General features: G+C 50.9%; 1 protein-coding gene across 1 annotated transcript; it reads right to left on the bottom strand.

Moving 5' to 3' along the window:
- Positions 1-33,426: 33,426 nt before the first annotated feature.
- On the bottom strand, positions 33,427-43,515 carry LOC112541982 (uncharacterized). Its single transcript, XM_025173577.2, has 8 exons — positions 43,365-43,515; positions 42,642-42,708; positions 41,341-41,518; positions 40,976-41,056; positions 40,794-40,877; positions 35,224-35,280; positions 34,726-34,906; positions 33,427-33,461 (listed from the first exon to the last, which is right to left on the bottom strand). The coding sequence occupies exons 1-8, from the start codon at positions 43,513-43,515 to the stop codon at positions 33,427-33,429; spliced, it is 834 nt and encodes a 277-aa protein (XP_025029345.2).
- Between the last annotated feature and the right edge of the window lie 14,397 nt (positions 43,516-57,912).

The raw sequence follows: 57,912 nt of genomic DNA, 5'->3' as shown, positions 1-57,912 counted from the left end.
CTGATGACAGAAGCAGGAGCTGAAAGAAGCAAGTACTGACAGACAGTCCTGGCAAAATGATGAAGAGTCAGCAGGGACAGGATGACCAAACAAGAACCAACAAACCACATTCCAACGTATTTGGAGAGCAGGTTGGGAAGAATTGATCTAAATGTTAGAATTTAAGGATGCTAGGCTGGTGGGTCTTCTCTGCCCACTCCTTCCTTCCTTCCTTCCTTCCTTCCTTCCTTCCTTCCTTCCTTCCTTCCTTCCTTCCTTCCTTCCTTCCTTCCTTCCTTCCTTCCTTCCTTCCTTCCTTCCTTCCTTCCTCCTGGCGCAATGACAGGAATCTTGGTGCCTCACAAATGAAGAATAGACAATAAAATGTTTTTAAAAAGACATGAAACAGAAGTCCAGACATAGAGCATGACATCAGGCCCCCAAAGCCCTGCAGAAAAGCTCCAACTCTGGCTTTTTCCGGAAAGCAGGTAATATCGGGAACAGAGGAATACCTAACAGGTCATTCCAGAGGGCTGGCTCCATCACCGAAAAACAGTGCTTCTAGGCTTTGTCCTCCCCGACCTCCTGAAAACTGGGGACAACCAGCTGCTTTTCACGTGGATGGACTGACTCTAGTGGGGAGAGGCAGTCCTACAGATAACTAGGCACCAAGCCATAAAGAGTGTTGTAGGTTAACGCCAACACTTTGACTTGTATCTGGAAGCAAATAGAAAGCCAGTTCAGGGCTGGAAAACATGTGTGCCCAACAGTCAGCTCCCGTAAGTGCCTGAGCCTCTGCATTTTGAACCTACGTCAGTCTGCTTCTGGGTGGTCTTTAAAGACAGCCCCATGTAGAGTGTGTTGCAGTGGTCTTGTCAGGCGGCGAGGAGGCATGAACCCCTGTAGTCAGGCTCTCTTGTCCCAAGTAAGTCCACAACTGGTAGGCAGCTGAAGCTGGGCAAAGGCCGTCCCGGTCACAGCTACTACCCACCACCCACCACCTGCTGACCTAGTAGGAGCCATGGGTCCAGGAGGATCCCCAGATCATGGGCCTGCTCTTCCAGGGACCAGGCAGGGGGTCTTGCTAGGGTCTCGCTCAAACCTGCTCTCCCCCATCCAGCCCCCACAGCCCCCAAGCACGTTGCCGACGACTCCAGCCCGGGCTTCTGATGTACACTTGGGTATCATCAACATAGTGATGATGTTGTATCCCAAACCACCAGAGGATCTCCCTCAACAACTTCACGTAGATGCTGAATAACAAGGGGAAGAGAACCAACCTTTGTGGTGATTCTTGTGGGAGAACCGACCCACGAGGAAGTGACCACAGTGCCAGTTCCTCTTCCCCCTGACTACCACCAACTGAAACAACTGCAAAACACAGCCTCCAGCCCCCAATCCTTGCAGCCAGGCCAGAAGGATAGCATGGTCAATGGTACTGAAGACCACTGAAAGGTCTAAAAGGACCAGGACAGGTGCACTGCTCCTGTTGAGGTCCTGGCACAGGCAATTGACCGGAGTGATCAATGCCATCCCTGTCCCACGCTCAGCCTGAATCCTGACTGATTTGGGGTCAAGAGAATCCACTTCTAGGGTGCTCCGTAGTTGGTCCTGAACCACCATCTTGACAACCTTCACCATACACCATAAGGAGAAGGTCAGAGACCAGGCAGTAGTTATTGAATACCTCTGGATCCACAGAAGACCAACTAAAGAAGGGAAGAACTTAAGGGCTGTAGGCATTGATCCCTTTTGCAAAGAAACAATCACAGTCTTCTGGATCCAGGGAACTATTACCTGCATCCAGCTGCCCAAAGAAGCCAGGATGGACAAGGGTGTAACCCACAGGTGGTCAAGGACAACTGAGAGAGCACCCTAACAGGTAGGGTAACAGGCCCAAAAGAAACCCAAGTAACCTGGCAAGACCATGTCATTTGACACACAAGACCCTGGCCAAATGGAGTCTAGTCTAGAATGAATTTGAGCAATGTTCCTGGCAAGGTGTCAAGCAAATTGGACTGAGGCCAGATGGATGGCTTCTCATGCTCCTGGGACTCTTTTACCTGCAGGTTCTGCTGGCTGCGATCAAGCTGATCCTTCACACTCAGCATTAAGCAGCTGGAACTCCAGTGCTGAGCGCACACACCCCAGAAAGCTCACTTTTGTGCCCATGTGGGCCCCTGACTTCCAGGGGTGCCCTTCAGACCACAAGATAGCAATTGCTGCTCAGTTGGAGAAAGGACTGGGAGACACTATGGAAGAGAAGTCATCATGAGACCTTGATAGCACCTCCAAGGTCTGGGCCAAATAACAGGGCAGGTCTTTGACCCTGGCATCTGGATTGCTGGCTTCTTGAGGCAACCCTCCAGTCACTGGTGGGACACAAATTCCAGACTGGTTTCTGCAGAGAGCTTTTTCTTCCTTTCTCTCTCCTGCATGTCATCTTCTCCACTCAGATGGTTGTAGTATTTTTTCTCCTTGAAGGATTGCTGGGATAATTGCATTGTTGACTGAGGAATTCCTGTAATGAACCTGAAACTGCCATTTCTAATTGCTTTGGTGATTAGTAGCCCTGCTGCCTGGCTCGGGGGAAGGCACCGAATGGCAGCGTTGAGGTCTTCAGAGACCTGGGTGATGCAAGAGCATGACTGCTTCCCACCCACCCTCGCCTTCCTGTCGCAGACTCCGTCCCCAAGGAAAATCCTCATCTTCGGCGATGGTTTCTACAAATAAGCACAGGCCTTGAAGGGGAAGCTTTACCATGTGGTGCTTTCCACAGTGGGAATGAGGGGGAAATACTTAGGCGACCAGGTCTGGCCCCCCATCGCTCAGAACCGGGCTGGGTGCCTCGGGACTCAGCCTGACCAAGTGGAAGCTTCTACATGGCCTCTTGTTCTTGACCACCGTCTCTGATGAATGCAAGGGATAAAATCATGGCGGAGAGGATGGTTGAGGGCTGTTCTTCTTCATGTTACCCCTGGAGTAGGGGCAGCATCGCTCCAGAGGACTGTTGTGGGGGCATAACAATGGAGAAGGGCTCCCCGAAGCAGGTGGCTGGCCGACACAAGAAGCAGACACTGGACTCTGATGAGCTTGGCCTGACCTCGCAGGACCGTTCTTCTTCTTCTTCTTCTTCTTCTTCTTCTTCTTCTTCTTCTTCTTCTTCTTCTTCTTCTTCTTCTTCTTCTTCTTCTTCTTCTTCTTCTTCTTCTTCTTCTTCTTCTTCTTCTTCTTCTTCTTCTCCTTCTTCTTCTTCTTCTTCTTCTCCTTCTTCTTCTCCTTCTCCTTCTCCTTCTCTTTCTCCTCCTCCTCCTCCTCCTCCTCCTCCTCCTCCTCCTCCTTGTTTCTGCTCAGTGCAGGAATCCAGATTCAGGCATCGGAGCCAGATGGCTGCCTAGGGGAGATCACGCCTCCCGAGGGAGCTGGCCCAACTGTCAAGCCATTCTCAGTGTTAGCAAAACATGTGTTCCTTTCTTCGCTTGAAAAGTGCTTGGATTGCCACCCTTCAGCTTAAACAAAAGTCTCCCCAGGTGGCTTATGGTAAAACTATAAAAATGCAAAATGCCAGAGAAATAAAACAGCAACTAAGCAGAAGACTCTGTCTCTGGGGAGAGAGAGATGCTTCTGGGTCGCCCTGCAATCAGGGCTGATGCTCAGCAGCTCTTCCTGCACTTTCCGGGTCGCAATCAGATATGCCGGGCTATGGCGGAGACCCTCCGAGGGCGAGAGGCTGAGGGGGCCGGACGCTTATCTCGAACGCCTTGCTCCTTTGCGCTGCAGGTGGCCCAGGGCGTGCAGAGACTGCCAGGTCCGGGCTCTGCTGCACTCCTGGAGGAGCCTGTTCTTCCTGCACGCTGAATCCTTGGCTGCAGGCCAGCGGGCCAGCCCCTCCCGCCAGGTCTCCCAGTCCATGCTGTTGTTACAGGGCAAGGCTTTTTGCCAAGTGGGGGGGGGTTCTTGGCCTCAGAGAGGCATCAGGGAGCTGCCAGCCCTTGCTGGCCACGTGCCAGGTGGGGTGGGCCAAGCAGCTTGGAGAGGCTGGGGCAGTGCCGGATTGCTTGGGCTGGGCCTGCTGGGCTGGAGAGGCGGAGACAGGAGCCATGGCAGAGGGCAGCCAGATGTTCTTGGAACGTAGAGGGAGAATTGGGGCACATTTGGGGGTGCATGGGGCAGGGCTGGGCAAGTCTATGGTGGGGTGCAGGAAGGAAAGGCAGCATTCATTCCTGGAAGGGTGGAATTGCTCTGATCCAGGGATGTGCAGCCTCAGTCCGGATCTGTCTCAGGAGAAACACGGGGCAGGCCTGTTGCAGAGCAGCATTTTGTCTGGAGTGGTGCCCGCCTGCCCAGAGGATGAGCTGGGATGAAAGGCAGCCCCTGCCCAGCAGGGAAGGAGAGGTGGTGGGGAGCAACCTCACCCATTCGCCTTCTCTTAGGGACCATTACCCAGGTATTTCTTTTGCGGAGAAATGTGCCCTCCCCACCGGAGCCATTTTGTAGGAGCACCCATAGCAGGCATCAAACCACCCAGTCAGAAAAATCGGGCATCCTGAAGACTTTTAGATCCCAAAGTGGTTTCTGCCTCCCTCCCTCCCTCCCTCCCTCCGTTGACTGGCAAAGGGTGAAGATCTTCTGGATGGAGATGTTATCTGAGCTTCCCAAGCGCTTAAGTGCATCTTCTCTCTCCTTTTTAATTTTGCAGGGAGGGCCCACGCCTCCCCTTGAACCGAGCATTTTAACGGTGAGCTTCAGTGCTGCAAGCCTTTTATGTCCAGCAATTCATTGTGAGACTTCAGCCGTCCATCAGGAACGAGACTCGGCTCTATTCTCCCGCAGCCATTGTTTAAATGGCTGAGTGCATTTGCACACCCTTAAATCAGTGGATGCAGGCCAGCGGCAGCCATGTCGGTCCCCATGGGAGGGGGCCTCCTAGCAAGGGAGACCACCCTAATAACCCATGGGGTGCCTTCCTCAGGCACACAAATGCATGACCTCAGGCGCCATGTCTGCTGAGACCTCCCTGGCAGCACTTTGCCCTGACCCACCTTGGCAAAGGCCCTGGGCATATTAAGAGTTCATAAGCTCCTGTGGGGCAGAAGCAGAGGAGGCCTTTTCCTCACCCGCCTGGCTGGCTGCATCTCAGGCCAGCCGTTGGAAGAGAAGAGGATGCTCTGCAGGGTCCTGAGGGGACGGGGGGGGGGGTGCAGAAATGCTCAGGCCGACTGGGTGGGTCCTCAGGGCAGAGCCAGTTTTCTGTGGCTGTGCCACAGTGGGAGGTGAGCTTCAGAAGAGTGGCCGATCTGCATCTTGCACCCCAAAGGTCCCCGGACAGTTGCTCGTATGGGCCCGATCGTACGGAGGCTTAGGGCAGAAATAACCCCTGCCCTGGAACCACCTTGGCATTTTGCATCCTGTAAAGGTGGCAAATGTCAGAACAGCGTGGGCTTTAAAAGAGCTCTTTTCTGCTTTTTATCCTATGCTCCGACACTATCCGCACATGAAACGCTCAAAGATGCTGCACCTAAGAGTGTTGGGAACGGGAGCATCGCTTCCTTTGTATCTCCTCATTTGCCCATTTCCTCCGCATTAATACGACACTCATTCAATAACTTCTTGCCGGCTATGACTCACAGAGACCTTCAAGCCCTTTGTGATTTAAGGGTTATTTGCTAGAGGCTGAGTGCGAGCATTAATTCCACCCAATTCCTGTCCAGCTCACAAGCACAATCCAATTAAAGAAGAAGCACCGTGCGGATGACATGAATAGATCTCAGGAATCTCATCTGGCGACTGTAGAAGGCTCTCTGGACCTTGAAGGAGCACTTCGGGCAGGGCTGGAATGGCACAAGCCCTCCGGAGCCGCCCCCGCCCCGTGCAGGAAGCCGGGTGCCTCGCCCCAAGATGGCTGCTCCAGCTCCCTCTTGGATGTTCCCACGAACCCCGTGGATGGCACGGAAGGGAAAAGGGAGGCCTGATGACCCGAGAGAGGACACTGGGGAGGGTTCACAGGCTGCAGACAATGTCAACACACACACACGGAGAGGAGCCCCGAGCACAGCAGAGCCAAACCCAGGCATCCTGCAGTCGGGGACCCCCAGCCCCACCAGGGCCTCGGAATCTGGGAAATGGAGGGCCGGGGATGGGGAACCTTGGTCCACTCTCGAGGAGCACCAGTACCTGCAGAGATGGTCAGCCCAATGGCGGTCAGCCCAGGATGTGCGACCAGGAGAAACGCCTGGTCCAGAGGAGATGGGTTCATGTTCCCATGAGCCCGTCCCCTCCCTAGGGAAGAAGGCCTGCTCTCACACTGCTTTTACCTTTAGGAAGTACTTTCCGACCTTCAGATGGAATCTGCCATCCCTTAGCTGAAGGCCAGTGTTCTGGAACAATACTAAACAAACCTTGAATTTGCCCCAGGGGCCACCCTTTCAGGATATTTGAAGGTGCTCCTTTGAACTCCCTTTATGCGGTACCCAAGATTGCTCCAGAAAGCTAGACGGCTTGTCCTTTCCAATTCTACTAGCCTGCAAGTTACCAACAGGCTTATGCACAAACTCAGCTGGAATGTAAGAAAGCAACCAGGAAGAGCTGCGCTGCAGTTCCCTTTTAGCCCAAGCAGAGACTCCCTGGAAAATCATCCTCTGGCTTTAGGAATCAGTCTTTGAAAGAAGTCATAGAAGGATGAATCCGAAAATGTCCGGGAGTGCGTTTCAGTAGCCTGCAGCCGAATCTGCAGAGCAGGGGCTGGTGAAATGGGACGATGGTGGAAAAGTGGGTTGCAGCCTCACAATGCGAGCCCCACCGCCTTTGAATGCTTGCACATCCCAAGCGGCGGGGCTTGTACTACAACAGGGCAATGCTGCTGTTGTGGTTTTGAGCCTGCAGGCACCTACATTACTCTGCATATTCCTCTGTGACAACCTGTTGGTTTGCAAAGCAGCCTCTAGAAAAGAGCTTCTGGCTTGCGTAGGATAGCATTAGCAAGCTGGAGGTAAAATTAGACCAGGGTATGGTCTGCAGGGTATGGTAAAAAAAATCAAGATAGCAATCAAACCTTCTCCCGTTTTTTTATATGTGTTGCACATGTAACATGCATTAAAAAAAAAGGAGGGAGGGGGAGTTTTGATTACACTGTGGTGACTGTCATCTTGACTTTTTTGACCATACCCTGGGGATATCCCTGAACTGGGCTTTGGTTGCAGATAAAGGCACTTTGGCTCAAATGTACCCAATCTAAACAATCCGATCCTCGCCCTTAGCAGGAAACGTTGCATGAGGCGCCGGTGTGATGGAGACTGGTACCCTAGACCGAGATCTTATTAAAAATAAGAACATCTTGACTGATCAAAATCACGGTAGGCAGCAAAGGGAAATATCTGTGGGCCTGTTGGCGATGGCATATGGAAGATTGCAACTTGGAAGGTAAAATGAGTACGTGATAAAGAGTTTGAATTATCAAATGAGATGAAAGAAAAGAAAAATAATTAAGTCTTTGTGAACCTAAGGGGAAGGATGCAAGAGGTCTGGATGAGGGTGGTCTAGTTCATGAAGTGAAGGGGAAGGTTTAATTCTGAATGAAAGGGCTAAAATGTATGCTAGAAAGTAAGCATTTGTGTCATCCAGGTTGTTGTGGTTGTCTATGAAAGTAGGAATCCAAAGGCTGGCAACGGTTGCATGTTACACTCCAGTGAATGGTGGTGGCAAAAGGTTCAGAATTATCTGGGAAAAACTGTGCAGTGTTCTACATCTCATTCATCCTGGGGAAGAACCATTCTGCCAGGTGGCATGAACAGAAAGGCAGGAATGGGATGAGAGAATCCATAAAAGGTGATTATATCATTAGGAGAGCCAAGAATGAATGAAAACAGTAACTGTTTGGAGAAAATCTGCTTAGAAAGAGGTCTGTTTGCTTCAAAAGCATGGTTTAAGCATTGTATGCATGGCAAGGCAATCGATATAAATATAAAAGCACGATTGAGTGATTGTTTATGATGAAAGATTGAAAGAATTAGTGAAGGATGATAAAGGGGTACGAGAGGTTCTGAATGTGAAACAGACTTTTTTTTTTATACTGTCCAGAGTGGAACTTGGAAAAAAATGAATGTGTAAGAAAAAGAAGAAAACCAGTCTGATGGCGTGATTAAAGGCAGCGGATTAGTCCTGCCTGAGGCAGGAAGCCAGCTGGGTGAACCTGGGCCAGTCCCTCTCTCTCCTCCTTAGGAAGAAGAAGACAAGGACAAAACCCTTCCAAAAACGTTGCCTAGAAAACTGCAGGGACTTGTCTAGGTAGTCGCCAGGAGTCAAGACTGACTTGAAGGCACAAAAAAAAAGAAAGAAAGAAAGAAAAAAAAGTGGGAGAAACTTTCCTTGCAGTTTGGAATGACTGCAGGAAGGAGACCTATGACTCTTGTACGGAAAAGGGTTAGTGGATTAATCCCCAGCAGAACTAAGGGAAAGAGATGCAAGGAAAGAGGACGTGGAACAGAGTGGAAAGAATCATGTTACGGAGCGCCCCAAAACTGCCTGGAGTTGCACGGATGGGCTCTTCGGAGAAGGGCCGAGAGGGCGCGAGGGAGGCACGGAGGAGTCCGACGGCCGCGCCACACGAAGGCGAGAGGCGAGAGGCGAGAGGCGAGCGCGTCGTGGCTAGAAAGAGGGCGGCTGTGGAGGGAGGAGGGAAGAGACGACGGGGCCGTCCTCGGTTGCCAGGAGTCGACCCCAACCCGAGGACAGCTGCCCAGCACGTAACCGGGGGGGGGGCGAGCGGGGGATTCCAGGTCTGCCGGGTGAGCAGCTGCGCTCCCAGCCCGGGCGCCGTCGCCAACCGTTTAAGGGAGATGATGAGGTGACGCACGTGTGCGCGGGGCGGGGGGGGGACACGGGGGGGGACTCCCAGCAGCACCGCCTGGGGCTCCTTCCTTCACGCCGCTCCTGCAGGGCGGAGGCCCGGTTCTTTTCTGCGGGGGGCCCAAAGCTGAAGGGAAGGGAAGGGAAGGGAAGGACTGGAGCGTGTCGGCGGCGGTCGCAGCAGCCGGAGAGCCCAGAGAGGAGGCTGCCGTCCATCAGGAGCGGGGGGAATGAGGACGACCCCCCCGTGAAATTTCTTCACAGCGTCATTTCTTACTTCCATTCACCGCTCCTACCACCCGCTCCGCTGCCGCCAATGGCTGGCTTAAGGACACTGCTGGGCCCTCTATGGCCAATTCAAGGCTGCTGCTGCTGCTGCTGCTTTGTCGAAGAGGGCCCGGGTTCAGGCCTGCCCTTCAAAGTGGGGAGGGGGCGGATGGACTAGGGGCGAGGGTGGGGCGTGGCGAGGTGAGGCGAGGCGAGGCTCTGCTCCTGACCCTACTCCAATCTGAAGCTGGCTTTCGTCTGGGATGAGAGGGGGTCCCCTAAGGAGGGCGCTTGGCGGTGGCCAGGGCTTCTGCTCAGGGGCAGCCTCGAAAGCCGAACCCCGGAACTGCCCCGCGCCCCTCACGGGACCAAAGGGGGCGGCGGTTCTGGAGGCAGCCGTGGGGATTCCCTGAAGTCAAGAACAGTGGCAGGTACCAGCGGAAAAGCAGCCACCGGCCCATCCGCCTGGGTCGAGTTTGCCATGTCGGCACAGAGGGCGGCCCAGTCTGGTCCAGCCTAGGGCACTGCCCCGCAGCTGCCCCCACGGGCAGCGAGTGCAAACTCCCGTTGACATCGACCACGAGGCCCCCAGCTGGGCTTTGACTGGGCCGCATCAGCCAGGCCAGTAAACGGGGCTGCCCTGACAGATCCGATGCAAGACGGCGCCAGGGCAGCGGCTGACGGATTCCCCGGCTTCCTCTCCCCTCCCCGCCCCACCGCATCATCTGCGGGGGGAAACAACGTGGCACGGTGGGGCTGGGGGCATCCAGGCATGCATCTGAAATGGGTGGTGCTGGCAGGGTTTGCTAACTTTCAGGCTGCCCAAGCGAACGCGGGTTTACTGGAAGGCAGCAATTCCGCCGTCAAGAAACAGTGTCCCAGCAGAGCAATCAGTGGGGCGTACAAGGGCGCCGGATGAAGCTCAAGCCTGGAATATCTTGGGTTGGCTGACTGATCTTCTGGAGGGGAAATAAGCCCACGCTCCATGTAAGAAACAAGGGAGAGAACTGGCAAGCACACTGGCAGGGCTCCCTGCCCCATCACACGGTGCCCTCGCTGCACCGCGCCAACCAGGCAGATTTTCTTTCTTTTTTTGGCACAGTGTTATATATTCTAGAGCATCAATGTTCCCACATTAAAAAAAACAAACAAAACAAACGAATGAATGAATAAATGAAGTCTTTGAGAAGTGCGGTAATCATGTTTGAAATCAAGATGGGGCCATAAGTGGCAGCACCAAAAGTGTTAGTGTTGGCAAAATGGTGTTAGAATGCCGCCGCCCCCCGCCCCCCCAGTAAACAATTAGCCCGGTAGGAGAACGGCTGTCCAAGCCCTGTTCTCCTCAGGACCAATGAAGAACCTATGATGCAGTCCCCTGGGACCTCAGCAACGTATTTCTCCCCTGGTTTAAGCTGAAAGGTCTATCAGAGCCTTGAAAGTCAGCTGTACATGAGTTTAAACGTTGGTCTCAGGTCTTCTGGATGACTAGTAGACCCTGTTCAGAGGTGTCCACGGGGCGTGGTAGAAGAAATCAAGTTGGCTGCCAGACTTCCACCCGGACAGGACAGCCCGCTGACGCGTTTCTTGGAGCTCCGAGGGCGCCTGAGCTGTATTTGATCAGCGGTTGGTCTAGAGGAGAGAAGACCACCAAATACTCCCCTGGATGGGGGGGGGGTTCGGAAGTTTAACCACGAGAGCCCCGGACGCTGTTCCTCCTGCCTTTCCTGGTCTCCACCACGGGAAAGCCGGTGAGTAGAACAGCGAAGGTGGCTGGGAATTCCATCGTGCTTTACAAATGCAGAGGGCCTCATGAATGAGAGACGTTAGCGCTGCAGTCCGGCGTCTTAGATCATTTTAGAAGAGGAAGGGTTTTTTTTCCCTCTACTCTCCTCCTCTTTGGATTATATATTTTTTTCTTTTTTTGTTTTATTAATATCTAAGATCTATCTCTGGACTACACTTTCAGATGCTGGTGAGTTACTTTTTTATTCTCTGACATGGAATGTAATGGGTGGAAACTGACAAATGGACTTTGCTACGATATGGAAATGTTTTATGGATTTTATAAATTGCTAATGGTTTGCCTTTTTTATGGGATTAAAATTTTTTCTTTTCTTTTTTTTTTGGCTCATAAACGTATATTGGATTATGAATCTGCTGTTGGATTTTTATAGCTGAGTTTTCCCTTTTCTTCATGCTGAATTTAAAAGCTTGAGAACTGAGAATTGTTTATATATTTTATTATCTATATTTGGGAACAATAAGAGACAGCTTTCTATAGCTGGGATTATAACTGCTGTGTCGTTAGAGAACTTGGAAGAAAGCTGTTGCTATTGGATTATAACTGTTGTTCTTTGAAGACACTGCTTACAATGGCTTCAAGAGGGAAGAAGGATAAGGAAAAGGAAAGAGAATCAACAGAACCGGCTGAGGGGGGTGGAGACATGAAAAAAGTGCTAGATGCAATCACGGCCTTAAGCCACCAGATGGACCAAAGAGACACAAAAATGAATGAAAAAATAGACAACTTAAAGAAGGAATTGACTCAAGAATTTAGAAATGAGGTTCAGAAAGTGAAGGATGTGGTGGATAATTTGTTAACTGATCTCAAGAATACTCAAGGACAGGTACAGTTGTTAGAAATTAAGTCAGAAGCAGTCACTAAATTGATATTGATTGAAATCTGGGTGCTGTTGCATTAGCAGAAATGAGGGAGAAAGAATTTATATTGAGATTGAGATCAGTAACAGAAAATCCGGGGGAAGATGTAAGAAAATCTATTATTACCGCATTAGCGCAATTTATAGAGATGGAGGAACAAGATTTAGACTCTGAAATAGACAAAGTTTATAGAGTCAATTCACGTTATGCTAGAGAAAAAAAGGTCCCAAGAGACATACTAATTCATTTTGTACGGAAGGTCACAAGAGAACAAATTTTGAAAAAACATTATAATGATGGACTGAGTATCGCAGGCAAAAAGGTGATTATTTTAAAAGAAATACCTTTAAGAATCTTGAGAAAAAGAAAGGATGACTCCTTCTTCACAGATAAATTAAAGCAACATGGTATTTCTTTCAGATGGGAGAGATTAGAAGGAGTATCTTTTATGTATAAAGAGCAAAGATTTAGAATAAATTCTATTTTAAAGGCAGAAGCCTTTTTGGAAAAATATAAGGCAGACTTTTGCAATACCCATAAAGAAATAGAAGACAAAGAAAAAGAAAAGATTACAGAAGACATCGAAACCAGTGTGGATTTAACAAAATTTGGGGCTTCTGGAGTGGATTATAAAAGACAAATAAATTTATGGATTACAAATACCTAACCTGGAATATAAATGGAGCAAATGCTCCTCAAAAAAGAAAGAAAATTTTTCACTTTTTAAAGAAACTGAATTTGGATATAATCTGTCTGCAAGAGACACATATTTGTAAAAAAGACATTAAGTACTTGGTTCGGAAACAAATTGGAGAAGAATTTATATCGGCTGGACCAAAAAAGACTAAAGGAGTTGTTTTGTACATACAATCAAAATTGAATCCACAACTGATTTTGACTGATGACGGAGGAAGATATGTGGCAGTTGAAATTAATATACAAGGGGTTAAAACACTAGTTGTTGGACTGTATGCCCCAAATGTTGATAAAGGGATATTCTATATAAATTTAATGGACAAATTGATGGACTTACAATACGAGAACTGGTGCCTTATGGGTGACTGGAATGGGGTGATTTCTCCAATGGAAGACAAACGGTCCCCAAAGGGGCTGAGACTTAAAGAAGGAAAACTACCCCAAACATTCTTTGATCTGAAAGACATGTTGGACTTACAAGATATTTGGAGACTTTTAAATGGAAATTCTAAGGAATACACATATTTTTCTGAGAGATTTAAGTCCTTCTCTCGAATAGATATGTTTTTGATTTCTAAAACTCTGATGATGGATGTTACTAAAGTTGAAATATTACCTAAGACCTTTTCAGACCATAATCCTGTTAAGTTGACTATTAAAGGGAAAAAGAGTACGTTTCGATGGAGATTAAATGAGACAATTCTATGGAAAAATGAAATAGTTGATACTTGTAAAAAAAAGATAAGAGAGTTTTTTCAATTGAATATGAACAAAGGCACTAATACACAGACTGTTTGGGATGCTAGCAAGGCTTATATGAGAGGTTATTTCATTCAATATAATGCCCAGTTGAAGAGAAAAAAACAAGAGAAGATGCAACTGATTTTAGATGAAATTAAAAACAAAGAGATTGAGATGGGAAACAATCCACTGGGTGAGACTTTGAATACACAAATTAAATTTTTACAAAAACAAATGTCAGTGTTAATGATACAGGAATTAGAAACACAATTGAAATTTACGAAACAGAAATATTGCGTAAACAAAGACAGAAAAGATTAATTTCTAAAATACAACATGATGGGGAGACTTTAATGGATAACGCAGGCATTCAAGAGACCTTTTTCTGCTACTACTCATCATTATATAAAAAACAAGATGCTCATTCAGATGATATTGATAAATATCTGTCTAAACAAAAATTACCTATTCTTACTGATCAACAGAGAAAACTACTTAATGATCCCATAACATTAGAGGAAATGTCAATTGCCTTTAAGAAAATTAATTGTGGAAAAGGACCTGGCCCAGATGGTTTATCAGCAGCTTACTATAAATATTTTGAGAAGGAGCTTTGCCTTCCTTTACAAATGACTATGAATTCAATTCTGGACACAGGTGTAATGCCAGAAACTTGGAAAGAAGCCCATATTACCTTGATTGCAAAAGATCAACAGGATCTGACCTTGACAAAGAATTATAGACCAATATCTCTATTGAACAATGACTATAAGATATTCACAACAATTCTAGCGGAAAGAATGAAGAATATTCTTATAAAATTTATCCGTCGGGATCAAGCAGGATTTTGACCAAAAAGACAAATTAGAGATAACATCTGAAATGTTTTGGATATACAGTATTAGAATACCTGGAACAACATTATGAAAAACAAGCAGCTTTGATATTTTTGGATGCTGAAAAAGCCTTTGACAATTTAAATTGTCCTTTTATGTTTAAAGTCTTGGATTTTATTAAATTTGGGGAAAACTTTGTTAAATGGATTAAATCAATATATATACCACAAACCGCAAAAATAATTGTTAATAGAGACTTTACTAAACCATGTGAAATTCAAAAAGATACAAGACAAGGATGCCCCTTGTCTCCATTATTATTCATATTGGTTCTAGAAGTATTACTTAGAGATATTAGACAAGATGACAACATTTTGGGAATAAGAGTTAAAAAAGAAGAATATAAGTTAAGAGCCTTTGCTGATGACCTAGTCATTACTTTAGAAAACCCATTGGAGGGGGTTGAATCGTTAATGCAAAAATTGAGAGACCTTGGGTCACTAGCAGGGTTCAAAGTAAACATACAAAAAACAATGGTTTTAACTAAAAATATGGATTTTCATCAACAGAAGAAACTGAATGAACTAACTGGATTTACAATAGAGAAAAAAATAAAATACTTGGGAGTATATTTGACATCAAAGAATGCTGGTTTATTTCAGAATAGTTATGTTCCACTCTGGACAGATATTAAACACCTGTGGCCCCCCCTGCACAAGTATAAGTCGCCCACGTAACGCCTAACGGTCACTTCCTGAAGCACCTGTTAGGCATGATGGAGACAGATGCCTCCGCACGAGTCTGTCATGTAGCCCAAGCGAAAATGGCCCAGGAGACACTGCCCAGTGACCAGGCAGGGAGGGACATAGATGGCCCATCGGGGCTGTCCACCCCGTTGGCTGATCATCGCTGAGGCCCTGGGGTTTCGCCACAAGATGGGTCTGAGCTTGGTGCCAAAGCCAAAAGACATCCAAACACGAGGTGCAGAATGAAGGGTTGCTTTTATTAAGGTACCAGAACAAAAGGACTCCAGCCTGTGAAGCGGCAGGAGCCCCGAACACAGTTTGCTTACAATCTTTATACTTCTCAAACTCCCTCCCTAGCCCTTCATTGGTCAGGTACTATGGGGTTCACAACCTATCAGGTATGCCAAATACAACTTCCGTTTGTCCCGCCTTAGTTTACATCTCCCATTACTCTCCTCTGAAGCCCCTTGCCCTTATTTACAGTTATCCATATTTGGGGCTCCTGTCTACATGTCACTTTAAAGGCTATCGTGTCCCTGCAGGCTGCGGTTAAACGGCTAAATGGACATCACCCTGTCGTAACTATCTACATTCTTCTCCTTTCCCTATGGCACAAGCTGCTTTAAGCCTATATCTAAATTTCACACATCCTGTTTTCCAGGTCGTGGGCCCTCTTGCAAGCATTCCAGCATGCTATCTCCCCCCCTCCCCTTAACAGCTGCCCCAACACTGGGTGGTCGGGCTCATTCCTCTTCAAACTGGTGTTGGTATGGCCTTAGTTCCACATAGGAACCTGGGGGGAGATTAACCCCCTTCTTCTGACCCTTCACTGGAGATTTCCATAGTGCGCAATTTGTTTTAGGAGAAGACCGAAAACACCACCTGAACAGCCGAACAACCGAGGAGAGCTTCGGCTGCCCCTCCAGCTGGCTGGGGGCGAGGCTGAGGAGATGCTGTGAGGAGAGGTCCCTTAAAAGCGGCCATCGGTGTCTCTGACCGAGGAGGAGCACCTGCTCTGGGCATCTGCAGAGTTTATCTGACTGACCCAGCCCCAGCCCCAGCCCCAGCCCCAGCCCCAGCCCCAGCCCCAGCCCCAGCCCCAGCCCCAGATTTTCTTGCAGCGGAGAACACAGATTTCCTTTAGGCACATCTATTGCTCCCTTCCCTTCCCTTCCCTTCCTTCCCTTCCCTTCCCTTCCCAGAAAGAGACGGTAGACATTCGGATCTGCCTCCCAGCAGCCTTTAGTCACCCGTTCAATCAATCTAAGCCTTTTAATGTAATTATTCTAGAAGTGAAGCTGAAACAATTAGCAAGCAAGCTCTTCCTTTTCCAAGTTTAGCTCCCTGGATGGGGCTAGCCCGGCCCACCCTGGCACCTCCAGGGGTGTCGAAACAGTGACTTGCAGAATCTTGACAAGGCCTTGCAGGCCACCTTGTTGTTCCAGGAGCTGCTTCTGTACCCCTGCTGGTGGTGGGTCTAGGGCAGAAGTGAAGCTGCCTGTCCCAAAGGAGGGAGAAGGGCATCTTTCCTCCCCCCAGCTGTGAGGAAAGGCAGCTACATCTGGGAGCAGACGGACTTGCTTGCTGACAGTGGCCTCTGTGCAACTGGCCAAGACGACGCTGGGTTGCGCAACGCGTCTCCTCCCGGCTCAGCTCAGTCCGCAATGGACCCCCCCCCGGCCCCCCGTCTTCCGCCGTGCTCGGAGGCTGCTCGGTCCCTGCTGCCATCTAGTGGTGATGGCGGCGGCTGCAGGAAGAGATGATGCAGACCCAGCGGGATGCGGTGTCTGCTGCGCTTGCTGCCCAGAAATCGCTTGTTCAGAAAAAGGCTGGCGTGCTTTAAAGCGAGAACACAATTCCCAGTCTTCTGTGCACCCAGGCATGCACTCGCACACGTCAGCAGAAAAAGAAGACCCCCAAAACAGGAGCCAGCAGAGGGAACTCCTTTAGGGCAGCCTTCCCAAGCCAGCGTCCACTAGGCAGACCTGCCCCCTCAAAAGACCACCGGCTGAGAAGTCCAGGCCCTCCGGAACAGGCAAGGCTCTTCCCCCAGTTTTTTCAACTGGAGGGAGTTCTTTCCTTCCCATTTTGTGTACACCTGCACACATGTTGTACATTAAAGGGTTTTAATAAGAATGTAATGCAGAAATCAGTCAGGGAAATCGATTGAAAATCAGAACATCTCTGGAAGGCCCCAAGTTGGAGAAGGTTGAATTACAGCCTAGATGGGTTCCCCCCCCCCCATTTTTTTGGTGCCTTCCAGTCAGTCTTGACTCTGGACAAGTCCCTGCAGTTTTCTTGGCAAGATTTTTGGAAGTGGTTTGCTCTGGCCTCCTCCTCCTCCTCCTCCTCTCCCCCAGGGCTGAGGGGGAGGGACTGGCCCAAAGTTCCCCAGCTGGCTTCATGCCCAAGGCAGGACTAGAACTCACAGCCTCACAGTTTCTAGACTGGTGCCTTCACCACTACACCGCACTGGCTCTCAGAGCCTAGATTTACACAATGGGAATTCAGAAAAAAGTCCCCAAAGAAGACAGTGACCAGCCGCTTCTGGGTGGTTGTCCAGAAACGTGTCTTTGAAGTCACCAGGAGTCACTCTCAGCTAGGAGGCTTTACCATTTTTAAACTAATATTGCTTAGGAATAACACAGCCATTTTAGAATCACTGAGTGAATTCACTCGGGGGGTGGGGGACGGACAGGGAACTGCCGCGTCCGTCCACACGCAAACAGAATCCAGCACCTTTCTTTCAAAGCGGCTCTTCCTCACTCGGACCTACCTTTCCTGTCCCGCTGAAGAAGGGGCGCGTTCTTGCTCCTCCACACAAATGTGGGTCTGCACCCATGCCTCCTTCTGGGCAGAGGCTGCCAATGCCGAGGAGGGGGCGGGGGTGGCTGGCAGGGGCAGGCAGCCTACATCAGGTGGGACAATGCAGGACCCTGGAGTTGCAGGTGACGCTCCGGCTGGGCAGCCAGGCTGGAGCTGGAGCCCAAAGCGGCATCTGGCCTTACGCTGAGGAGGAATTTCCTGGCCACGAGAGCCATCAGAACGGGAACAGCCTGCTTCCTGGTGTTGTGGAGGATCCGTCAGAGGAGGATTTTAGCCAGAGGCTTGGCCGTCTTTGTCCAGGATGGTCTGAGGATTCCTGCCCTGGGCAGAGACTGAAAACCTCCCAGGTCCCTTCCAACCCAAGGGCTCTGTGATGCCACTTCTGACGGCCTGTTAACGGTGGGAAGTTGCTTTTCTAAGTTAGGGGATGTTGGGCCAATGCAGCACTCAAGTCCTGTGAGGTGAGGGTTCTTCCGGTCTGCTCTGCAGATGCTGCTCCCACGTTTCAGGTGTGACCTTCGTTTTCCTCCACATCTCAGTTTGCCTTACAGGACTTAAGTGTATTATTCTGTGAATCAGGCCTGTTTCACCCATCTGCTTCCTTGCTGTCTTCGGCTAGTTCTCCAGCGGCCAGGGCTACAAACCTGCTCTGAAGCTGAGGTGAAGGTAGGTGTGTGGAAGACCCACCAGAAGTGACACCAGGCTCTGAGTGCTAGCTGGAACCCTGGTGACAGTCCTGGCTCTCCAGAATGTGCCATTTGACTGCCCCAGGAAAAGAAATGTGAGCCTACTGATTATTGCTGGCTGATGACTAATTCTGGGCTTCTCTGCCGCTTTGCACACCCTTCTAATTCTGACACAGGTCTGACGGCAACAGCCTTGAGCCGGTTCTGTTCTCCGAGTTCTCCCTCTGGTGTCTTCCGTAAGCTGTGCCTGTTGCTGCAGAGAACCCGCCTGGTTCCAAAGGTTCTTTCGGATTGTTGGTTCTAGAAATTCATGGAAAACAAGCCCTTTATGATGCTCTGCGGAATGCTGTTCTTGTCCAGTACAGAACGAGTGGCATTCCTCAGAAGAACTGCACCCCGTGCTCAGGGACCTTCTGCTCTGGGTTGCAAAGATGGCTCCGCTTCCCCCCAGCTGTGTCCTTCTCCCACTGGATGGCTGCTTCGTCTTGTGCAGCACCATCACCCTGGCTCTGTTGCTCTTCCTCAGCAAAAGGACCCCAGGAGGACTCTTTGTGTGGGACAAGTGTCTTCTCCGGGCGTGGAAAGGAATTTTGCCTTTGTCCATGGAATCTGATGCCACCACAGGCCTTCCCTCCTGGGTACAGCGAGCGAGTACTTTGCCCCTATTTATAGCCGCCTCACTGAGCAGGGGACAGGCGGGTGGATTCCAGCATCAGGCCCTTTTACTCGCTGAGATGGCCTGGCTGCCCGGCGGAGACGCTGCAGCACACGGCCTTTCCGGTTTCAAGGAATGGCACCCACCAGTGGGGAGAAAGTGCCAATCGGCTGACTTTACTGTAAGGGTTATTAGTAGCTCATTTCAGGTACACCAAGTCCTCATTTTCTCTTCCTCCGCTTGGATTCAGAAGATGAACTCTGAGCAGGGGGTTGGGCTTGATGGCTTAGTAGTTCCTTCCAACATGTTGCATTTTAACATTACAGAAACACAGCCTGCCCTTCACACATACACCCCACTCCTTGGTTTGTGTCTTGATTGCCTTTACTTAGGCCACCAGTTCGTCAAACCCTGGTTTTCCACCAACGTCTTGTCTCGTTCTCCGGTATACCCTGTCCTTGTAAGAAGTCCTGGGGATCTGAGCGCAGAGGCACATTTTACCCTGGACTGGGAGAGTCTTCATAGGGAAAATGATCTTGCCTCACTATTGTTCCTGGAGAAAATCCACCTGTGTGGTCACTAAAAGTCAACACCAACTTAGTGGCGCGTCATCGTCATCATCATCATCATCACCATCACCATCACCATCACCATCATCATCATCATCATCATCTCAGTGCTGCATTGGGATGACCGGGATTTAGAAGGTGTTCTAAAGAACCCTAGCCAGTGAGGGGAGGGCATTCGGGGGCAGCCTCCTCCCATCGAGTAACTAACTGCCTTCTCTTCTGTCTTCCTGGTAGGATCATGCTCAGGAAAGCAGAGGCCAATCCCGTGAGGCAGCTCTTGGTGAAGAGGAAGGTAAGCCAAGTCATCCCAAGTCAATAAGCCATAAAGGGGCCAGAGCTGCCATATGTGGGCATGGACATTCTGTCATGGAACTTATTAGAAGCCCACCTCGCCTACCCGTCCTGTAGGCAAACTCTCCTAAGGGTCATCATCTGCATGGCCTCAGAGCTGGTGGGGGGCTATTAAGACCGTTCCCTCTGCTGAGCCAAAGAATGTGCCTCTTGCCCCAGGCCTGGATGCTCTCCAGAAATGTTCAGATTTTCATAGCTGAGTGGAGGGTTGAGCCTGAGAGGTGACGTTCCTGAAGAAGCAAAACACAGATGGTATTTCCTCTACATGTACACGCAGTTTCTGATACTGCAGCAGTGAAGCTCAGCAGGTTGGTCTGGTGCAGCTTGTGGCTGCAGCCTCCTTGGAGCCACAACGTCTCGCTGCCATTTCTTGTTGACAGAATTCCCTAATGCTGAACGGATCACTTAGTTCTCTTCTTTCCCTTGGCAGGTACCACTGTCCAGGAACAAGAACCTCAGTTTTGCCAGTCACCACGAAAAGTGAGTGGCCCCACTGCCACCACCATCCGCAAACTGCTGTGTGATGATGCCACCTGTGTCTTATGTGAACGTGCAGCCAGGGAGGCTGAGAAAGTGATGCATATCCAAAGACTGAGACCAGAGAACCTTGCATTACGTAAACCATCACTCCCTACCACCTCTTATGTGGAACGTTCCAACCTGCCAGCCATTTCTGCTCTGCAGGACAATCCCATCTTCTCCCGGAGCAGGAGTGAACCTCCACCTAGCTTTGGCCATCTCAGCCACAGCCTAGGAACATCCCCCTTACTCAGGAAGAGGCAACACCCTCCCAAATATGAGACCCAGAGGGAGAGACTTCTCCATTCCACTTTACCAGGTTCAGCTATCTTCCCCGGAGATATCAGACACCTCAGACATCCTCGGAGCCAGGTGGCCAGTAAAGGGAAGGATCATTTTTACACTATTGATAAGCAGGACAAGGAAGATGAGTCTAGCACTTCTTCTAGCATGTCTGATCTCCCTTGCACTAACAGGGCAGGGTGTGGTCACTCTTCTGGTGTTTCCAAATGCACTGTTTGCAGCCAGAAGGACCATGCACTTTGGGGGCACCAGAAAACCTTCCATCATTATGAAGATAAAGATGAGAGGTCTTTGGTGGGTGAGATGGATGCCTCTTCTACCAGGCATGGAGAAGACCAGTGGGGCACACACTTTGTTTCTGAACAGGAACAGGATTTCCTTACCTCAACTTCATCTGGAACTAGCAGTTCCAGGAAGATGGTATTTGTGGCTATAGACACTCCATTTGTATCTGAAGCTGTGCTGGAGAAGTTGGAACAGCATTTGGTGGTGAAAAGGATTCAGAACACAGTGGGGCTGCCTGTAGTCCTTCTCAGGTCCCTCAAGGCCTTTTTGCCTTTTGCTCCAAGTTCCAATATTCAGCGGCCCCTGAAGAGAGAAGTAGTGGTGGTGACCAGGCCTCGGGTCCTCCCATTTAAGAGTGTGGCCATCAGGAGAAGACTGGAGCAACATGTGAAAAAGAGGGCTCACCTCAAGTACTGGGGACTGCCAAGGAAATTCCAAGAGGTCATCAGGCACATGAAGGTGGACTTTCACCCCGCTGTACCTGGGGAGGAAGGGTCTGGCAGAGAAAAGCCTCAGAGGGCACTAAAGCCTCATCAGCTCATCCCCCGTTCTGCCTCCACAGCTGGGGATACAGCCTTCAACTCTCCCCTTCATTTCAAACCCAGATTCCAGGTTCACATTGGGAAGAAGTTATTTCAAATTGCACAGGAGACATTTCCTAAACGAGTGGAGAATTCCCAGAAAATAATTGCCTTAGAAGAGAAGAAAACAGTCCTGCCAAAGCTGATCAGATTACACTGCAGGCAGCCCCAATTGCGTGGTGGCCCAAGCCTTGGCCTTCGGAGAAAGGCAGACTGTGTGGAGATGAACATTAAGTGCAAACACGTCCAGTTCTTATGGGATCTCCCTACTTTGTACTCCCAGTCCCTGTCCAAGATAGCACCTGAGACTTTTAATCTGCTAGTGGCTCCACCTCAAGTGTTTCCCCCTGGTGAGTTTGTCCATGCAGAGACCCCCTTTCTGCCCATCTCTCAGCGGCAGCACTTGGACTCTCATGTGCTCCGAAAGAAGGTTCAGCATCAGTGGGGACAGCCCAGGCTTATACAACAGTCCCTCTGGCAGTTCCTCTCAACTGCGCCACCAGCAGCCACCTTCAACCTTGTCCCTACAAAGTGTCACCAAGTAGACATACAGGTGGTCCCAACAAGCATGTTGCCTTTTGTCCCTTCGGAAACCAACAGAAAGCTGGATGACCACATCAGGAGGAAGATCATTGAGAGGCAGTGGGGTATTCCCCAAAGGGTAATGAAGTCTCTCCAAACATTCATGCCAATGTCCCCCACAGTGGCAAAGATAGCCAGAGAGAGTGAGAAGGAGAAGGTTCAAAAGAGGTCACCTTTTGTGAAGGAACCAAGTCTCTTCAAGCTCCCCCAAGCACTTCAGAGACACGTGGCCAAAAAAGCTCTTGAGATACAGCTGGGAGAGGCTGGCCCATTTTCCACTCTGCTTCAGACAGCTGCTCTCCAAGACCCAGAAGATGCCCTTCCCAGAGTTATCTCCCCTGAGTCAAGGACTTTGCAGCTGCGACCCAAAGAACTCCCTTTTGTGGAGCTGACAGCCCTGGATCGTATTGAACTTAGCATCAGACACAAAGACTTGGCTCACAAGTGGGGGCTGCCTACTTTGCACAAAAAGTTCCTCTCTTACCTGTTCACAGATGCTGAATTTCAGGTATCCCCTCTTCCCTTATCCAGAAAGGGCATCGTGTTAGATTTCAGCTCATCAGAGACATTGTTCATCAGCCAAGAAACCCGGGAAGATCTTGAGTGGCATGTGAGAAGGAAGAAGATGCAGCATACATGGGGCCTGACAAGTCTTGTCCAGAAATCCCTGCAGTTACTTATGTCAGATGCCCCTCACTTGCACACTGCAGGGCACACTGAGGTGATAACCCTCCCAGCTCAAATCACTTTCCTTGGGGACACCAGCATACATGAGCTGGAGAGGAATGTGCTGAAGAGAGTCATGCTACAGAGATGGCACTTGCCCGGGAGGGTCCTGGAGACAGTGAAGCTGCTGGGCTCAGGGATGGCGGCAGTCTCAGGCCCAAGACAAGAGATGAGGAAACCAGGAAGGATGTGGGCAGTTTCTTCCCCACATCACCCTGAGGTGTGCCACATGCCACAGGGAAAACCACTGAAGGAGATGGAGTTCCACCTGGATAAGAAGCATATGGAAATATTGTTGGGGGTTGTGCCTGCCATGGTCAGATGGTCTTGGCGGTGTGCATTTTTCACACAGAGGCAGCCCCTGCCCAAGCTGATACCTCCTGGCGACAGCAATCTCCAGCCACGTTGCCATTTCTTGCCCTTTGAACGCCCAGAAGATGTGGCCCAGATTGAGCAGACGTTGAGGCACAAAAGTTTGATGTTCCTCTGGGGACTGAGCACTCAGTACCTGGAAGCCCTTGGTGGCATGACGCCAAAGCCATCCTTGCAGCCTCTCCGACCCAGATGGGCAGATCAGTTGGTGTTCTCAGAAGGGGAGATCCTCTACCTCCAGGAGCAAGACCGAGGAGCCTTTGAAGAGCACATCCGTAGGAAGAGGCTGCAGCATGAGTGGGGGCTGCCAGACCTGGTTCAGAGGTCTCTCAGGGGCTTCATGGGAGGAGCTCCTTCACAACTCTCCCACCAAAACACGGTGATTTATGTACAGGTTCTGCACCAGAAGTTATCCTTCCTCCCCTGGGATTCCAGCCGATACCTGGAGCTCCATATTCAGAGAAGGAAGCAGCAACGTCAGTGGGGTTTGCCCCGGCGAGTGCTGGAAGCACTGAGGGTGCTGGGTGCTGAGTGCACCGCTGGCCAGCCGCCCAATCAAATGGAAGATGTAGATCAGAGTCAGTTGGGCCCGGAGCCTTCAGGTCTTCGATCTGAAGTAGTGGCCACAAATGGGGAGAAAGGTCCAACATCCCGGCCGCCCTCACCAAGGGCCACGTCCTCACCTGCGTCTCTGTTCTTTAGGTGTGAGGCTGAGAAAAGGATCCCGCTCCTCTTCCTTAAAAAGTGTGTGGAAGTGCATACGGGGGTTTTCCCAGGGGTGGCCAGGCAGTCCTGGAAGTGCCTCCCTCCTTCCAGATTACCCCTCCCCAAGCCAGTTTCTCCAGGCTCCTGGGCCCCCCAACCACGCAGCAATTTCCTACCATTTGCACAGGCCAAGGACGTTGGTCGGCTGGAGCTGGCAGTTTTGCGCCACCACTTGGCCTCCCTTTGGGGCCTGGGCAGGGTCTATGCGGAGGGCGTAGCTGCCCTGCAGCCCAAGCTGTTCTCCAGCCACATAAGACCTAGAGAAGGTGAGACTGGGTTCTCTGAGGAAGAGGCCATTTCCCTCCCAGCGCAGGTCAGAGAGGCTTTAGAACTGCACATCAGAAAGAAGAGGCTGGAGCACGAGTGGGGCTTTCCCGGTCTCATTCAGAAATCTCTGCGAGGCTTCATGCAAAACGCTCCCCCCCAGCCCAGCCTCCAGAGGAGGGAGCAGCATGCCCGCATTCTCTGCCAGGCACCAGCATTCCTCCCGCCAAGCATCTGCGCTCACCTAGAATCTCACATACAGAGGAGGCAATTGCGGCAACGGTGGCGTCTGCCAGCAAAAGCTCTGGAATCCTTTAAGCGTCTTTATCCTCGGCTTGAGTCAAGTCCAACTGACCTGAGGAGCGATAGGGATGGGGAAGTTCTCCCTTACTGTTTTGGCCACGGGGCAGTTTCTGAGCACCCCACTGTGGATCTGGTGTATTTGGAACCAGGAGGTGACATGGAAACTGCTGACTCAGGGGGGGCCACCCCACAGTGGGCTCAGGTTCTGTCTACAGTAGACCCCAAAGATATGGATCAAGTTCAAATCTACTTGACTAAGAAGAACATGGAGGTCCAGTTGGACGCAATCCCACGTATTGCTGGCCTTGCCTGGACCCAGAGCTCTTCAAGGCAACACCTCCCCAAGCTGATTCCTCCCGGCTTTAGGATACAGCAGCACCGAACCTCCTCCTTGCCTTTCTTCCGTGCAGGGGAAACCGAGCACATTGAAATGGCCCTTCGTTGCCACCATCTATCTTCCTTGTGGGGCTTGGGAACACGTTATGTAGAAGTTCTGAGTGACATGCAGTTCAAGCCATTCTCTGAGCATTTCAGACTGAGAAGGACTGGCATTGAATTGTCAGAGGCACAGACATTATACCTTCAGGAGCAGGAAAGACAAGATTTAGAAAGTCATGTTGCAAAGAAGAAGATCCATCACACTTGGGGCTTCCCAGTTCTTGTCCAGAAATCAGTGAAGGCCTTCATGCAAGAGCTTCCTATACCACCCACCCCACAAAGGAGCATGATTTGTGTCCACATTATTCACCAGAAACCATCATTCCTTCCCCAAGATATCTCCAGCCACTTAGAGTTCCATGTTCAGAAGATGAATTTCCAGCGGCAATGGGGGCTACCCAAGAGGGCATTAAAATCCCTCTGGCTGCTGTGCCCAGTGGGTGAGGATGCTGATGTGCAAAGGCCAATGTCACCCATGTCTCATCTTGACCAAACCTGGAGAAACTTCCCCAGAGATCCCAGCTCGGAGACTGCTCCAGTAGGTTGGCCTGCAGGAGCACAGAGTACAGAACAGGACCTCAGGAGAAAAGGAGATGTGACGAGTCCTCTGGAGCCTCAGAGCCTGAGGAAGTTACAGCTTCATCTGGCTAAGAAATATATGGAAGTCCAGCATGGGGCTCCCCCGACAGTTGCCAAAGTCTCCTTGCAACTTCCAGATCTCTATTCAAAACAGCCCCTTCCTAAGCTGATCCTTTCTGGCCACGGGCTTCTACAGCCTCGCAGCATCTCTTTCTTTGCTGTGCCCGCAGAAGGCAGGCATCAGTTTGAGTGGACTGTCCAGAGAAACCATTTTGCTTTCTTGAGTGGGCTGGGTCCAAGGTACAGGGGGATCCTTGCTGGAAGGATGCCTGAGTTTGCCTCCCCACTCTCCAGGCACAGGCTGGTACATGTGGATTTCTCAGAGATGCAGACGTTCTTCCTCCAGAAAAAGGACAGGGAGGCCCTAGAAGAGCATATTAAGAAGAAGAGGATAGAGCACATTTGGCACTGCCCAATCCTTATTCAAAGGTCCATGGAGTGCTTTATGCCAAGAGCTCCGTTGTGCCCTAGCACCCAAAAGTTAGAGACTAACACCCGCATTATATTGCATGAGCTGCATTTTCTTCCCCCTGACACCCAAACTCACTTGGAGCATCACATCCAGAAACGGAAACTGCTACAGCAGTGGGGCTTGCCAAAGCAGATGCTCAGTTCTTTGAAGATCTTCCTCCCAACGGCCTCTGTGATGCAGGCTCCAGTTTCCCTCACTAAGGAGTTTTTGGAGGAACCAACGAATCGGGAGTGGAAGCAAAGGACTGAGGTGTTCTCCTTAAAGCAGAAGAGTGCTCTGCGGAGCCATCTCAAAAGGAAGCACTTGGAGATGCATTTAGAGGCGGATCCCGAGCTGGTGAAGCAGTCTTGGGATAAAGCCCGTGGTTTGGAAAGAGAACATCTCCCCATATTGATCCATACTGGCCAGCAATGTCCCACAGATAGAACTCAACCTCTGCTTTATCTGACACCACATACTCTCAACAAGCTGGAGCTGAATGTGAGGCATAAGTACTTGGCCTTCCTTTGGGGCTTGCCCAGCCAGTACTTGGAATCACTTTCAGGGATGACTTCAACAATCCCCATTTCAAACCCACCCAAGCAGCAGACCTTCCATTTCCAGGTGGTAGAGACTCCATACCTACAGGGCAAGGAAAAGGAGGCACTGGAGCATCATATCAAAAAGAAGAGACTTCAGCACCAGTGGGGCCTGCCTGTTGCCATCCAGAGATCTCTGCAAGTTTTTGCACCCTCTCTCCTTGTACCAGTCCATCCTCCAAAGCGGGTAGGTCGAGACATGAAAACCCAGGTTCAAAGACCACTTTTCCTTCCTCTGCATTCCCAGAAGAATTTGGAGGATAGCCTGAAGAGGATGATAATCCATCAGCAATGGGGCCTTCCAAAGAAAATCCATGACTCTCTGCGTGCATTCTCCCCTGCCCTCCCAGTCAGAAGACAATGGCCCTATCAGAAAAAGGCAGGACCCCACCTTAATTATTGCTTTGCAAAGAAGAGCCACTTGAAAAACCACTTCAGGAGAAAGTCAACAGAAATTAACCTCCAATCCAGGATAGTCCCCAACATTTTGCTTACTGAGTCTCTTTACGGTGAGAGGGACCCCAGAAGCACCATTCAGCAACCAGTGACGGCCTCAGCCATAGATGGCAAGGGACCTAATCCAATAAGTTCTCGAGGAGAGGCCAAAGGCCTTCTTGAATTCCATATCCTACACAAGAAGATATGTCACGAGTGGGGCTTGCCGCTAATTGTGCAGAAATCCCTGTCGGCATTCTGTCCACCTCTTCCTAAGCCACAAGCTGCCCAGGGAACAGTTGGTGAGAGTCTGGAGACTGTAAAGGAAGACAGTGCCACCACTGGTGAGAATATCTTTCAAGATGATGAAATGAAACCCTTGGTGGAAAACCAACAGATGACAAAGGAAGAGGTGAGTGAGAGTCCCCAAGACTCTGAAAGGGACAGTATTAGCACCAAAGCCACGGAGATGGAAAAAGTGAATGTCACTGGCGGGATGCCACAGTCTTCAAGGGAAACAGGCCCCACTGGTGTGAAATTGCAGGACAGCAAAGAAGAAAGCTGTGAGGACTTGCAAGGCACAGAAAAAGACAGATCTGCTTCAAAGACTCTACAGCCTCTCACAAAAACAAGCACTGATATTGAGAGTCCTCAAGCCATAGCAAAGCCCACTACTAGTCCACAGAGCCCACACGTCCCAGAAGAAGCATGTGAGAGGCCAGAAACCATTGAGGATGAGAGGCCAGAGACATCTAAAGGAACCACTATTCCGAGTAAGAGTCCACAAGCTGCAGAAGGAGCAAGTGCGGTTGGACTGCAGATTGCTGAATTGGCGGCTAGTGAGACTCCATGGTCTACAGATGCAAAAGGGTCTGGGTTGCAGACCACAGAAGAAGTGGCTATTGAGGCACCACAGGCCAAAGAGGAGATGGTCAGAGCCAGCAAGCTCCCACAAGATGAAGAATATGAGAATGTGATCTCTCCAAAATCAGAGACATCACAGAGTGTTGCCTCTGAAACTCCACTAGCTATGAAAGGAGAGGGAGCTGTGGCAGAGAATGCTGCAACGGGAAAAGCTGAGATTGCTGCAGTCACAGCTGCTGCTGAAGAGAGTGCATTTCCCAGGAAGCACCATGGGGAGAAGCCACAGTCCATCAAGGAGAGGAGCACTGCTGATGGCAGGAGGCCACCAACTGCTGAGAAGATAATGGTCGTCAACAAGCACGAGGCAAAGGAGGAGGAGGGCATGAGCCCACACATTCCACTGGAGGTGAGCCCCTCTGGATCACTAATTCCAGAAGCTGTAGAGGAAGCAAATGTCCCCGATAAAGGTGCGTGGGCCAAAGATGAAACAAAAATAGTTGTTGGAGGCTCACAGGCCCCAGTTTCAGACAGATCCCCAGAAATGAGCCTGATGGGGCAAAGTCCACGGGCTAGAGAGGAAAAGAGCATTGTTCTTGGGAAAATCACAAATGGAAGAAGCTCAGAGGAACAAGAGGAGGAAATAAGGGTCTTGGGCAAAAGTTCAGAGGCTGCATCAAGAGAAGGCATCAATTCTGAGGGTCTGCCATACGAAGAGGAAGGAAATACCGAGGGGGGCCCCCTCTCAGCAGAAGAGGAAGGGAGACTCCCTGAGCTGCATCCACAGGGGGCCACAGCTGCAGAGCGGCTTCCAGAAGAAGGGGGAATGCAAGATGCTAGGGGGAGCTGCCAGGTCACAGGTGCACTGAGCCCCATGGCTGGGAGCCCCCAAGCTGCAGAGAGAGAGAGGATGGTTGGCAAGAGCCTGGCGCAAGACAGAAGGGACCACCTGGCAACTCCCCTTGGGAGACAAGCTCCTAAACAAACTCAAGAATTGTTCAAGACATTTCTGCCCCATCTAGAGTCCAGATTTCACAGCTACTATAAACCAACCAGAGCAAATTTTCTTGCAGAGACGGAACTCAAATCTCACTCAAGCCCGCCGAAGAAATCACCAGTCTACCGGAATGAAATGTGGCTCCAACTGGAGCATGGAGGAAGAATTGGCTCCTGGGGGTCTACTGAAAAGCCCCCTTGTTCCTTTTCTCCACAAGCCCTTCCTGCGATGGAAGCATCAGAGGGAGGAAGCAGCCAGGAGGCAGAACCTGAAAAAAGTAAAGCAAGACTCTCCAGTCCTAAAGGAAGATCACCGCATGATAAACTAGAGTTGAAGTTGGTTCCGTGTGTCCCGCTGCAGCAGGAAGCGCCCGGGCAAGACCCATGCGCTCTTCCTGAGCCAGAGGAGTACGGAAGCCTGTCCCTGCTCCTTCCTCAATCCAGCTATTATGAGTATGATGCCAGCCGTAGAGACAGCCAAGCTTCTGGCTCCTCATCGTTCAGCTCTCTGGAGAGCAGCGCAGAACCACTACCAAGCAGTTCTGTTGAGCAATTGCTCTGGGATAAAGAGAGGTTTTCAAGGCAGCTGGAATGCAGCATCCAGGGAATGGTAAGGCGCAGCGCACCTCCGTCAGGACTGAGGAAATCAGGAATGCAGCACGTGACCTTCTCTCCCTATGAGTATGGCACTGCAGTTTGTGAAAGAGATGCAGATCAGAGGGGGGAGCAGCAAGGGGAAGCTTTCCCCATGGCTGTTGATGCAGGGACCAGGTCCATGGCATCTCTAGAAGACCGTGAGGCCCAGAAGAAGATCCACTGCGCAGAGAGCAGAGCACAGGGTTATCTCCCAGGACAGAAAAACCTTCTCAAGCCTTCTGAAGTGGCAGCCAACCCTCTGCTGAGGACCCACGTCACCCAGAGAGCCTTGGGTCTCTTCGTACTTCCTGCCTGTGTCATCTCCTCATATTCTAGCTATGAGAATGTGGAAGTGGGACTCATCAGACAGGCAGGCAGAGCGCACCGGCAGAAACTGAGTGCCCAATTACTTGAGGAAGAAAGTGAGCCCCTTCCAGAAGAAGGAGACAGGGTTGCAGGTGGAAGGCCACTGACATCTGCGTCTCTATATACTGGAGAGCCCAAGGATTGGGCTGACAGGTACTTTTGTGAGCCATCTCCACCTCCGCCATCACCTAACATGAGTAGGACCTTTCTGGAGCAGCAAGACCATGAAGGTTGCCAGATAACTGAAGAAGCTGGTGAGGTTTCAAGTGAGGGTTCTGAAGTCTCAAAAGTGTCAAGCAAGAAGTTCTCAACTGTATCTCCTTTGGAAACAAGTAGTGAATTGCCAGCTCCCCCATCAGATTGGCTTCAGTCAGAAACAGAAGAAGAGGGAGCAGAGAGAGAGCATGAGGACAGCAGTAGTTTGGTCATCAAGGATGTTCCTCAGACACCACACCACCACTCTAGGCAGCAACACCCAATGTCTTTAGAAGATCAGTCCCAGTTCAGCACAGAATGTGAGTGGGAGAGAGTGGGGGACTGGGACAGTGAAGGCATTGAAGGCTGGAACAGTGAAAGGCTGACAAAGGAGGAGGACAGCAGTGATCTGGATCCAGGGGAGAGGCCCACGGAAGGGTCTTCACTGAAGGCTGAAGCCAGCTCAGGATCACAGGCTAAAAGTGCTTCATCCAGCTCCAGGAAGGATAAGAGCAAAGGTCTCTCTCTCATTGGCTCAATTGTGGAGAGGAAGTTATTCTTGAATCAGGGACTGAATTTCTGGCAGCGCAGCCAGGGCAGCTGGCTGACAACCTGGACAGAGAAGAACAGGCATGGAGTCCCCAGCGAAGAAGGGGAGGCAAGGGAGGCTGAAGAAGGAAGGGCTGGTTTCTCTGGGAACGTTCAGTGTGCTCTAGAAGGAGATACTGCGGAGAGGTGGGTGGACTCCCATTCGGCAGTTCAGAGTGAAGAAGAGACCTGCAGGCGAGGTGGGGCTCATGTCCCTCAAATGCAGAAATTTCTGACTGGACATTTCCGTAACAGATCCAACACTTCCACAAGCTCAACCTCCACCCACCGTCATGCGGCCAGGTCCTCCTCAGAGAACTACACCAGAGAAAGAACCGTGGGGCCAGAAGAAGAATTGGCCCAGGGTAGGTCTGGGAACAAGAACTCAGCCTTGACGTCTGTGGCCAGAAAGAGGAGAAACCCAAAGTCCCGAAGCCTAGAAAGCCCAGAAGAGAGTGGGGCTGGCGGCAGGATATGGGGGTCCCGCAGAAGGAAGACGAGGCCTGGCGAGAGGGAAAGGGACAGCAGCCGCAGCCACGAGGAGAGCTCCTCAAGCAGCAGGGAAGAGAGACCAAGTGGTGGGACTTCTGGAGGTGAAGGACAGCCAGCCACCCTTGTGCAAGGAGCAGCCAGAATCAGGGAGTGGAGACCCTGCAGGAGAAGGAAGGAACCCCTTGTGCGCATGAGGTCCAGCGGCCAGCGGTTTCCTCAGGCAGAGCAGGACGACAGGGCTGGGCAGCCCCCTGCTAGGCAGTCTCCCCGCAGCAGGGGGTGCTCCTCAGAAAGGGGCATGGTAAGACTGAGACCCCAAGAATTCCAAGCGGTGGGCAGGGAGGGGGCATCTCTTGAGGACAGCCGGGGACCACCGGGGGGCCATGGGGCTTCTGAAACCACAGCCCCCCCGGGCGGGCCAAAGTGCCCCCCTCCCGATGGGGACCAGTTCCGCAACCTGAAAGAAAAGATCCTATTGAGGCGCAAGGAGCTGTGGAGCTCCCCAGACAGTGAGGAGGAGAATCCGGTGTAGCTCTTCCTTTGGAGGGGCACACGTGTGGGGCGTGGGCATGTAAATAGTTTGTGTTATTTAAAAAATACCCATTAAACTTTTTAACTTGACGCTTCTGAAAGGAGGCTCTTCTCTGCCTGCGATGGCCAGGTTGTGTTTCCCATCCTGATCGCCTCTCCTGATGCCCACGTTTCCCCTCGGGGTCTCCCGTTCGTCTCTCCCTCCCTTTGGATCTCCCCTCTGCTTCCACCACTGGCGCTTGCCACCCATCCTCCCTCAGAGTCTTGCTCAGAAACCTCTTTCCCAGCCACCCTCCCCCCATCTCCTGCCTGCGCCCAGTTCCCAAGGCTCTCCCAACCGCCCTTCCTCCTGCGGGCGTCTTGCTGCTGCAGCACCCCAAATGTCTGGGAACATCCCATGCCTTCCGGCTGTTCAGCCACCAGCTGGGGGGTGCCCCTGAAAGAGGGAGCAGCAGTGCTTTGGACCCCCAGCTCCCTGCCCCTCCAAGCCCCAGCTCTCGGTCGCTGTGCCCCCTTCCTGCTGGGAGGACACCCCCCTCTCCCGGGGCCAGAGATCGAGAAGCTGAGAAACCTGGATTGGCGGAGGACTTGGGGGGCAGCGGCGTAATCCTTTTGGGAGGCACCACAACTGCCTTGGCAAGAAGCTTTCAGAGAGGGAGAGGGAGGCGTGAGGCTATTCCGCAAGCGTTTTCAAGAGGAAAGTGGAGGGGGGGCAACAGACTTTCAGTGATTTAAAAATAACAATCAAATGTTTACTCCACCTTTCTTCTCATGTAAGCGCTCAAGCTGGATGTGGTGGAATTTCCTAATTCAAACTTTTGATCTCATCCCCCCCGCCACCCAACTGCAAACGTAATTTTGTGCACAAGGGCACTCCTTCCAGAGGCCATCGCCAGGCCTAAAGAGCCCACCGGCCACTGGGAAGGTGGCCGAAAAAGAGCTCATTGGGCCTGAAGCAAAGTCCTCCACTTGTGGGCTTCGGAAGGGGGTCCTTGAGTCGTCACTTCTAAATTCAGGCCCCAGCGTCAGGTGGAACAGCTCCATTTTTAGCAACTGCGTCACTGGTGGGGAGGGGGGCTTCATTTTTAAAGGGACCCAAGCAGTGAAGAAGTGTCTTCCCCAGGTCCCTTTTCTGGAGCTGCCTTGCTCGTGGTCGCCCTGCCAGGGAAGGTGAGGCTGGTGGGCTCCAGGAAGAGGCTCTTGCCAGGGTGGGCCCCAACCCGGAGAGGATCCTGCCCCAGAGAAGCCCTCCTGGCCCGGCCCTTGGCTTCATTCTGCCCCTTTGAGAAGGGGCTGGCTGGCAGCAATTTCCTCTGCAGACCTGGGCAGCCCGTTGTCATCTCGCTGTTTAATCTGGATCCTGGCGGAGGTTCTGGCGATTTACTGCAGCCACTTTCAAGCCACTGAACACTACTCTGTTGTAAATCTCTGAAAAATGCCAGTGCCCCCCCAACCCAACCCCCCCCCCCCCCTGCAGCTGGGACCAGTCCTCTCCAGAAAGGAGGTGCTGAGGACTTGCTTCTAAATGCGTTTACTGGGTTGGGGAGGGAAAGGGCCTTGGGCTGTCCCACAGCCATCTTTGGGGTCCTGGGGGGGGAGTAGAGAAGAAGAGGCGAAAGGAGCCACGTTTCTCCTTCGGCGATCACAGGTGGCTTCTGTCCAGAGGAGGACGGGAAGCTGCAGAGAAGAAAGAGCTGGTCACCCTCTGAGGAAAGAGAGCAATGGCACCTGCTTGTAGTCTTTATTTGAGGACTAGTGACATGCCGGATACAGAACACAGAAGCTGTGCAGGGAGTTCAGTGTCTTTCGAACTTGGATGCCAGATAATAGCATGTGATTGGGGGGGGTGTCAATTTGAGCATGAGAAAGCTGCTTGAGGCAGAGAGGATACCAGCTTCATTTGGGGGATCCAATCCTCCTCACCCTTGAAAATCCAGATGGGGGTTGGCAGCTGTCCTGGCCTTTCCATGGCCCTCCCATTCCCCCCCCAAGGGCAGGGCCTTTCATGCCCCATAATTCCCAGCCTTTGCAAGCGGGGAGGGGATCTGCAGAGCCTTTCCTGTGTGGAAGCAATTCCGGCCCACTTGCCATTATTTTTCCACTCTTCTTCCTTGAGAAAAGAGTTTTCCACTTGTGGGGGAGAGACTGAACGGTTACCAAACTGGCTTTGAAGGAGTGACATAGATACCTGAACCAAAACCTCCAGACTACCAAGCCCCTGAGCTCAAGACAGCCTCCCTTATAGCTTGCTTGGGCATTTGCAGATGCCGGCTCTCAAGTTATCTGAAATCAGCACTAGTATTTTTTAAGGGGAACTAGGAAGTAAGGAACCAGAAAAACTGGCTAGTGCTGATCTCACCTTCATTATTCTGCTTATCTCACTATAAGCAGAAAACCCAACCCATGTTATGTTTGGCGCTGGACTTCCTGACTGGTCAGCATTTATTGCACGGCTCTAGGAAGGCGGCTTGTAGCCTCCTTCAGTGGGCAGAATCTCGTGGCCTGTCCCCAGCGCTGTACAAATAAACTTGGCTCAAGCCGATCGTGTGGTTCCCCGCTCTTCAGTGGGGCCGTGGGGATTTTTCTCCTTCAGCTTTCTAAGCATTTCCCCAGGGATGGAGCTACAGCTAGGGGTGTATCTCAGCTGAAGAAGTCTGTGCAAGAAGAAATGGGTGTGTGCTTAACGGGAGCTGGTGGCTGCCGAAAGGCAATTTCTAGCAATGTTGCTCAACCTCGACAACTTTAAGTTGTGTGGACTTCAACTCCCAGAATTCCCCAGCCAGATGCTGGCTGGGGAATTCTGGGAGTTGAAGTCCACAAGTCTTAAAGTTACCGAGGTTGGGAAACGCTGCCGTAAAGCCCAAAATGTTCCTGTGTTTGTGAGTGGGATGCATGTAGACTCTTGTTGGCTCTGAATGTGACATGCAGTGGGAGAACTTACCTGAGTTTTCCATTTTGCAAACACTTCTTTGCAGTATGCCTTGGGGGGTCATGCACGACCGGGCACGTTCTTCCATTGTGTCCTGAGAAGCCAAAGAGGGGACTGAGCTGGTGGGGGTGAGCGTTCTCCCAGCTCTACCCCCCTCACCTCTAAGCAAATCACAAGCCCCAGGGATCTGGATCTGCAGTAAGGGGAGAGGGGAAGGGGCGGAAGGAATACCCTGGAGACCTCTGAGTTGAGCTCCTTTGGTCTTGTCCCACTTGGAGAGAGACTGAATCAGGGAAGGGCCTTTTTTTCCCAATAAGAGTCTTGCAAGGACCTACTCAGGCAGGAGCAGAGACCCCACCACCAGCACCCCAACCCCAGGCCGAGAAGGACCCCAGGCTACTCTGTCTCTCCCCCAGGGCCTATGCGAAGAAAGGGCATGTGGTCTCAGCCACACCTTGACTTTCTTTTACCATCCACCACCCACGGACGCCCAGGGTTCTGCAGACTTACGGTCCGTCGATGACTTCTTTCTGGCTTTATCTTCACCAGCTCAGCAGACGGGATCTCCTGCAACGAATGCAGGGGAGAAGGCTTCCTGGATTAAAGCGTTGGAGATGGCTCTTTTTCCCAACGGAGCCTGCCATCTGATCTTTAAAACCAAACGCTGGTAGAATTATTAAAGCACCTTCAACCATGAAGGCTGAAAGCAGAGCCAAACCATATTGCTAAAAGGTTGGGGAAAACACGTTGCAGAAATCAGCCAGGTGAACTGATTTCCCCGGGCCCCTTTCTTCAGCGAAGCGCAGGCCTTTCCTCTGGGAGCTCAGGTGACGCACCTGGCCCTCCACCTTTTCCAACCACAACCTTTGCTGGCTGGCCCAAAGTCACCCAGGAAGCTTCTATGAATGAGAGGAGGATTTGAACCCAGATCCTCCCAGGCCTACTCCAACCCCTTCACCGCTGGACCTTAATGAGACAAGCAGGGTCATGACCCAGCTGAACAAGGCAAGATACACTTAGGTTACATTGCTAGAAAGATGTCCTGGTCACTGTTTAGGTCTGGCTCCCTTGAGTTCCCCGCTAAAGCTGCACGTGGGAAACTGTTTCCGGATAACCGGATGCTGCTGATAAACTGGAATATTCCCAGAGAATAATGGCCAGTGACAAGGGCTTTGGGGACTAAGTTCTAGAAGGAACTATGAGAAAAGCCGAGTCTGCTTTGCCCAAGAAGAGGAGACAAACAGCAAACGCAGCCGAGGTCCTTCCCTTGCCCTCCAGAAAATAGGCCCGAATCATGAGTAGAACCTGCCGGGAAGCCGCAGCCAGCAATGAGAGGAGGCGGGAGGGTCTTCTTGGCCGGAAACGCTTGGGCCAGGCCTTCATGCTGGGGGGGGCGTGGCGGGCGCATGGAGCTCTACCTGATGGCCCTCGAGTCCTCTCTAGCTGCCCAGCGCTACCGTCGTCCGGAGCCCCAGACCCTCACCGCCGGCACCGACAGGAGCCATCAGCTGCAAGAGACCTCCTGCATCTGCTGGCTGGAGTCGTGCCGTGTTATGGCTGGGTTTAATGTATTAGGAAGCATGAGTCGGCGGAACAAATTGGCTGCAGGCGGCTTCTTTCCATAATGACACATTATTCGAAATCTCCCTTGCTCAAGTGGGGAAACAATGCCATTCCATGCATTACCTGAACAATTTAAGTGCTTCATTTAGTAACCTGTTATTTTTATGTATGGATGGGTTTCACGCTGTTAAGCATAAGCTATAGCTCATTTAAAGAGCTAATGATGGATACAGGCGCAGAGGTTTCAAAAGGGGAAGGCAACACACTTCACCCAACTCTTCGCTAAAGCAACTCTCTGGGCCGGGCCCCCTCCCAGCGGACCACCACTCCCAGCCTCCCCAGCCAGCGTGAGCCCCCTTCCCTGAATCCCAGCTGCTGGGGAAGAGCAGTCGGGAGGGACGTGATTCTGTGCCGGGGCCGCCGGCGCCGCCAAGGGGCCTGGGTGGCCAGGGTGGGCCTGCAGGGGCCCTGGCCCTGGCACAGCAGGCGAAACTTCATCCTGGGGCCTGGGAGGCAGCCTGACCCGGAGAAGGGATCTCTGTGATCTCCACCCAAGGGGGACGAGGAGAATTTCTCTGGCTCGGGTTTGATTTTGGCTGGCCATTTCAAGCAGGGGTGGGGTGAGGTGAGGTGGGGTGGGGTGGGGTGTTACGACAGGATTGGAGTGGGGTCACAGCACGGCCACGATTTCCTCTGAGGCAGTCTTTTTCAACCTGGCCACTTTAAGACGGGTGGCCTTCAACTCCCAGACTGCTGGCTGGGGAATTCTGGGAGTTGCAGGCCACCCATCTTAAAGTGGCCCAGGTTGAGAAACACTGCTCTAAAGGGCTGGGGTGAGAGCTGGGCTTGGTTGGATTTTGCTAATCAGCCAGGTAAAAAATAAAAAGCAAATGTACGCAAAATGTCTGCCAATGAATTCTGGTGCATTTTCTTGACTTCTCCTGCCCCCCCCTCGCCCCCACACTCTACAGGAAGACAGAGCTTCACGTGGAGACTGGCTGCATTTGCTGTCTGCAAAGAATAATTGCTCTTCACGGTTAATTTACTGCTAAAAAGCACTGCGTGAATACTAATGAGAGGAAGAGGGTTGCAGGTGCCCAGCCCCCCAGGAGGACTATGCAAGAGAGCCTGCCTTGCTAGAAGGCCAGTGACCCAAGAGTGCATTTGCTTCAGTTGTCTCCTGTGTTCTGAGTGACGCGGCTGTGCCACGTTGCGTGTCCTGCCGCATAAAAGTCCAGGCCTGCATACTTGGTGCTTGTTCACAACAAGGAAATGATAGTCCTCCCGTGGCTGTCAAAAACGGTTAAAATGTACCTGTCCCTCCTTTCCAACTCGTGACTCAACATTCAGCTTTCGTTGACTGTTATTGATAACCATTGTGGGTGGGTTGTTGATAATAATTCAGTGGCATCTGACATTTGCTGCGGGGCTGATGAGTTCCCTGACCTCATCCGTGAACCTAGAGCCCCAGAGGGGCTGGGAGGCTGCACTTCTGCCTCCCACCAAGAAGATGGCACCCACCTTCTCCCAATCATCGGCTCAGGCGGGCATGTTGGAAGGCTTCTGCTAGGAGGAGGACTGGCCTGAATGTTGCAGAAAGCAACTCTGCTTGGTCTTGGCCACTCATCCCTCCCTGCCCTTTCCCTTGCGCTGTGTTTTTAGGCCATGTTGACGGAATTAAACCATTTACTGGGTTTGCAAATGCACTCATCCTCATCAGGCTGGGTTGACACAGCATGGCCAACTACACACCCACAAAGCTTAATTACGTACTAATCAAGGTTAGCATGCTGTGGGAATGCACCTTGTTGAGAACATTGTGTGAATGCAGCCACTGAATGTAATCCTGATGCTCGAGATGATGTTATTCATCGTGGAGGCCACCCTGAAAGCTCTATTTAGCCCAAGAGAAAGCAAGGATGCAGAGGGCCTGACGTGTTGTAACAGGAGATGAAATTCAGCAGATCAAGATCCGATTTTCCTTCTAATGGTATGTGGGAAACAGTATGATAACTCATGCCGATAATGGATCATTCCTGCTGTTATGCTTGCTCTCCTTCCTTAATGTAATGCACAGTTCTTCTGAAAGCCCTTCTGTGCCCAGATGTCCAGCTCTGATTCCAGCAGCAGAACTGCCTTCAGGACAGGCCGGTCTAGGTCTGTCTCTCCCCACAGGGACCTTTGGTGAGGTGCTGAGTGGTTCTCTGAGGGGTGAGGAGCCAGCCAGATGGCAGATCTGGTGGACTCTGAGCTGCTAGTTCAGTTTAAGAGGTGGTGCTGCTCCCCGCCCCCCGCTCCATTTTTACAGCCGAACTGATGTCAGGAATGCAAAAGCTGAGCAGGAGCTGAGCTTAGTGAAGCGCAACCAGAGGACCTCTGTAGATATGTTCAAAGTCAAAGGAAAGAAGAGCACCGATGTGAGCTGAACAATGAAGCCAGCAAGGGGTTAACCGGGACCAAGAAGAGGCAGAGCTATTCAGCTGCAGTTTTGCTTCCGTCTTCCACAAGAAAATCTGCTTTTGTTGATTTCATTCATTCATTCATTCCATTCATTCATTCATTCATTCATTCATTCATTCATTCATTCCCACCTTTATGCCCTGCTGCGCCCAAAGGATTGTTGGTCTGCTAGGAAATTGCCAAGAGCAGGAGGAAGGGGCAGACGCCCATCACCCTTGAGCCGACAGAAGCCAGGGCAGGAGATGCTCCTCCCTTGGAATGAGGATCGATCGGTAAATCTGCAGGACCAGATCAATGGCACCTCATAGTACTAAAGGAACTAGCTGATGGTCTGGCCAAACAATTACTTATTAATTAACCGCTCCTATCTGTGCTCCTGCTCTCTGAAGATGCCGGTCACAGATGCTGGCGAAACGTTAGGAACCAAAACTTCCAGAACACGGCTACACAGCCCGGAAGACCCACATCAGCCATCATATTCCGGCCATGAAAGCCTTCAACAATACAATTACTTATTAACTTAAAGAAATTCTGGGTAAATGTTGGCCCTCTCTCCAAAAAGGGGGAAAAGTAAGATCCAGCCCAGACAAGTCATTCTGGCTTCAATTTCTGGGAAGAATGTGGACCAGATTGTAAAGAGGTCAGCCTGTAAGCCCCTTGAAAGCAATACGGTAATTGCTGAAAGTCAGCATCAGCTTCTCAGAACAAGTTTCCAGACTAACCTTATTTCATTTTTGGGTAGCTTAATAAGTTGTGGGAATGCTGCAGTTATGATGTATTCTGATAAAGCATTCCTGATTTCTAAGCTAGTTAAGTGTGGGCTGGATGACATGACAGCTAAATGCAAACCCAGCTGGCTTGAAAATCTTACTGAGAGAACGCATTGCTCATTAATGGATCCTCAATCAAATTGGAGAGATGCATCAAGTGGGGTGTCACAAGGATTGGCCCCGGGGCCCTCTTCTCTTCAGTATTTTTTTTTAATGGTTTGAATGGTGAAGTGGAAAGAATGAGTATTAAATTTGCAGATGATACAAAACTGAGTGAGATAGCTAGATGCCCTAGAAAAGAGGAATAACATTCAAAAGAATCCAAACAATATTGATAGAGAAATGGGCTGAAAGTAATAAAATGAAATTTTATAAAGAAAAATGCAAATGATGCACTTAGGACCCAGAAATGAAATACACAGTAGAGGATGGGACTATCGGGCTTGGTAACATTTCAAAGTTCTCAGAATAGTAGTAGTTGTCAAACTGAATAAGAGCCAGAAGTGTGTTGTGGCTGCAAAGAAGCCAAATGCAGTTTTAGGCTGCATCAACAAAGGTATAATTTCCAAATTATGGGAAATAATTGTTCCACTGATTTCTGCTTTGGTCAGTCCTCCCCTTGAGTGCCATGTCTGGTTCTGGGCACTAAGGATTGAGAGAAATTAGAACTGGTTCAGAGAAAGACAATGCAACTGAGCTGTACGAAGGAGCTGAAAAGAAGACCACCGAAGAGGGGCACGATAACCCACGTCAAAGTAACGTTGCATGGAGTAAGGTCAGGATTGGCTTTGCCTTGTTCCAGAGAGCAGGACATGGAAGAATGGACGTAAGCGACAGGAAGTCAGTCTCCAACTGAATGTTACCAGAAATCAGAACCCTTGGAGAGAGGAACCAATGACCCCGGGGCGGGGGGGGGGTCCCCTTTACTGGATGCATCCAAGAGGCGGCTAAACAACCATCTATCGGGGCGCTTGAATCTGGATTCCTGAGTTCCAAGATGCCGCAGTTCCCAAAGGGCTGGACACTCTTGCTAGCCTGTTGCCTGCAAGAGATGCCCCGAGCTGCACACCAGGGGTCAATGTCTCTACTGAGATACTGGTTCCCCTGTTTGGAGAGCAGTTGTCTGCATGGCGGCTAACTAACTTAACTAATTTCAGCAAATGGGAAACGGTTTTATTCTTTTTGGCCTATCACTCTGAGCCCCGCAAGGAGGAGCAACCAAAGAAAAAGGAAACGTCTACCTAGGGAGGAGGCCAACATCTCCTCTCCTGAGCCGCCTCCACTTACCAGAATGTTCTTCTCTGTGCCCAGGCTGGACTTCCCCGGACTCATCTCAGCCCTGATCAGGCTTTGCATTTGCGATGTGCCGACCTGGAGAAGGAAGGAGAGAACGTGAGGTGGCGGCGGCAGGGGCAGGGGGAAGCCACCCCTGCGGGAGGGGATCTGGGACAACGTCCAGGGGGGCCTACCTGCTCGTTAATTCCTTGTTGCCTCAGCTGTTGCTCCCGAAGGGCCTTCCTCTCCTGCATGGCTCTGGCCAGCTTCTTCTTCTAAGGAAGAAAAGGCAAGGGTGGCTGCCCCCTTGGCGAAAGGGACACCTGCTCCCCTTTCTGAATGGAGGAGCGACTGTTGGAAACTGGGACAGAATCAGGGATGCTACCTTGTCCCTTGTCCCGTTTCCCCTCAGTTACGGTGTCCTGCCAACCTGTATTATCACAAGCGCTAGCTTCCTCCAGGCTTCTGGAACGGCACGCCATGTGCCATACTGTCCTCCTCCGGGAGGTCCTCGGCTGAGCTGGGAAAGGTAAGGTCTGCCTCCAACGCCACCACTCACCAGGTAGATGTTGTACTTCAGCAGCCTCTTCCTGGCGTCAGAGACGCTTGACCCCAGCTCCCTCAGTTTGGCCTTCATGTCCACCATCAGGTGGGCAGGAGGGTCCTGGTGGCCCTGGAGCTTGGTGACTTCGGGCAAGAGAGGCCCCAAGGCGGCATACAAAGCAGAAATGAAGTTCCTGGAATCAGAACACCAGGAGACCTTCCTTTAGCAGGTGCCCCGGCCCAGCAGCTGCTCCTCCAAGGGCTGAAGAAGGCCCAGGGAAGGTCCGGAGCCGCTTGGCAGCTGCTCCCTCTGCTCCCCACGGATGGCCTTGGGCACCACTGACCCTGGCGCAAAGAGCACCGGGGAAAGCAGATCCAGTCGGGCAGCTCCAGACACTTGCAGGGCAGAAGGCCCCCCGGAGTACACGGAGGCAGCGTAATGATGAACGTTCCTCGGAGTGTGTGCAGAATGCATTTCCAGTTGCTGAGCAGAACAATGGAAGAAGGAGATTGTCCTCCTGTCCGTGTTGGTGAACTTCCTGGATGCATCTGGGACCCAAAATGCTGGACTAGGGAAGCCCTGGGCCTCATCAGCCTCTCAATTTGCCTGCACCAGCTGGCTCTCTGACTTTGGACATAACTTGAAAGACTGCTAATGTTTCTTCCTAGGAAGGTTATTTCTCTATAAAGCACTTCACTAGGATTATGTTTAATAAGATATTTTGTATTTTTTGAAGAGTTGGGTGGATCTGCTTTTGTTCCAGGGTGGGGAACCCAGGCGAGACACTGCCTGCACTACAGAATGGATAAGGTGGGAGAAAGAGAGACGGTATGCTCTGACAAGGCAGGATGAAATGGTATATTAAAGGAACACCTAAAATAAACCACTGGGCCAGGTATCCTGAAGCATGAGAGGTCCAAGGGAGCAGTGCCAGCCCTCTGTGGGGGTTGGAATGGGGCCCCTGCTCAGCCATGTCACTGACAAGGGAAGCTTGGGCAGTCACTCTTGCTCAGCCTAACCTACAAGGTTAGGATGAGGATAACAGGAGGAAGGTTGGGAAGAAAAACTTTACTGACAGGGCACACTGCCCCAAGGAAGATTGGGGCAGATGATGGTGACCATGCCTCCAAGCAGTCTCATGGGGATCCACGTCTGTGGCGCCCTGAGGTTCATCCACAGGTAGCTGGCCTTGGAGGGCCCATCCCGCCTTAGATGACCAGCTGGGATGGTCCTGCCTTCACCACTCTCAGACAGCCCTGGCCAGCTGCCTTGCCCCCTGCAGCTGAAAGCCTCTCGTGTGGGGCAGAGACACTTACATGGTCTCCTGATCTAGTTCCTCATCACCATAGTTGATGTTGTCACTCATGGAACATCGAGGCTCTGCTGTGGGGGGAAGAGAAGCGGGGAGAGTGAGACTGGCAGCTCTGAGGGCTTGGGATGGAGATAAGAGTTGGTGGAGCTGGCGGTAAAGCCCCCCGAGAGCAGACCACCTACCCTGTCGAAAGACATTGGAGCTAGAAGAGATCCCTCGTTTGTTTGTTTGTTTGTTTATTTATTTATTTATTTATTTATTTATTTCAACGTAGAGGCTGCCCGACCCCAGATGAAACAGACTGTAAGCCTCCAGAAGAAAATCTCTTAATGACATATCCTACACCCCCACGCAACCCCCACTCTCCCCAAGGGCTGCCCACCCTGCAGTGGCTTGGGGCGAGCCCTCAGGCTTGGCTGCCCTGCCAAGATCTTTCCCACTTCTGGACTCTGCCAAGAATAGGCTTTCTCCACAAGAGGCTGAGCCTCCCCAGCCAGGAACCGCAGAAAAGATGGGGCTGCGGGGAGCTGGCCAAGCTCCCAAGTACTCCAACCCCCCCCCCCGGCAGCTCCCCTGAGGGAGGCCAGGCACCGTCTCCTTCTGCAAGCAGGTGGCCGGGCTCCAGATCAGCGCATTGGCCTTCCGCTCCCTCTGGCGCGCTTCCGTTCACTGCTGGCTTCTCCTACTCCCTTGGTCCTGGGGCATCAGCGCAGACGGGACTCCTTACCTGGGAGACTTGGGGACCCAGAGCCTCTGCTGTCCATGGCCTTGGTGGCTGAAGGGTGGGAAGAAGCAGAGAGAGGCCTGCTGAATGCCGTGACTGAAGGTGCAGGGGACCGGCTCTGTCTTGTTCTCCGGGCCCCAGTAATGGCATGCATGCTTGCCCGTGCACCCAGGATGGGGTGGGTTGGCCCCTGTGGCTCCTTCAAGGGGGGTCCCTGAGCCCTCCTCCACAATCCCTAACATTGAAGTTGAAGCCTCCCGCAGTCTGGAAGGCTGCCACCCTGAGTTTTATGCTGGGACAAATTTCCCCCTGGGCTGCTTTGCTCCATCAGAAGAAGTGGAAGATCCTTCCTTCCTCCCTCCCTTTTCCCTTTTGTCATTTTCAGCTGACAGTCGATACTCCAGGGCTGCTGAGCATACCCCTTGGACTCTGGGTGTGCACACACATATCTCTGCCACGCACCTCATTTTCCTAAACGCTTTTGTCTGGGAACCCTTCCCTCGTTTTGCTCTTTTAGCTCCCATCCTGCTAACCACTAGAGGGGGTGATTTATTCTTATCCTTCTTTTCTGCCTGAAGACGCAGAACCTGACTTACTAAATGAGAGCAATTAAAAACCTGAGCAAAACATAAACATCCCAAGAGCAAACACTTAGAAAGAGCAGGCGATAAGGCCACATCAAATCGTTGGCTACGAGGCACTTTGGATAGCCTCCCTGACTCCTTTCCCTGGCTCTGAAAATTTTGCAGCCGGCCCCAGGTCCGTTTTTCCCTATTCCTCAGCACCAGGAGCCTCGCGGCAAGGTCTCTAGCCAGCACTGCGTCTCCATAATCTCCCCAGCAGCATTGTGATGTCAGCCTTGCACTGGGAGTTCTTGGCTTGTCATCCAGCCACCAAGGACCTCATGGGAGAGGTGTGCTTTGCATGTTCAAATCTTCCCAAGCCTGCTATTATTTTGGTTTGTTTAAAAAACTGACATGGGAGAGAGAGAGAGAGGCAGAACGAGTTAAAGAAGCAAAGCCTGTTACGTGGCGCCAGCAGAGGGCAGTGCAGGAGGATGTTCGGGGCAGAAATGGGTGTCTCCCAGGCCGGACCACACAGCTAGGCCCATCCCCAGAAACATCTGGGATGACCCATGACACAGCAGGCCAAGTGAGAGCTGCGTTTCGCCTCTTCCCTTCAGCAGGAGACTGCAAAAGGCTTCTGTGAAACGAGTGGAGAAGCACAGCTTTTGGGCGCCTCCTTCCATGCTTCTGGGCAAGCTGGGTGAACTCAGCTTATCCACACCATCCATTTTCCAACTTCTCCACAATGTCTGAACCCTTTTCCCAATGAACCAAGGTCTGAAGTGCTCATCCAAAGCCGGCACTAGGACTTAGCTTCAGCCACCCTTAAGATGAGCTCCAGCCCAGCCGCAATTGCCCCCTTGGGCGGCCTGTTCCTCTTCTTCTCCCCCCTTCCCAAAGGACAGCCCTTGGGGGATGGTGGAGGCACAGCTGGTGCTGAAAGGGGAGGTGAGAGAGAGACAGTCTCCACTCAAAGGGACACAGGCCATAATGGCTACCAGCATTTGGAATGGGGGAAATTCCCGGTAGGAATTCCTCTCACTGAAGCTCCCTCCTCCTGCTGTCCTGGAGGGGGCAGCCTTCTCGTTCCCATTTATTTGTTAAGTTCTGCTTGATTTGGATTGCCAGCATCAGCCAGTGGGCATCCAGGGCAGCTCTTGGGCCACCAATCCCACTTTCAGCCCCTCACGCAGTTCTACTCCCTCCCCAAGTCAGAGCTCCAGCCTGAGTTGGGTAGCTTGTGAACATTGTAGATGACCAATATGGTGGCCAAACCTGGATGGATGAGGTAATGCTGCTCCTGCCTGAGGGGCAGGAGGCCTCAAGCAGCCCCTTCCCCAGGGCTCCCTCAGACCTACCTCAAGGGAAAGGACCCTGATTCCTGTGAGCAGCCCACCGCTATCTGGCTGAGACCCACCTGAATCTCCCTGGAGCAGCTGTTACTTCCTGGTTGCTGGTTGGCTGATGTCAAAGGCTGAGTGATGAGATCACAAGCGGGGGGGACAGCATGGAACCTGGAGGCGTGAACCAAAGGTCCCTTTGTCTCCTGGCTCTTGCAGGTGTGTTGCTAGCAGAGGTTGCTGGGTCATTTAGAAGAGTCTGGAAAATGCTGCTTAGATCACTTAGGAGAGGCTCTTGAAGGCATCTCTTCAATCTTCATCCTCAGATAGGCTGGGACATCAATGTCACCACTCCCTCCGTCCCTCCCTCCTTTCGTTAGAGAGGGCTACTGTCAATACTTTGGAGAAAAAGGCACAACAGCAACTGCCCCAGCAATCCCAAGAGGGAACATCTGGGTGAGAGGAACCAATTGCTTTGGCTGTGGTCAGACACGATTACAGCAGGGGTCGGTGATGGTGGCCAGTGTCTCTAGCATCTCCCTGGGACTTCAGCATGAAGCTCTCACGGGCTTTTAAGCCTCTCTTTTCAGATCAGCATTTGGGGGTGGCAGGCCAAGAAGACGGGCAGAAGGCAACCTTTGATGGCAACTCCTGTCCTGAAGGCAGGGCACCTGCATACACCTGGGGGAATGGGGCAGACGTGGCCTCCGCTGGCTCTGGATCTGTCCCAGGAGAAACCAGAGGAAGGAGCAGCAGCAGCGCCCTGGGTTGCTTTGGCTCTTTGGTTGCCCCCATCTTTTCCTTCAGGAAAAGAGCCACAGCAATCTCCCAAGTGTGGATGGCGTGCTGGTGGACTGAAGCAGACTTGTGGACAAAATCCAAATGTTCAATAAAAAAAGTGTTGCTTATAATAAAACGAACTCCCCAAGTGAAATGAGGCACGTGCAACACCCCCCAAAAGAGGTGGGCCTTTGACTGTGTGCCACGGCTGCCATTTTGACTTCCTGAACACCCCTCCTTCCACGGATGCCCCTCCACTGTTCACACTCCCCAGCTGACCTCCTTCTGGAATCTCACGCTGTCTTCTTCTCGGCCCTGCTCACAGTTGGGCTCCCCCCCCTGCCCCTGCCTGAGCGGAGGGAGCCTTTGGGGGCGTTTGGGGCAGAGCCGAGCCACTTCACCGCAGAAGGCCGAGCGCAAGTGCAGGGCGGGATCGGGCGTGTCCCGCAACAGCTTGGCGAGAGATCCCCGATGGCGGCATTTTGCTTCTCCCCAGACCACGCCTTCCCAACGGGACCTTTCCATCCCCTGGAAGGCCAGGGGCCCTGTGGTGGCTGTGCCCCCCTGCTGCCCTTCTCTGCCAGTGCTTCCAGTGCGACACAAAGGCCCCAGTGATTGACTGGATTGAACCAGGGGAGGGGCTTCGTGCAGCACCGGGAGCTGTCCCCCTGTTGTGAGGCCCGTCCCGTGTTCGTCAGCTGGGCCATGGACTTTTTGAGCCTCCTGGTAGTTTCTCTTCCGTCGGCAGCACCAGGAGTTTGCAAGGCCGAGTTGAGCACAGCCAGGCCAGGTGCTCAGACTGGTGTAGCCCAGCAAGCTTTGCCACAGGCTCCGCGGGGAGTGGGGGGAGTCGTGATGCGCAGCCCCCCAGGGCTATGAGTCTGTGGCACCTGGCCTTGGCTTCCGCGCTGACTTCAAGAAGGGAAGCCGGGAGAAGTTGGGCTGCTTTCAACGCTGTGATTTCAAATAAGCCTTCAGGATGTTTACAAGGACAAGACACAATTTTCCTCCCACTCACAGCTCTCAACATGGCCTCCGTGGTGGGTGACCTTTCTCCAGCAAGACGCGCTTGGGCTCCAGCAGGTGCTTTATGGCCTTGTGGCTGCAGCCCAAGCAGCTGTGCGCACCACACAATTTAAGACTCTCCATTAGAGCCAGACAGCTCACAAAGTGCATTCCAGCTTTGATTTGTGGTTGTGGGTGAGCTGGCAGCTGCTCTCTGTGTGGTGGTAAAAGGTACAATCACTATCTGGGCAACCAGGATTCTTGGATTTCTTCACCTTCAACCCTGCAGCAAGAAGACGGAGATCCAGGTGGAAGAAGAAGGGAGAGGGTTGGGGTGATTGTAGGCTTTAAAATGTGAAATAGGGAAACTTAAAGGCCAACTCTGTGGCTGCACTCGCATGATGGGATTCACCAGCCAGCAAAAACATCGAGTGGATACATTCACACAGCACATTATACCTGGTTAGGGATAACCTGGGTTAGTTTTTCGTGACTTAGGATGTTATGCCCGCTGGGTTTAATGGTCAGTGTTTTGGGCAAACCCACAAAAATGGATTAACTTGGTAACCAGTTAAGTGCACTATGTGAATCCAGTCAACCTATCCTGAGGCCAAGAGTGAAAAGATCTAGTGAAGGGGTCGCACACAAATGGCATGCAAGAAGGGTTCAGCGTGCAGTGCGCCAGAAATAAATACTGAAGGTAATTTGGGGTTATTATCTTGTTTCAGTTTTTTGCAAACTCAGCCTAGTTGTTTCTTATAACTGAGTGGTTTATGCAAACTCGGAAAATGGGTGAAGTTAGTCCCCAAGGTGAAAGTGTGGTGCAGATGCAATCAGTGTGACATGACCACACCGCTAGCAATGTCAAGACAGGTGGACTTGAAAAGGCTACATCTTGAATGCAGACCGGGGGGATTCTCTCTTTCCCACTTTTCTGCTCCAAGACAAGCCCCCTTGTCCACAGGGCGTTTCTCCCTTGACCAGGCCAGAGAGAAGCAGGATGTTTGCAGGGTGTGGGCAAAAGGTCAGCATGGTGTGATGCTGTCAGCCCTTCAAGGTAGACCAGACTGGGAATCCAATGTCATGTAGCTTGATACTACTTTTATTGTAAAACTATAGTAACAGAACCTTGCAAGTCTGAACGCGCTTCCCTCCTCACTCCCTTTATCTTTTTGAGAGCTAGGGAGGGGTTTATCTGAGACATTTACTCACATTACATTCCTGCCCCGAACTCAGCCCTCTTTTATCTGGCCGTTTTCTTGGTAGTGGCTCCTCTTTCTGTCCCGCAAGGCCATTCCCTCTTCCCTCTACCTATGCACATAAAAACCACCATCTTTGATCACACCATCATAGCCACCATCTTGACTGTTTTGACCATACCCTATGGACACTCTTGGCCAGGTTCCAAGGAAAAGCATTTGAGGAGCAAGGCCTTGAGTTGACTCGAAGAAGCAAGCTGAGGCACAGTCAAGCATGTGGCACTCAGAGGCAGCTCTCTCTGTTCACGTTTGCAGGCGGAGCTCCAGGAGGACCAGTTCCTTCTGAACATCAAAGGCAGCAATGTCTCCTCCCTTGAGCAATTGTTTGCATAGTCCTCAAGTCCTTCCCTTCTGCTTCTACCTCAAAGCCCCAGACTGTTCATTCACCCATGACTTCAGAGCCTCCTGCCAGGTGGTTTCCTTAGATATGCTACCAGGTTCCCTCTTTCAGGGAGAAAGTAAACAGGTCAATAATGGACTGTCTGGGAACAGGAAGCAGCAAAAATATTCCCATAAAGTCTGAGGCAGAGAAGAGGGTTAAATTGGGGCATAGAATCCTACAGTTGAACTTGGAGTTGGACTTTGAGACCAGCAAGCCCAATCCACTGCTCAGTGCAAGAAGGTCGATGGATGCCCCCTCAACAGATGGGCCTCCTGCCCTTGCTTGAATGCCTCCAAAGAGCCCACCATGTCTCTGGGCCACTGGTTGACCTGTCGAACTGTTCTTACTGTTTGGACCTTTTTCTAATATGCATTTGTTATGAACTACATTCATGGCCGCAGTTCAGTTGGACTCTAGGCGGTTATTCCCTGGGAATACAATCCCTTCTCCCACATCTGGAATGAGAGACAAGTGGTCTTCACCTTTTTCTATGTGATGAGCCAGCCAGGTATAGGAACTGGGCTATCATATGCCTCTTGGGCACCTTTTCACAAGACTAAGTCTTTCCACTCCTTCAGTCTCTTCCTAACATCTAGGTTTCACGTCTCCTGGTCATAGTCTGTCCCTGAACCTTCTCCACTTTCTCTGGATCCTTCTTAGAGTATGCCACCTAGAACTGGACCCAGTACTTGAAGAAGAGTCTAACAAAAGGAGAAGATAATGAAATGATTATGTCCCACGATTTGGAAACTATACATGATGAGCCTAAAAGTGCATTTGCCTTTTTTGCAATCGTATCACACTGCAGGCTTAAGTTCAGGTTGCAAGCAATTACTATTCTGAGATCCTTTTCACATGTACTACGACTAAGCCAGGTACTCTCCATCCTGTACCTGTTCATGTTTTTTATGGGAAGAACTTTGCACTTCTCTCAGTTGACTTTCATTCTGTTCCTTTCAGCCCATTTCTGTAACCTATTGAGATGGTTTTGAATATTATTTTTTAATTAATTAAGGATAGAGAATAGAGAATAGAGAATAGAGAATAGAGACTGATCCTTATGGTACCCACTCAATATTTCTCTCCTGTCTGATGGTGAATCCTCAATGAGCATTCTTAAATTACAATTTTCAGGCCAGCTAGGTATCCACTTAATTGCCTTCCATCTCGCCCACCCTTAACTAGCTTGAGAATCAGCGTGTTATGCGACATTCTGTAAAATGCTTACCTGAAATCGAGAGGTATTAAGTCTAGGGCATTTCCTCAATCTACTGAGGAAGGTAACTGATCAAACCATGATATGAGGCAAGACTTGTTCCTGATAAATCCATGCTGTCTTCTGGTAAGTACTTCATGGTTTCTAGGTTGCTTTCAAATCAGTTTCTGTATGTGGAGTTCTTGTGGTTCTCTGAGCTTGGTTGTTTTCTTGAAACGTTGCAAAGACTCCACAGTTCAACCCTGAGCTACATATAGTCTCTTCTATTAGTTTCTGTATGATCTGTGCTAGAATAAGTGGCAACTATTTTTCACATGGTCAAAAGAAGCCAGCCTGACACTGGATCTGGCTGTTACTGAAACGAGGAGCAGAAACAACTATTCCTTCCACTCTCCTTCCTTGTTCTCTTCCTCTTTACTTCTTGTTCTTTCTTCCCATGCTGTTCACTGCGCCACGGCACTCTCCCCATCCAGCCTCCCAGAATAGCTCTTTAACCCAAGAAGCTGCTCTCCGACCTGATGTGTGGCCCCATCGCTCCACACCAGTGCAGACTGGGCAGTGGCTGCTTCCTCAGCTCATTCATTCAGATAACCCCAGGAAACATGCCATGGTGCTATTGGCCATAACCAGCAGAGGAAAAGCACAAGGAAGGTCAAAGCCCAAGGACCACAGAGAGCACAAGTGACCCCAGGCACTTGCAGAGAGGGGCCCAGGGCGTAGCCAGCAGCAAGCAGAGGTGCCAAGGTCTGTGGCCACTTGCCTGTCATTTTGTCTTTTCTTTAAGAACTGCCTTGAGCGTTTCATTCTGCCGCTGCCCAATTTTAGCCCTACCATCTGGGGGGAAGGTGAGGCCAGAGGAGTTGGCTCAGCAGCGTCTGGAGCAAAACGTGAGGACCTGAACATGCTGATGCACATGGTGATGTCATCCCACAAATGCCCCCATGATGTCCTCTGTGCAACATTGCCATCCTGTGTGTTTTGCCATTTGTCCCCTTGCCACCTGCTGACATCCAAGGTTGGATGGCTTTTAGTCACCCAGTCACTGCATTCCCATCTGCTTAACAACCTTCCTGGATTCACCTTCTTTCTGGATCTGCACCATACATTGAATTATAAATGAACCAAACAAGCTGGGCTACATAATATTATAAATTACTTACACACACACACAAAGTTAAAATTCATCCAGATTAGCGTGCTGTGCAAATACAACTACTGACCTTTTACTGATTAGTTCTGCATTTGGTGAAGACATGGCCAGTGAGATCTGCTTGAGGGAGCTTTTCTTAACCACAGTGGCAAATCTTAAGAAGGAAACCCAATTTTCCTCATCAAGGTACTTTGTGTTACCACCAGCCCTTACTGCCTGAGGAGGACTCCAATTATGCCCTGCACCAAGTACATGGTTATTGTGTAGCTGGAGGAGAAAGTGGAGGGTCTGGAGGCCCATCTCACTACACTGAGACTCATCAGGAAAGATGAGGATAAGGCAGAAGAATATCTCCAAAATGAATACAAGGAGCAAGAAGCCACTGCAGGGAAAACAGGCGCCCTGGGAGACGGGGGCAGGCAACGTGCGGCTTGGAGGACCAAGAGAACAAGAGATGATGCCTCTCGCTGGAGCGGCATAATGCATTTCAGTCCCCCCCCAGAAGATCACTCATGGATGTCTGGAGAGGTTTTTTTCCCAGCATTCCAGGACAGATAGGAGAGAAACCTGGACTTCCATGGCAGAGAGGAGTCTGTGGATCAAAACGCAGGACACAAATGCAGAATAATCAAGGCTTCACTGCAGTGTTTATTGAGCAGTACGTACTGGAAGGGGACTCCACCAGAAGTTAGTGGGAGGTGCTCCCCTACAGGCAAAATGGATGCTCTGATATTTATACAGTTCTACAAGAAGGGGAAGGGGAAAAGAACATATACGTATACACATATGATGGGGACGCGGTGGCGCAGCGGTTTAATGACGCTGAAAGTTGCTGGCCAGAAATGGCTGACGCTTCAGCGGTTCGAGTCCAGCCTTCGCGTTAAACAGGGTGAGCTCCTGTTTCCTCCCCAGTTCCTGTCAACCCAACAGTTCGAAAACTTATGTGAGTAGACAAATGGGGACTCTCACTCCGGTGGGAGGAAAAATGCTGGCAGCGCCTTAAAAAAAAGGAGTCGGGAGCAGTTGCCGGTAAGCGCGAAACCGCGCTCGCCCGAAAAGGGCGCGAAGCAACGGAAACCCCGCCTCCTGCGCTCGCCAGCTGGGCTCTGCCCTAGGAAGGAGGCTCTGGCAAACCACTTCCGAAGAACAGTTGCCTTGAAAACTGCAAGGACTCGTCCAAGCAGTCACTGCAGGGTCAGCAATGACTGAGCGCAGACAAAAAAAAAAAATTCATATGATGATGCAGGCATGCCTAAATAAGCAATAGTTCTCAAGTGACTCTCTGCCCCTCTGTTATCTGCTAGTAAAACAATAGTGTCACAAGAAGAAGACACAAATTAGTTCAAGGTGCCAAATGCCAGGAAGAAGGCATCCTCCCTCAGGGAAGATGCCCAGGTTGCTATGGGGATGTTTGTGATAGGAGTTTACAACCAGCCTGGCTCACATCAGCTTCAAGGATGCTTCCACGTTCCTTTATGTTTCAGTCTTATTAAGGCGATCTCATTCATCTGAGGCCTCTAAAAACTTGTCTTTTTCACCCGAAGATTCACCCAAAGATATATTTTTCTCACAAGTCCAATGGTTGCCCCCAAGAGGAAAAGGCGTGTGGCGGGGATGGGTGACTCGTTGAGAGGAACAGAGTTGGCAATCTGCAGACCAGGCATGATATCAAGGGAAGTCTGTTGTCTCCCAGGTGCAAAGACCCAGGCTGTGACAGAGCCTCACCCAACTAATCAAACCACTGACCGCTACCCCTTTCTTCTGCTTCATGTTGGAACAAATGGCACTGCCAGAAAGAGCCTGGGAAGAATATCGAGGGGCCTCCATCGAGGAGCCAGGCAGGAAGGCAAAGGTCTTTGGAGCCCAGGTGGTGTTTTCACCCGCACTTCCATCTGGTGGTCACGGCCCACGAAAGGAGCAGAGAAATCCGGAGGTGAATCGCTGGTTGAAGGGATGGCGTAACTGAGATAACTTTGACTTCCTGGACCATGGTCTACACCAGGTGTGCACGGGTTGAGGGAAAAGGCCACACTGAATCCTCCTGGGCCCAAAGAAACTCCTGGAGTGCCAATCAGCTGTTTCGCTGGCAGGGGCGGTGAGGCTGGGAAGTGCTGGGCAGCATGTCTTTCGGGGCAGGGGCGATGGTTATAAATGTACTACTTTTTTTAAAAAATCAAGGCTTTTGGTGCTTGGGCTGGGTGTTGTGCAGGCCTGGTCTAGGCTATCTGCAGGAAGGCCTTCTGGTGAGAGATGGGCTAGGTTGGGGGAAGGAGACCCCTACCCAGAACGACACTCAAAGCAAAAGCCCAAAGGCAGTGAATTTTAGGGCAAGGAAGGGAGTGGCCAGAAGGAAGTGGGGCTTGGGAATATACTAGGGGGTGCAGCAGGCAAACCTAGAAGGCTAACCCTAACCCTAACCCTAACCCTAAAGGACAGCGTACCCCGATGTGCAGAGTATGGGGAACAAACAAAGGAGGAGAACTCAAAGTCTGGGTCCAAGGGGACAAATACAATTTAGCTGGCATTACTGAAACCTGGTGGGATGGATCTCAAGGTTAGAAGACTGGAAGGAGACAACTTATTCAAAAGAAACAGAGCCAGCGAAAGGGAAGGGGGGTTGCCTCAGGCCTAATGACTGTACCTGCATGGAAGCGAATGACACCAAGCAGAAAGCTCTGCCGAAAGTATCCGGGTGAGTATTCGAGGGGAAAGAAACAGTAGTGATACTGTGGAGGGCGTGTTCCACAGGCGCCCCAACCAAGCAGGAGACACAGATGAAATCTTTGCAAATTAGATGGCTGAGGTGTCCAGGAAACACACAGCGCGGTAGTACGGGATTTCAACTACTTCAACTGGGAATCCAGTTCTGTGGCAAGTGGGAAATCCAGCATGCCTCGTGGGCAGCTTCGTCATTCAAAAGGCGGAGGAGGGAACCGGGGAGAGGCAAGCTGCATTTAACGCTTAGTAGCGGGGAAGGAGCCCCGGGAGAGACGGGCCATGTTGTGATCCTGCAGTTATAAGGCTTGTTTTCATTTGCTTGTTATTTTGTTGAATAGCTGTCTGCCACCCAGAGTCGCTTTGTGTGAGATGGGCGGCTATATGCCCGTGACATATAAACAAACAAACAAATAAATAAATAAATAAAATAATTCACCGTACTGCGGGCAGCAGAACTGAAGGTAGCTGGACTAGCGTTCTGCATTTCAAGAGCGATGATTTCAGCCAAGAGAAAAGTTAGGAAGGATTCCATGGTTGGAATCCCTGAAGGAAAACTAGTTCAGGAGGGTAATTCTGAAAACTGAGGCCCAAGCACAAACAAGACCAAAGAGAAAGAAAACAGGAGACGGTCAATGAGACTGTCATGATTCCATAAAGAGCTGAGACGGGACAAGTGTAAAACATGGGGAAAGGGCATGGAACAAAAGTAGAATATCACAAAATAAATCAAACATGTACAGTTGGGATCAAGAAGGTTAAGAATGAGCTGAGGCTTGCAACGAAGGCCAAAAATAACAAAAAAAAGGGGGGGGTATATGCAGAAGAAAAGGAAAGTTAAGGAATTAGTCAGCCTGCTGGTTGGAGAAAATGATGAAATGGTAGCAGACAATGGAGAGAAGGCTACATTGCTTAATTCCTATTTGCATCTGTCTTTTGAAAAAGAAAGAGTGGCCCATCCTCTCAGGAGGTGCACTGGGAGGGCAGAAGAGAAATACGGGTCAAAATAGGCAAGGGACGGGTGAGAGAGGGCCTGGCTGCGTGGAGTGAATGTAGGTCCTCAGGACCGGATGGATCACACCCCAGAGGGCCGAAGGAAACGGCAAGCGCAGAAGCACTGATGGGAATCTCGGAGGACTTCTGCAGTAAAGGGGAAGTGCCTGAAGGTTGGAGAAGAGCTAATATTGTTTCTCTGTTTAAAAAAGGGGGAAAAGTGGGCCCAGGAAACTACAGGAAAATAGCTTGGCATCCATACCTGGGAAAACCCTAGAAAAGATCATCAAGCCGTGAGTCTGCAAGCGCTAGGAAAAGAACAAGGTGATTAGTAGGAGCCAGCCTGGGTTTGTTGAAAATGAACATGCCAGACAAATCTTAGTGCTTTTTTTTCAAACAATGTGTCTAGACTAATAAAGCAAGGAAATGCTGCAGCTATTGCATGCCTAGACTTCAGAAAGGCACTTGGTAAACTGGACCACAGCCTCCTTCTTCACACAGTGGAACAGTATGGGACGGATGGTCCCACCACTCAGAGGTCCTGCAGCCAGGCGCACTACCACACCCAACGCGTGGTCCAGCACGAAGCTCTATCAACGTGGAGGGAGATGCCCAGTGGGGAACCCCAGGACTCTGCTCTGGCTCCGGGGCTCCTCAACACCTTCATAAACGACTCAGATGAGGGGACGGAAGGGGTGCTTGGCAAATTGGCAGATGACGCATAGGTATGTGTGTGGGTGCTGACACCTCAGAAGGTCAAGGGTCAGAAGGATCTTGACAGACATAAATAATGGGCCCTATCCAACAAGGTGCAATTCGATGGTGAGAAATGTAGGATTCTGCACTTAGATAGGAAAAACCAGGCTCACGGTTACAAGATGGGTGGTACTTGGCTCAGCAGCGGTCCTCGTGAGAAGTATCTGGGTGTCCTGCTAGGCCACAGATTAAGCGTGAGCCGGCAGGGAGCTGCAGCTGCCAAGGGAGCTAAATGCAGTTTTGGGCTGCATCACCAGATGGATAATGTCAAGATATGAAAGTGATAGTTCTCGTCTATGCTGCACTGGTCAAACTGCACATGGAATCCTGTGTCTAGTTCTGGCTGCCATAATACAAGGAACTGGAAAAAGTCCAGAGAAGAGTGACGAAGTTGGTGAGGGGCTTGGGGGCTAAAACTTATAAGAATGGTTTAAAGAACAGGGTATTCAGCCTAAAGAAGAGAAGGCTAAAGAGAGATATGGGAGCAGTCTTCTAATATTTGAAGGGAAGGGGGTGTGGATTTATTCTCCATAGTTCCTGAAGACAGGACAAGAACTAGTGCAGTGTTTCTCAACCTTGGCCAGTTTAAGATGAGTGGACTTATCTTAAAAAGCCAGAATTCTGGGAGTTGAAGGCCACACATCTTAAAGTGGCCAAGGTTGAGAAACACTGAACTAGTGGGTGAAAGTCTTACAGAGGGAGATCCAAACTCAAAGTGAGGGGGAATTTCCTGATGGCGAGCTCTATTAAGCAGTGCGACATCCAGGAGTTACAGACGGTTCCATCACTGGAGGTCTTCAAACGAAGACTGGACAGGTATTTATCCAAGGATTCCTGCTCTGGGCAGGAAGTTGGCCTGGAATACCTCCAAAATTCCTTCCAACTCGATGATTCTAAGTGGCCAGAGAAACTTCTCCCTCTGTGCTATAGGGCAAAGAAGGGTCCTCTAGTGCTCCTGGCCACTGCCTGGAAAGGTCAGAGAAGGCTGCTGCCCGCCCAGAAGCCTTTCCCAGGGATCCGATCTGCTGGCCAAGGGCCTCAAAGTGGTATGGCGCAAACCGATGCTGCACCTCGATTTTAGAAGCAGCGAGACCCACGTTGCTCTGCAGAGCAGCTGTGGAGGGTTTTTTTGCATGGACCTTTGACAAACCAAGTCCCTTTGAAGTTTTGCATGGCCCTAATGGCCAATGGGAATTTAATCCCAAGTCTCTCCAAACCTAATCCAGCACTCTAACCGCTACCCCACATGATGCGTAGGTACAGCACTAAACATTGCAACAGATGTCCTAAAGTTCAAAGCTCTTACATTAGATTTCCAGTAAAGGCTCCTTCGTTGGAATAACCCTAAGCCGTCCTCTGGAAGACCACCCCTATCGCTAATTCCATTTCCATAAGAGGACGCAGAAAACGAGCCAAGCGTGTGCGATGTCCTTTTCATTGGCCAAGAGGTTCTCGGATTCAGAATGTGTTTTGCAGTTTTGATCCAGGCAAATCTAAACCTCCATTTCCTAGTTTACTTTTGAGAAAGTTACTTTAACAATGGAAGCCATTTCGTTGGAATGTTTTCTCGCGTGCACCACCATGATGGGAAATGGTCGAGGAAATAAGATGGCCTAGACCGCAAAGGAGTATCAGCTGTCACCACGTTGGTGGCCCAATGTCTGCAAGGCCCACGTGCTTTGTGAGAGCCATAAGGTGAAACCTTTTGTGGATAAACTGGCAGCAGAGGAGAAAAGAAACCGAGGAGGGGCCAGCTGGAGTTGCTCCGGAGAGTGGGCAGTGAAATAGTTTTCACTTACGCATCAAAATAATCTTACAAACACAAATCACACACACACACACCCCTTAGCTAGCCCAAAATTTTATTCAGAATAAGTTTTACACTTTTTGAAAAAGAATAAAAAAGATGGAAGTTTGTAACAAAGGATTAATTTGCACCCAAGTTTCCCAGCCACACCCCCACCCCTTGCCTCTAAAATGGATGGTGCGACCTACAGCAGCGTTTCTCAGCCTTGGCCGCTTTAAGATGATAGGTGGGCTTCATCTTCCAGAATTCCAGAATTCTGGGAGGTGAAGTCCACCTATCTTAAAGCGGCCAAGGTTGAGAAATGCTGACCAGAGATACGTCCATGCTGGCCCAGGCCACGGTGATCCCAGTCCCAGCATTCCTCTGGCTGCCATCCGGTGTGCAGCCTGGTCTTGGAGCTGTTTTGAGACTCCAAGGGGCTCAGGGAGAACCTCCGCCGAAACTCCTGCGCTGGTGTTGCTCTCTGCCCAGTGTCGGCGAAACGGTTCTCTCCCCCGGCTTCGTAGGTTGAAGTCACGGGCAGCAAGCAGGGGAAACCCTGAACACCAAAGTGACTCTTGGGACGATCTGTTTCCTTCTGCT

Source organism: Python bivittatus, unplaced genomic scaffold, assembly GCF_059951505.1.
Source record: "Python bivittatus isolate LINGU-HERP-01145 unplaced genomic scaffold, Pbiv_v1 ctg000570_np1212, whole genome shotgun sequence".
Taxonomy (NCBI): Eukaryota; Metazoa; Chordata; class Lepidosauria; order Squamata; family Pythonidae; genus Python; species Python bivittatus.
This window is presented reverse-complemented; position numbering and strand designations above follow the sequence as displayed.

Excerpts from the sequence above, each read along its gene's own strand:
- LOC112541982 (XM_025173577.2), bottom strand. The coding sequence starts at position 43,515 with ATGCATGCCATTACTGGGGCCCGGAGAACAAGACAGAGCCGGTCCCCT. Across the intron at positions 42,709-43,364 it reads TGGGTCCCCAAGTCTCCCAG|CAGAGCCTCGATGTTCCATG; the intron begins GTAAGGAGTCCC and ends TTCCCCCCACAG. Across the intron at positions 35,281-40,793 it reads GCACAGAGAAGAACATTCTG|GAGATCCCGTCTGCTGAGCT; the intron begins GTAAGTGGAGGC and ends CATTCGTTGCAG.